The sequence below is a fragment of the Globicephala melas genome, chromosome 5 (assembly GCF_963455315.2).
Source record: "Globicephala melas chromosome 5, mGloMel1.2, whole genome shotgun sequence".
NCBI lineage: Eukaryota > Metazoa > Chordata > Mammalia > Artiodactyla > Delphinidae > Globicephala > Globicephala melas.
Genome location: NC_083318.1, coordinates 98963854 through 99034618, shown reverse-complemented (window position 1 = coordinate 99034618; position 70765 = coordinate 98963854). Strand labels below are relative to the sequence as shown.

The 70765-nt window shown below is 38.2% G+C and overlaps 1 protein-coding gene across 1 annotated transcript; it reads right to left on the bottom strand.

Annotated features, from left to right (window-relative positions):
* Window positions 1-10361: 10361 nt before the first annotated feature.
* Window positions 10362-41725, bottom strand: LOC115864380 (uncharacterized). Its single transcript, XM_030877999.3, has 6 exons — window positions 41634-41725; window positions 36714-36784; window positions 33620-33716; window positions 31935-32036; window positions 24687-24845; window positions 10362-10630 (listed from the first exon to the last, which is right to left on the bottom strand). The coding sequence occupies exons 1-6, from the start codon at window positions 41709-41711 to the stop codon at window positions 10493-10495; spliced, it is 645 nt and encodes a 214-aa protein (XP_030733859.1). The 5' UTR covers window positions 41712-41725; the 3' UTR covers window positions 10362-10492.
* Between the last annotated feature and the right edge of the window lie 29040 nt (window positions 41726-70765).

Here is a 70765-nt window from a genome sequence, read left to right as displayed (position 1 = left end):
TGCCACAGTGTGAATTCCCTGTCCTAATTGGAAATGACTTAATGTAGTTAATTTGTTTGTTGGATGTTTTAAAACTACTTCCTTATGTAGCCATTAAGATTTATATGAGTACTTCCCCAGTTTTTGCTTAATGTGTATTATGCTTTTTAGAACAAGTCTGGATAAACGTGCAAGAACCCTTTTGCACAGGTGTTTTGTGCTTCCATTGAAAAATAAGGATTAAGAAAAATCTGTTAATCGTAATAGAAATGCAGCTAGTTCAGAGATTTTTAGGGCTGCGGTGGATTTATACTCAATAGCTGTCTGAGTGTCGAGGGAGGATTAAAGAAATGTATACTGTGTTTATGTGTGTGTGTTCATTTGTTTGGAGGATTTTTATTTCCATTAAAGTCTTAGTTTTTTGGATTTAGGGCTTTAAAATATCCTGGACTGGGATTTGAAGGCACCTAAGAGTTCTGAGTCATTCTAAGAATGTGTAGCTGGGAGTTTAGTTGATGGCTTTAGGATTAAGTTGGAAGGTTTCTTTTCTGTCATTTGTTTTGTTTGTAAAGTGTAGAAATTGATAAACTTGCAGTTGAAAGGCTTTTGGTATCTGTTAATAGCAGTCAGGGAACTGATACCCATCAACTTGGAAAATCCTTTGAAGTTATTACTCAAGTGAATGTTAATGAGTGTTTTACCCTGAGTGGTAATTTAAGACCCTGACTAGTCAGCTAAGTCAAGCCAGGCTGCTGAGAACAGTTAGGTAGAAAAAAGTACATTATAGGTGAGAAATGGTCTGATAATTCTGTAGTAGAGTGAAGTGATTTTTATACAGCCTTTTTTTTTTTCTTTTCCCTTTTGTGGAGTTGAATTGTCTGATGTTAAGAATTGACCTCCAACTAGGCAAGCATTTTAGTGAACAGAAGTTAGTTTTAACTGAAGTAAGTTAAACTTACATGATAGACATCTAAGTTGGGGGCCTGCAGTCTGTTTTTGTTAACAGTATTGCAACACAGCTATGCTAATTTGTTTATGTTTCTTGTATGGCTGTTTTGCACCACAACAGAGTTGAGTAGTTATGACAGAACTTTTATAAAGCCTGAAATATTTACTATCTGGCCCTTTATAGAAAAAGTTTGCAGACCCCTGATCAAACTTAGTGAATTTGTTTTGGGATTGTTAAGCAGTACTATGTTTATTTTATGTAAATGTTCCACTTCAAAACCTTTTTAAAAAGGGGGGTTAAAACTGATGGAATTAAAAGCTAGATTTAAGAAGGTGAGGTTTGTTTGTAAATGTTCCACATCAAAACCTTTTTTTTAAAGTTAAAACTGATTGGTTTTAAAAAATGAGGTTTGTTCCATTGGATAAATGTAAAGCTATCAAATTAATTTTTGATTCTTTGTTATGTCAAAATGTGCCCTGTGATTTTTAGATTTAATTAGAAAGGTGCAACTAAAGATGTACTCAGGTTTAATTCTTTGCCCCCAGCAGTTTAATGTTTTAATTTTAGGGGGTGGTTTATTCCTACTTACGACTTTTTCTATAAAAGTTACGCTTGCACACAGAGTTAGGGAAAAACAGTTCTTAACCTTGATTTTTATACTATTTGTTTCCATATATTTGATGTCACATTTGAAGTGCTATTCCTAGATCCATTTCAGGTGTTATTTCTTGATCTAGATGAATATTTTTCTGTGTACTGGGCTGTAATTTACTTTCAGACTTGCACAGAATTGAAAAACTCTCCCTTTATACAAATCCATTTATCAGCTTCATGTTTTTCTTAGGTATTTTATATTTCAGTCTGAACTCCTTGCCCTTCAGAATTGTTGAATAACTTGAGTTGGGGCCTTGCCGTCATTCTGGGGCGTTGCCTTGTGCCTGTCTACTTAGGTCCTTTATTTCTTGAATCCCAGGGCTTGCTTTTGTATAGCCCATCTTCCTGCTTCTGAGGCCTTCCCATCTATAAAGGTCTGTTCCATCCTCGTAACTGAATAACTAGTTTGGCTCAATAGAGAATTCAAGGTTTAGTGAAGAGATTTGATGCTGTTTGATTTTTCATCATTCATGTGAAATGCTTAGGGTTTTACCACTATCAGTGTTCTCCAATTTCATGACTATCTTGGGTTTGTTTCATCCATTGTGCTGAGCTTTCAGTGGGTCCTGTCATTGTGTAAACATGCTCTTCAATCCTGGGAAATGTTACTGGAGCTGATCTTTCCTCGTGTCCTTCACCACCCCAGTCTTTCCTCCAGAATTGTTTTTTGGGTGTGAGCCCTGCGCATCTGGTTTTCCTGTTTTCCATTGCAGGCTGTTATCCTTTGAGCGATTTTTACAACTTAATCTTTCAACTTTTTTTAAGGTTTTTAATTTCAGTCATCTAATATCTAAGACCTCTTTCTCCAACCTGTGTTATAAGTAGTAACCTGTTCTTAACATGGGTGTGTATTATCTTTTATTCAAGTCTAAAGTTAACATAACTTTCAGAGTTTGTTTCCCCAAGATGCTTTTCTTTCCTGTTGCTTTGGCCTCTGCCTATAATCTTCCTCAAATGTTTGGTGATCCTTGTCTCATATATAGGAGTGCAGCATTTTTAAAGCAGCTTGGATGTTGTGAATTTGTGGGGCTGAGGGATGGGTATTTGTCAACCATGGGGTTCACTACTGGGTGATCGGGCTGTGTCATTTTATTGAGGAACCTCTTGATACATTCTTTTTTTCCTTCCTTGAGCTGATCAGGTTCATCAGAGAAGTCTTTTTCTACTCTGCTGCCTGGAGGGTAAAATACCTGGCTGCCAGTGTTCTGAGATCCCAGTGAGGGGAGAAACCTGAGGGATCTGAACAAGTAAACTACTTGAACTCCTTTATTTTCATCATTGTATGCCTATTGAGTCCGAAGACCACCCTCTTACCTGCTTCAGACAAGTTTCTGCCAGGATGGAAGAGTTCAGCTGTCCAGCAGTACAGAGGGCATCTGGAGGTTTAACTGCTTGTCAAACAGACTTTCAACCAATCCTCTTTAGTCCCTTTTACCTCTGTTTACAGAGATACCTGGGCTGCCGTTTGCTAATAAGCCTTTGGGGGTTCTGTGGTACAATCTGAAATATCCTCACTGCTGACAGAATATTAAGTTTTCTTGTCTCCTTAGTCAATTGCCATTTATTCAGAGGTTTGCAGCTTCCAAAATTTTGTAGTTTCCTCTTCCGTTTTCTTTTTTTTCTTTTTTTTTGGCTGCATGGCTTGTGGGATCTTAGTTCCCAGTCCAGGGATTGAACCTGCGCCCGTGGCAATGAAAGCGCAGAGTCTAAAACCACTGGACCGCCAGGGAATTCCCTCCCATTTTCTTTGACCTTATATATTTTTTATGTTGCCCCCCCCTTTTTAAGTAATGGGTTTTAGTAGGATTTCAGAAGACCAGAAGTGGTATTGTTTACTTTTAGCACCCTTTTTGTGTGTGATAATGACAGATTTGGGGAGACAAAATGTTAGTAGTTCAGTACCCTTCTAAAATTTGGCCAGCAAAGTAGAAGTTTACAAGTAGTTTGCTAGTTTATTATAGAACAAATCTCATTTACCTGTTGGACAGTGTTAGGAAGCTTTGATTTCAGTTCTCATCAGTTTTGTAGACCCTGTTAGAGCTACCAACCCCCGTTTCTAGGTCTGTTGGCCTAAGTCAAATTTTGTTACCTTTTGGTTTACTAGATGTTTGCTACCAGGTGAGTTAGTTAATCTCTCTTCCTGGGGTTCTGGGTTTCCTCTTACTCCTTTTTTAACCTTCAAATATGTATTGTAAGGTTGCAGGTCTTATTACCACATTACTCTTTCCACATTGGGGTGGCAATTACTTCACTATTCTTTGTTGTATACAAGTTAGAATATAGTGTGTGGACACCTGTCCAGGTGCCATTCATGCTGAGATAGTTTTGAAAGGTAGTCTCAATAACATTAGGATCTGATTATTAGGTCTTTGTATTCTATACATTTATGTGCTTTGTTTTACTGCTTGGGAAAGTTCTTTGAAGTTGTCTTGTGCTTCAAAAGTACTTTACGGCCTTGAGGTATTGGGAATTTTAAAACAAGGACTGATCCCACTGTCCATCACAGTATTTGTGTTGGTCCTGAAATGTATAATGAGTTTATTTGGTTTGGAGTCAGCTTAACCTGAAATGTAAAAATCTAGATCCATGCATAATGGATGCACATCTCAATAAAGTAAATTTCTTTGGATGCAGTTCACTTAATAGTGCAATTTATCAGTGTACTAATACTTAAGGATGACCCCAGACTTCATGAAGACTGTTACTACCTACTTTTGAAAAGTTGAGAAGAATGCATACTTTTTCCTTTCTTCACTACTGGCTATAATTAGGAGTCTAGTCTGAAATTTTGCATGTGTAACATGGTTCTAGCAAGATCCAGTTGTGTAAATTGGTGGGTTGGGCTGTATATTGCTGTCAATTGCCTATAATCTGGAAAGTTGGGGGAGTGTTGATTATAATCTCGTTGGTATTTCAAAGAGACCTGCAGGCTATTTATATCAGAATCAGTATTGTTTGGAGGTGTTCCCTGGGATTCTGTATTTCACACACACCAAGTGATCTTCCCTACACTGAAGTTGTAAGGACTGTTGTTTTAAGGTGGTTAGAGTTAAGCTTGCTGTGTTTCATAAGGATTTTTTGTCTTTCTGTTTTTACTTTTATCTCGTGTAAAGACAAATAAAGGTGCATGTTTCATAAAACTTACACCACTCAAGCATTTTAATCACGGACCCTAAGTCTAGCTTGAAAAAAACCATAGAGACTTAGCATTCTAATGAGTGTAAGAGAGGACAGGGAGCAGTAGTGTGCCATGCTGGGGAAAGGAGGTGGTGAGGGTAGGTGGTTGGGATTAAACTCTTTAGAGGCAGTACATTCCCCTGTCGCCTGCATATTGCCCCCTTTGGTTTGTCACTGACTTCATTCATTCCATTATTATTAATTGGTAATCAGCAACTCTGTTTGAAACTGACTTTTTCTGTTGTCTTGAGTTGGGCTAGTTATATATTGCCCTGTTGTCCATAAGCATCTTTTAGATTCTCATGCAGGAGATAATTCCAACAGCTTCTCTTTATAAGTGACTATAGTATAGTAGCTTTGGGTAAGACTGCAGGATCCAAGGGAATATGTAATTTAGGAAGACAGAGCAGAATGCTCTGCTAAATGTTTATTTTCTCCAGTAAGCTCTGTAGAGGTGGATAATTTGGGGGGACAGAAAGGTGCTTAAAGGGCATGGAAAAAGGACTTGACAAAATTATTTTACTACTTAAAAAGGGTGAGATACTTTGTAGGAATGAAATCCTAAGTAAGAGCAAGGTGTTCCTTGTTTCAGCAGTCCAAATCAGTTATTTTAGTTGTCATGGGAGGAATTCTTTAAAGTCTTCAGAGAAAGTACAGATAGGTCCTCATTTATTAAAACATTGATATTAGGGTTATCGGATTCTATTTTGAGAAACTTACCTAAGTTGCTCGGTGTTGGGAGAGAGAGTTTATTTCAAGGTTAGTTGATACACATTTTATTTGTGTAGGCTATATTCTGTTTGTATTTTAGAATTTGAAAGCAAGGTTACTTTCCTGCCTTTTTGAAATTTTTCTTGAAAATATTGGAAGACACTTAACAGTTGTATTATGCCAATACCTAAATGTGACATTTAACATGTCATGGAAAGCTATGCTTTGAATAAATACTTGAGAAAAGGAATTATATAATTGCCCCTTTGTTGTATGGATGGCCTTGGGTTACACAGGGCTTTATCACATTTTTAGAGAACATTTGCCAATCTCAGACTGATGAAGTGGAACCCTTTTAAAAGAAATTGGAAGATGGCTATATAATTATTGCAGTGTAGTTAAAGAGATTGGCTAAGGCAATAAAGAAAATTTCAAAATACTCAGAAATTTGTTGTAAATTGCTTCTACAATAATTGATAAAGCATGCTACACAACTAATTATATGTATTAAGACCTATCAGCATGTCTTTTTTTAGAACCTGGTTGACTTGATTCTAAACCAACATAATGTTCTCTGTACCATTTGACATTTTCAAGACATATTCTCCCTAAGCAGATGTTGTTGGAACCAAGTGTTTCCAGTTCTAGAAGCCTACTTCTAGAATCTTCATGTGAAGTTTATAGTGGGCTTTAATGGGGTTTTGATTTGCACTAAACTTTCTTTTCTGAAAGATTATGTTTAAATTATAATGTAGTGCTTTTGTCTTAAAATTAAACTCTTAACAGCAGTCATGCATTTTTTGCACTGTCTTTTTTTTTTTTTTTTTTTAAGTTTTCCTCTCTTGGAAGAATTTCCTGAAATAATGTAGGTCTTGTTTTCTTATTTGGGAAGGTAAGGCAACTACTGTCATGTTTAAAATGACAATGTTAAATGACGGCATTCTTTTTAAAGTTAGTGATGCATAATTGGTTAAACAGTATTACAGGTTGAGATTTTGATGGAAGAAAAAAGCAATTTCCAATTTTCTCCAGAATATACATGAGAAAGGATACCAAGAGTAGGAATATTTTATATGGGGATGTTCAGTCTTTAGCCTCTACTGGGCTTGCTGTCAAATTGTGAAACCACTAAAAGGGCTGGGAATGCATTTACTCTATGCAGACAAATTTTTCAAAAAATGGCAAATCGAATTAGATGTGTACAATAGCAATAATGTTAACCAAGGTACTCATATTCAACGTAAATACAGAAAAAACCTAACAGTATCATTTCATTATTACATTTCCTACGTTCCTTTGAGAACTCTTTAAGGAATGTGGGTCACTCAGTGCTGGCCTGCCAAGAGAGAAGGTTCCATCATGGTGGGTCATGGTGTGGTGCTGAGCAGGGGCTTCCCCTCAAATGACCTGTTTTCCTGTAAGCAGCTTGTGATTCGTCTAAAAATCAGGCCGGAACTAAATAATGAATTTTGTTCTAGCTTCTGCGAAGACTGTAATGAGATAACGAATTTTCAAAACAAGTTAAAATAATTCTTGCAGATTTATTAGAATGTGTGGGACATTCTATTTTGTAGATATTTTAAAAATTCTTGTTTAGTATGTTGAATGGAATAGATATATCAAGTGAATGGTTCAGAGGTCCCACTCCGTCATTTGTCCTGTGATGTTGGGCAAATAAAATTGAACTTCTCCAACAAGCGTCAGTTTTTCCAACTGTAAAATTAGATGTTCTTTAGGGATGAACATTAAATGATAGGTATGTGAAAAGTGCTTTGATGTTAGTCATTCTCAGCTTCATACACTGAATGGGGTTTAAACTTTGAGGCGCCATTCCAACCTTAAGCAGAACCTTCAGGTTTGGAGCCCAGACAGCCTACACTGTCTTATTAGGATCCCCAGGTGATTCTGATGCTGAGCGTTGAAAACCAAAGCTCCGTATTTATTGCTGTGATCATGTTTAAGAGCTATGGAAATCATGCATATGAAAAAGTATCAAATGTTAATGTCTCTCTGTATGTGCTAGGCAGTCCAAATACAAAAGGAGATAAGCAGAAGAGAGGAGTCATAGTAGACTAAGGTCTAGATCACAGACCTAGATCACATAGCTGTGATCCCCTTTATAGACACAGGAGAGATAAGGTCCAGTAAGCAGTTTTGTGGGGAAAGGAAGAAGAATATATACGAGTTTTAGGATTTAATATTTGAGGTGTTTGCACGTTATCCAAGTGGATGTCTCCAGTAGAGAAAATGGTTTGGAATTCAGAAGGAAGGTTATTGCTGGAGAAGGCAATGCCATGGGAGTGAATAAAAGCACCCTGGAGAGTGCGGAAAATGAAGAGAACCGAAGGCTGAGCTCTGCTGCAGTCCATCTGAGTGAATGAATGAATGCACGACTGAACTCCCAAGGTCTAGTCCACTTTCTCCACCCACACAGCAAGCAGTGTCTTCATTTGTTCATCTTTTTTCCTCTTACTATGTTAGCCCAGTGGACTCTGGCAAGTGACCTAACTTGTGCTTCAGTTTTCTTATCTGTAAAATGGAAATAATAATAGTACCCATCTCAGGGTTGTTGTGAGAATTAAATAAAAATAAAGTACTTCAACAGCTACTGGCATATCAGTGCTCAGTAACAACATTAACTGGATTGCCTTTACCAATTGAGATAAATTTGATTTCTAATAAGGTCCAATTCCCATCCCACTTATAAGTGCAAATCTTCCTCAGTGACTGGAGCCAGTGTTGATCATTATCTTTCTTGTATTTTTTCCCTGCCACACAATGCATCACTTAGTAGATGTTATTTTAACGTGTTTATGATCTTTGTTGGTCTTACCTCCTCAACTGGAATGTAAGCTTCCTGTAGGATCGGAACCATTTCTTATACTTCTACATACAGCCGTTAATTTCTCAAATGTCTGTTATCTCTATCAATGTGGTAACTTAGAATAAATCCTAATGATTTAGGACTGTTTTGGTGCAGAGGAGCAACTCAACAATATTTGAATGCATAAATGAAAAATCTAAGATTGTCTTAATATCTGTTTCTTTCTACTCAGGTACATTCTGCTAGGTGTTGCACAAATAGCAGGGAAACACTTTACTAAATGAGTACTTTGCTTACTTCTTCCTAGCAGCTTTCAACAGTTCATAAAAATAGAAGTCATCTGGAAAACTCTTAAACTCTGTTTAAGACTGCCTAGGAAAACAGGTATTACATGGGACGTGCTGCCTGGAACCAGGGTGATAGCCTGTGCTTTAAACGCGCTGCAAGTGGAGGGAGGTTGCAAAGGCATTTTTTTTATTTTTTAGGCTTCTGGGTCTTGGCATCCTAAAATGTAAAATTGGGGGTGGTGTGGTGGCTAGATTAGGTGTTAAATTTGATGTCTTCTAGCAATAAATATGCTAGTATTCACTGGCAATCAGGATACAAATACATTGTTTTGTACATAATTATAAATTACAGAAATTTTATAGGGCTACAAAAGTAATGGCAGCAAAATGCATGACAATATCCTCACAGTATTCCTTCAGATTCCTATCTCTTACCCCCGCCCCCACCAAAACAACCTACTAACCTGGTCCAAAGCAAAATAGTACTGATGTGTGTTGTCTGGCCCACAATTAATTTAAGGGGTCAGATAATATACTCTGAGTTAAACGTGGGTTTCGTGGCTATATACCTCAGTCAGTACTTGAATCAGTAAAATCTCAGCTTTCTAGCTGTGTGATCTTGAACATGCCATTTAACTTTGCTCTTTTCTCATATGCAAAATAAAGATAATAATGTGAACTAACATTAACATAGCACTTATGTGCCAGCCAGTTTTATGTGCTTTACATTATACTAACAATAGTTTTTACCTCTTCATGTCATTGTAAAATTTAATGAGACACCTCTCCCCCAAAGCACTTAGTACATATGTCAGACTATATTTCTTTTCCTGGGTATAAATTACAGAAACTCCAAAAGTTTCTAACATTTAAAATGCTTTAAAAAATATTTTGTGAATAGAAAGGTGATATTGTGCTGGAGGAATTGGGACCTACTTAAAATGCTGATATTTGATCATTATCAGAATTAAAATGAGTTCTCTAGTAGTCAGGAACCCCTGTTCTAATCTTTTTATTCTTCCCCATGGATCACTATGATTTTTATGATTTTTAAAACGTACTTTAGACCTCAACATCCCAGTTAGGAAATAGAATTCATAAAACCTTGTAACCAACTGCGAAGTGAAGTTGAATGTTTTGGGTTTTAGAAATCTTAGTGATTCAAGGTTATTGGATGAAGTGTATCAGTTAAAAAGAGAATAAAGCTGTTAGGGTGGTAAAATAGAAGACATGACCTGTGATTTATTAGAGAAATGATAGTTTCCTAATTTTTTAATCTTTACCCAAAGAAATGCCTAGTATAAAACACAATGGTTTGAATTTTCATTTCACATGAAAGAATATGTAGAAGAGGTGAATGTGTATCTGGACTGTACTCATGTAAGAATTCTTCTAAGGGAATTTTAAGGTCATTTCTGAGTAAGGAGTAAGATAATGGGGATTTAATCAATGCCATAAATGCAGTCATCTTTCCTATTAAGTAATAGTTAACACTTAAATAGCATTTTCTATGTGGTAGACAACAACTCTATGCGATATTATTATTATTAGCTCCATTTTAAAGATGAGGAGACAGGGTCAAAGGTTAACCAACTTGTCCAAAGTCATCTATATGGTATGTGGCAGAGTGGAGAGTTGAAGCTTGGCAGTCTGATTTCAGGGTATGTGCTTGTAATATTAACAAAGAGAAGAGTAGTGGAGCAGTGGTAAAAAAAAAAAAAAACAAATGGGATTACAGAAATGGGAGAGGTACAAAGACGAGTCAAGGAACACTAAAGGGACAAGGAAATACTTCCAACCCCCTTTTCCTCCATTCCTCCTACCACTAGAGAAGGCTTTTGTAGTTGTTGGTTGTAGAACTCTAATTACATATAACAATTTATTGGTACCTGCTGGGGATGGGGAGAAGGGTCAAGTTGGTATTACATTTGTACTTAAAAGAATGATGATGATTGAAAGGAGAAGGGCCATGGTGATGACTATAATCTTTTTGAAGTGTTTCCACCATATCCTCCCAAGAATCTTTCTTGTTTTTTGGGATTCTTTGGCCTGAAATGAAAATAAACACAAATTTAATGTTTTCTTTCCATTTCTGGATTAATGTGCACACTACAATACTTATTAGAACGATTTAGAAGAACAGATTTAATTTGGGTTTGACCAATCACAAAAAGTCTCAATAAGTCTGAGCAGCTGTTATAAAATGATGCACCAAGATTCTTTATTGTGTTCAGCTATACTTCTATTGGCTTTATTAATTTTGTGACCTTGAATAAGTTACTAACTCTCTGAACTGGTTTCCTCATCTTAACATCATGATTTTACTTAAATTCCACTATCCCCTACAACCCTATTTAAAATTGCTACCCCATCTCCATTCCAGAAGCCCTCTTCTTCTTCAATGCATTATTTTTCTCCAAAGTACTTATCTCTTATCTAACAATATGTACATTTTACTTACTTGTTGTTTGTTGAGAACGTAAGTTCTATGAAGGCAGGGATTTTTTGTCTGTTTCATTCACTGCTATATTCCCAACAGCGAACAACATAGAGCAGGTGTTCAATTATAATAGTATTTGTTGAAAAAATGAATGACTAAATCTATTAAATGAGGATAGTAGTATCTGCCACATAGTAGCCCAGATTGTGAGGATTAACTGAGGTAGTGAATATAGTATATCGAGACTGGATATAAGAATAAATTATGCCATTATTATAATTAATATTTTGATGAATAATGAGATGGACTTCGTTAAGTACGATATAAAAAGTTTCATATCTTAATTAACCTAAACAAAATAGCTCACTTTTATTAAATTTTATTAAGATTATTGAAAGAATCCAAGGAGCAGTGGAGAGAAATGAAACACGGTCACACGAAATTGTAAAATCCTTCCCCCCATCCCCTGAAGTAAGCTTTATTGTTTTCATTTGGTCTACTCCTTTTTATTTTTAAAATATATGTAACTGCTTTTCCTATAGCGTGATACAAATAAATTGCTTGATGCTTACATGGATTTCTGCTATCTGCCACCTGGATGAGTAAAATTCTAACATATTTCAGTTATCTTTCTTCGTGCAACAGATCTGCTTTTTTACTCTCAGTATATATGGTGATTTTCCAAGAACAAAATCAAGGTATGTACATGATTACAGTGCATGCTATAAATGGCATGAGTCCTGGTATGCCACTCAGATGGTCTCATGACTAGTGTATGACAAGTTATGGGAGCCCCAGGTTTATATATCCAAGATGCTGGTGGTTATTCTCAAGGATCTGGTGTATGGAAGCTACTGACTATATATACTTTCCAAGATGTTATAATTTATTGAATGCTTAAAATGCAGGTACTATAGGACATGCATTATATGTATTTTTGCATAATAGTATGCAATACTTATAATAACCCTAGGTGAATATTCCTGTTTTATAGTGTTGAAGAAAATGAGGCTCAGAATGGTTTAAGTTGCTTGCCTCAGAGTAAGTGGTGGAGCTGGAATTCAAATCTAGAATTGCATGACTATACTGCCTCGTGTAGAAACAGTGAATTAAGGTATAAATGGACTTTATATCTTTCTCTTAGACTATTTATTCTCTTTTATTAATGTAGCGTGTATATATAGTTTGAAAAGTCAGAATTCTATAAGGCTTATGAGTAAAAACTGCATTTTCCTGCCCTGCTCCTCTTCACCCTGATCCTATTTTTCAGAGGTAATCACTTTCAGCTCTTTTTCGTGTGTTTTGTTAATTGTTGTATCTCTATTTCCTGGAACAGTGGTTCTCTCCTGGGGATAATTTTGCCCTCCAGAGGACGTTTGGCGATATCAGGAGACATTTTTGACTGTCATGACTGTAGGGGTGCTACTGGGCATCTAATGGATAGAAGCCAGGAATGCTGTTGAATATCCTACAATGCATAGGATAGTCCAGAGTGTGCCACGGCTGAGAAACCCTGACCTAAAACAGTGTCTGACATGTAGTGGGTGCTCAGTAAATACTTGTTGAATGCACCTCATTTAGCTGTTTATTTTTTCCTGCTGTTTGTTTTCCTCTGTATTGCTAGAAACTATATATATATATTTTTAATTTTTTCCTTGTGGCACGCAGGCCTCTCACTGTTGTGGCCTCTCCCGCCGCGGAGCACAGGCTCCGGACGCGCAGGCCCAGCGGCCATGGCCCACGGACCCAGCCGCTCCGCGGCATTTGGGATCTTCCCGATCCGGGGCACGAACCCGCGTCCCCTGCATCGGCAGGCGGACTCCCAACCACTGCGCCACCAGGGAAGCCCCATATATATATATTTTTTCTTGATTTTTCCTGTTTCCAACTATAGAAAAGGGGATATAACTCCTACCATACCTCCAAACCCCCCTTCCCCAAACACATACCTTTCCTATTTGTGTTTAATTAAAGCTTTGTAACTATTCCCTGAGACATGGAGCATATTTGACTACATTGACTTTAGTGTATAGCTTTTTGGTTTCTCTAGAGCTAATAATAGGTAGATAGTTAAAATGTTTTCATTTATTAGTTTTTAATCTACCAACCAGTAATTCATTCCCAAACTTTCCAGAGGAGCTGGAAAATATCCTTCCTTTGATGGCTCCTCTGTTGGATCCTTCTGCTTTATCTTGAAGTTCCTCACAGAGCCTTTTGATCTACTCCAGTGTGGTTTGGTTGGGGTCTAGGTTTGCTATACCTATAGCTTTAATCTTCAGATCTTTTTGCACCAGTATCCTGGGAATGCCCTTCTCTTGTGCTGGGCCTTTTGTTTTTTCAGTCTCATTTCGTTCCCTTTCTTGATTTATTTCCTTCTGTTGGTGAAAAATTTCTGCTGAAAACTTCTTAGGAAGGGTGAGTGGGAGATATGTTTCTGAGAATTTACATGCCTAGAAATGTCTTGATTCTACCCTTGGTAATTTGGGTATAGAAGTCTAATGTGGAAATCATTTTCCTTCAGAACTTTAAAAGCATTCCTTCATTTTTGTTTAGCACCCGTATATTGCTTTTGCAAAATCTGTTATTCTAATTGCCAAGTCTTTGTTTTTTCTCTCTCTAAAAACCTTCAGAATCTTCTCTTCCTTTTTAACGTTCTATACTTTCGAGATTACATGCCCTGCTCTGATCCTCTTTTGTTGTTCATTGAATCTGTAAATTCATGTTATTTAGTTCTAGGATTTTTTCTTGTATTAATCTGATTTTCTCCCCTCTGATTCCTTCATTTTCTTTTTCTGAAAATCCTGTTATTCATATGTTGGATCTCTTACACTGATTCTCTGTCTTTTCTCTCTCTTTTTGCTCTGCTCTCTGAGAGAATATCTCAACTTTATATTACAATCATTCTATTTAATTAAATTTTACTGTTGTTTTAACTTCCAAAAGATCTTTATGTTCTATGAATAAGCTTTTACATAGCTTTCCATTCTTGTTTCAGGGTTGTACAATATTGTCTTCTATTATTTCTCCGAAGACATTAGAGAGTTTTTTTTTTTTTTAAATAAATTTATTTATTTATTTTTGGCTGCATTGGGTCTCTAGTTGTGGTGGGTGGGAGCTACTCTTTGTTGCGGTGGCTTCTCTTGTTGCGGAGCACGGGCTCTAGGCACACGGGCTCAGTAGTTGTGGCTTGCAGGCTCTAGAGCTCAGGCTCAGTAGTTGTGGCGCATGGGCTTAGTTGCTCCGCGGCATGTGGGATCTTCCCGGACCAGCAGCTTTTACTGCTCTAATGAGGCTCGAACTTGTGTCCCCTGCATTGGCAGGCAGATTCTTAACCACTGCATCACCAGGGAAGCCCTGTTTGCTTTTTTTAAGTGAAGTATAATTTACAATATTGTGTTAGTTTCAGGTGTACAGCACAGTGATTCAGATATACATACATATGTATATGTGTGTGTATATATATATGTATATGTGTGTATATATATATATACACACACACACACACACACACACATATATATTCCTTTTCATATTCTTTTCCCTTATAGGTTATTACAAAATATTGAGTATAGTTCCCTGTGCTATACAGTAGGTCCTTATTGGTTATCTATTTTATACATAGTAGTGTGTTCATGTTAACCCCAAACTTCTAATTTATCCTTCCCCCCGGAGAGACTTTTTTTTTAAATGAAGCTTTCTTTTGCTTCTGCATTATCTGTTTTGTCTGAGTTCCTTTTTTCTGTTTACTTTGATTTTTTTTTTATTATAGAGATTTTTCTCAAATATCTCATGATCTAAAATGATGATTGGAAACTCCATATGAGTGAGTGAGGGCTATCATTTGGTGGGCTTCACTATAGGATAATCTGGTATGAACCTGACTATTTCATTGGGGGAATGCCTCAATATCTGTAGGTCAGTATCTGTAGGTCTTTTTTCCTTGGCCTCGTGAGTTTTCTTAGGGAGGACTTCTCTAATCTCCTGCCTGGGTGAAGCTGACTGGGAGAGAGGTTGGGGAATGGTCACCCTATTCAGGATGCAGATTTTTACTTAGTCCACCTAATTTTAATATGATGGTCACTCTGGCCTTAACTGCACCTGGTAAATGAGTTTAGAATCTCTTAGGTCTTTTGTCTTTAGATAATACAATTTATTATCCTTTGTCAGGGGTAAGGAGAGGAAACTGTGGCTGTAAAAAGTCGGGAAGGGGCTCTACAGGTAAAATGTTCCTTTTAAACACATTATACCCAATCTCTTCTTTCTAGACCCATACTGCTTTTAGAAGTACCGTGTGTCTCCTTTTAGAAGTACGATGTGTGTCCAATTTATGATCCTTTCCAAGGTTCTATGGCCTGGATCATTTGGCATCTTAATATCTTCTGCTATAAGCTTGTTTTTCGAACTTTTACTGCTCTAATGAGGCTATTAAGTACTCAGAACCCATTTTCCTAGCTTCCAAAATTTTGAAATTTCTTTTCTCTTGTTCTTTTTCTAAAATATCCTAGTGGTTTATACATTAAAATCTCTAATTGTTGTTTTTACCTATCATTTTATTGGCGTTTTGAGAGGATACCAAAATAAATGTATATGTTTAATCTGCAAGTTAAAATCCATGACCCATATTTATCTGTAGGCAGACTGACAGAAAGCTTATTGGCCTACTTTTTGTTAAAAAGCCAAATCTGCTGTTTAAGAATAGTTGGGTCTTTTACAAAAAGATCAAGAGAGAGAAAATTAATTTAGTTAGGCAAAAATAGAGGGTTTAGTGAGAATGATTATGTGATATCTGTGTGAAAATAATCTGAGAACAATTGTAAAATATTTCAGTTAAATTTCATCTTTATTTTTTTTTCCTTTATTTTATTTTATTTTTTTGGCTGCATTGCGCATGGCATGTGGGATCTTAGTTTCTGGACCAGGAATCAAACCGGCAGCCCCTGCAGTGGAAGTGGGGAGTCTTAACCACTGAATCACCAGGGAAGTCCCAAATTTAATCTTTTATTGAGCTGCTTCTACTCAACTGGCTTCAAAGAGGAAGTCATTTTTCCCCATGTAATCATGAAAATACAATATATACATAAAAGTGGGATTTGTTTGGAAGGAAAGGCAGTAAAGTGAAAAAAAATCTCAATTTTTTTGCTATAACTTTCTGGGATTTAGATGTTGCCTCTTTTCTGATAAGAAAGAAACATGATATAATCTAATAAAGTAATAGATCCAGTGATATAGTAGATTATGTAACCCTATAACCCTGCCACTATTACTACTCAGAAATGCTAGATAAAATATAAGAAGCAAACTTTTAAATGCATAACTGATATTGGAAGAAAGTAAGAGTAAGGCCAAGTGCAGGAACCTAGGAAAGCAGTGAGAAGTTGCACTGATGGTGCAGCTCCTCTGGATTTGGGAAGGTGATGATGTTGGCCTCTGCCATGCAGGCAGGGCTTAGGATTTAGTGCTCACAGCGGGCTCACGTGAGGAAAGCAATGAAACTACTCAATTTCCATCCTTCCTGTTAACTAGGCTCAGAGCTTTGGAGTCTTCCTTGACTCTCTCTCACCTCATGGCCAATCTGTCAGCAACTCTAATTCGTTCCACCTTCAAAATATATCCAGAATCCAACCACTTCTCATCACCTATATTGCAGTCAATATTCATTTAGTGTTACCTACACCTTTACCACTCTCTATATAGTTCCTTTAGAATTTCCTTTAGTGATAAACTTCCAGATATGATAAAGACAGCCAGCTATCCACTGAAGACTTTGAGTTCCCCTTCCATAATGTAGAGTTGTTGCTGGCAAGAAACTGTCCAATCACAGATCACATTTCTCAGGCCCTTCACCCCACCCCTTGCTGTGTCCTCTCTCTACCCCATGTACCTATGCAAAGCTAAAAGACTAATTCCTACCAATAGATTGTGAGTAGAAATGATGGGTGTCACTTTTGGGCTGAACTGGCTCAAAGCAAATGTGCTTCTTCCACTCCCTGTTTAACCAGCTGCCACCTGAAATTGAAAGATTCTGAGGGGCCATAGGCAATGACAGAGTCACAAAATGGAAAAAACTTGGGTTTCTGGATTACCCTGTGGAAGTCTGCTCACTGAAAGCCTGCCTTATACTGTTATACAACCGAGAAATTAACCTCTGTTGAGTTAAAACACTGAAAACTTGAGGTATGTTGGTATAGCTAATGTTTCTCTAATAGTGAAATTGTAGTAGGATGAGATGTTGTTATTATCAATACAGAACTCTAAAACATGTAGCACTGGCTTAGCCATCTGGTGGTAGGCACAGAAGAAACTGATATTAGAGTCTGGAAAGATAAAGACCAATGCTCTTCAGGGTAAAATATTTGCTAAAACTATTGCCTGTGATAATTTGGAAGGCAGGCAAAATACTACTGAGTCTGTCCTTTTAGAAGAAAAGGTTGGAAAATAGAAAGGTAGTGTGAGTTCTTGTTACTGGCTACATTTAGCAAGGCAGCAACTGGCTGGTTTGCAAGAAGAAATGAAAAGGAATAGAGAGACTGCAGAAATGTGGAACATTGGATGAGCTGATGGTTTGGGGGCCCAAATAATAAGACATTAGATTAAAAAGGCCTTTTAATGACAGATGCCCATTAAGATTCTACCCTTCCTCAATTACAACCCCCCCCAAACCTATTAAAAATGGACAAATGACTTGAAATGCAAGTCAAAGTAAGATACCACTTCACACCGGTAGGATGGCTTTAATAAAAAAAAAAAAAAAGGAAAAATAACAAGTGTTGAAGAGGATGTGGAGAAATTGGAACCCTCTTACATTACTGGTGGGAAGGTAAAATGGTTCAACCACAGTGGAAAATAGTTTGGAAATTCCTCAAAAAGTTAAAATAGAATTACCATATAATCCAGCAATTCCATTCCTATGTACATACATAAAAGAATTGAAAACAACTATTCAAACAAAAACTTGTACACAAATGTTCATAGCAGCATTATTCACAGTAGCCAAAAGGCAGAAACAACACAGATGTCCATCATTTGATGAATGGATAAACAAGTTGTAAATCTATACAATGGAATATTATTCAGCCAAAAAGGAATTAAGTACTGATACATGCTACAACATGGATGACCCTCGAAAACATCATGCTAAGTGAAAGAAGCCAGACACAAAAGATAACAGATTGTATAATTTCATTTATATGAAATACTCAGAATTGGTAAATCCATAGAGACAGAAAGTAGGTTATTGGTTGTTAGGGGCTGGGGAGTAATTGCTTAATGGGCATGAAGTTTATTTTTGGGGTGATAAAATGTTTTGGAACTAGATGGAGGTGGTGGGTACACAACATCGTGAATGTACCAATTGCCACTGAATTGTATACTTTAAAATGTTAATTTTTTGTTATGTGAATTTTACCTCAATTACAAAAAGATTGTGCCCTGCATTAGAGATCAGATTAAGGGTATAAGCTTCCTATCCAACCAAGCCTAATGGCCTCAAGGTAGTTGCCTTTAACTTGAGAGGGAGGCATGAACAAGGAAGCAAAGAAAATACATATTGGAAAGGATAAAAAAAATCCAGTCATTTTTCATATATGATGGCATTTCTATGTAGAAAATGCAAATAAGTCCACAAACAAACAATATTACCATAACAGAGTTCAGCAAGACTTGGGATACAAAATCAGTATGCAAAAATTGACTGCGTTCCTATTAACCAAAAATTTTTTGAAAATGTAGTTTAAAAAATATCACATACAATAGCAACAAAAACAGTAAGATATCAAGAAATAAATCTCAGAAAAGTTGTACAAGACCCTTAGGGGAAAAATTATAAAACTCTACTGAAAGATTTTGAAAGAGACTTAGAAAAATGAAGAAACATAGCATGTTCAGAGAAGGGAAAACAGTATTTTAAAGGTGTCAGTTCTCCCCATATTAATGTAATTCCAACTAATATCCCAACAATTTGTGTGTGTGTGTGTGTAACTTGAGATGTAGAATCTAAAATTCCCCAAAAGAGAAAGAAGCAAGCCTTGCCAACATAATTTCCAAAAAAGAGAAAGTAGACGAACTTGCCCTGTAAGATATTAAGACTTCTCATAAAACCACAGTAACTAAAATGGTGTAGTACCGGCCCAAGGAAATAGAAATAGATCAGAAGAATATAATACATACGAATCAAAAGAACGAAAATTGTTTACATATGAAAACATTATATGTGGCAAGGCTGGCATTACAAACCAAATGGGAAAGTCTGAGCTATTTAATAAATGGTCATTTGGGCAACTGGTTATTTATACAGAAAATAATAGAATTTGATTCCTACCTCATATTTTATGCAAAAATAAAACTCCAGATGTTTTAAAGGTTCATGTTTAAGAAGCAGAAATAAAAACTTTTAGGAGACAATATAAGAGTATCTTTATAACCTGGCGAAAGGAAGGCATTCTTAAGACACAGAAAGCATAAAGGACAGGACTGATACATTTGCCTACATGAAAGTTAAAGACATCTGTCCTGATAAATGGATAAAGAAGAAGTGGTACATATATACAATGGAATACTACTCAGCCGTAAGAAATGAAATAATGTCATCTGCAGCAACATGGATGCAGCTAGAGATTATCATACTAAGTAAGTCAGAAAGAGGAAGACAAATACCATATGATATCATTATATATGGAATCTAAAATATGACACAAATGAACCAGTCTATGAAACAGACTCACGGGCATAGAGAAAAGACCAGTGGTTGCCAAGGGGGAGGGGGTTGGGAAGGGATGGATTGGAGGATGGGGTTAGCAGATGTAAGCTCTTATATATAGAATGGATAAACAACAAGGTCCTACTGTACAGCACAGAGAACTATATTCAATATCCTATGATAAACCATAATGGAAAAGAATATAAAAAAAGAATGTATATATAGTTATATATGTATAACTGAATCACTTTGCTGTATAGCAGAAATTAACAGAACAGTGTAAATCAACTACACTTCAATAAAAAAAATAGTAAAGAGAAAAGACTTCTGTCCTAAAAAAGACACTATACACAAAGTTAAAATCAATCCACATACTGGGAGAACATATTTACACTTTCTACAACTAAGTATTAGGATGAAGAATTATATACTCATTCATTATTCTAATAGTTATAAAATTAGTATTTTATATATATATACTAAATTATTAAAAAAGATAAGCACCCCATTAGCAAAATGGGCAAAGGATATCAACAGGCCACTCACAGAAGAAACGCTAATGGTTAATAAACAAAAATTGCTCTCTGTCATCCCAAATTAGGGAAATGCAAATCAAGACAATAGTTACTTTCTTTCCCCTACCAGATTGTTAAAAGTTATAATCTAATAATCTCAGGTTTTGGAAAGACAGTGTGGAGCGACGGGGCCTCTCATACAGCGCCGATGGGAGTATAAACTGGCACGACACTTTGGAAAGCAATTTTGAAACATTTGGCTAATTCAAAGGTGCACATATTTTAAGATCCAGCAATTCCATTTCTATGTATATATTATAGAACAGTGGGTCAAAAATGGGATCTAGCATCCCAGGGGGTTGTAAAAGATGACCCACTGGAGAGCAGGAAAATAATATTAGAACCATATCTATTTGTTCATTTTAATCTAAAAAACAAGAAGGAAATGAAAATATTTAAAATTTAACATATGGATAGGCACTGACATTTTCCCTAGGTATGATGTAAAATGGTAAATCATGAAAGTTAAGATGTTTTGAGGGTAGAGGGGAAATTCCACAGTGATGCAGAGTTGGCCACTGCGGACCCCTTTGTCCACTCTCTTGTAGTGTATTGCAATACCTACAATTTATATGGGTAAGTGAATTATGGGTAATACATGGGTAATATTATTTAGTTTTAACTAAGCTAAAGTAGACATGTGGGTTAATTATACTAACAAGGCAAAGATAAACAACAAGAAAATGACAAAGAGGATATATCTCTGCTTCTAGTTTGAACACTACCTGCCATATTTAGAGACTTAAAAAATAGTCACTTGTAATCAAATCTGACTTTTAATCACACTATCATTAAAATACATTATTAAAATTTTTCTTAGACAGTTTTAATTTTCTTAAGAAAAATTATTTAATATTTTATTTCATCTTTGTCTCATTCTTTTAATTTCTATTAGTATGTTTTAATATATAACATTACTATCGAAGAATATATATAATTTATATATATTTAAATGCATTCTCAAGAATATTTTATGAATAAGTATGCATGATCAAAAAACTCTATAGACCATTGTCTTAGAAACATTTTGTAAATGTGTACTAAAAGACATGTACAAGGGTGTTCAGTGCAGTGTTGTTCATAATAAAGAAGTTGGAATCTACGTTAATATTTATTAAAAGGGGAAAGGATAAGTATTTCTGTATTTCTTAAAATAGTAATGATATGCTGTCAGTAGCTAAATTGATAAATTAGAGCTAAGTGTATCAAAATGAATACATTTCAAAAACATGATGTTGAACTAAAAACTCAGGTTGCAGAAGGATAGGTTCATTATAATGTCATAAATACAAAGTTTAAAAATGCAAACCAATACTACAGATACATATATAGCTACACATATATAGCAGAGGAATCAAAACATGCATACAAATGATTCAAATCAAATTCACGATAGCGGTTCTTCTGGTGAGGGAGTGGAATGGGCTTGGGAAAGGTACACAGGGGACTTTAATTTTATGTATAATTTTATTTCTTTAAGAAACAAAGGCCCAAACCAAATGTGGCAAAATATTAAGTCCAGATAAAGCTGGCTGATGATTACAAGGGTATTAGATATATTATTCTCAAAACTTTTTCATAGGGACTTCCCTGGTGGTCCAGTGGTTAAGAATCCGTCTTGCAATGTACAGGACGCTGGTTCAATCCCTGGTCTGGGAACTAAGATCCCACATGCCCCAGGGCAACTAAGCCTGCGCCACAGTTACTGAGCCTGCTTGCTCTGGAGCCCGTGCGCCCGTGCACCGCAGCAAAGAGCCTGCACGCCACAACAAAAGATCCTGTGTGCACAACTAAGACCCAAGGCAGCTAATAAATAAATGAATATTAAAAAAAAACCTTTTTCACATACTTGAAATAAATGTTGAATGAGGTAAGGAATTTTCTGACTAATTTCAAAATGCGTTGTAAAAATGTAGATACTATCAGTTATCCACTGTTTGGCTGTTATGCTTTATCCGTCTATTATGACACTTAACACATACTTTATATTGCAGTTAGGTTTATACAAATATGTCTCCTGCAGTAGATTAAACTGTGGCAAGTATCTTATTCCATTCTTTTATCCCTGAAGATGACAAGCATAATATCCTGTATATAACAGGCCCCCAAAGAATGTTTATTAATGAACAATGAATGAATCTAAATGGCTTGGACAGTTTTATCTGAACTCTTGTGTTATAACTCTCATAAAGACAACAACTGCAATGCTAGACAATGATTTACTTTATTAATTCTTCTTTGTAGATTATACAAACTGATGTGACATCTTTTTCCTGCTATAAAAACAATGTAGAGGATTGCTTTGTTTAAGTAAGTAGTGTTTGATTTAACTAACATTGAGTGCTTGTTTGCTGGGGTTGTGGCTATCATATTCATCCTTATTATTCTTAGTGCCTATTATAGAGCCTGGTAGACAGTAGATCTTCAAAAGATATTTGTTTAATTGATCAATAAATACAAGGTGCAGGGATGGCATAGATGAGACAGGCATAAACTCAGTCTGGGCAATGGATGAGGAGATGATTCTTGAGTTGGGTTTTGATGGATGAGTAGAAGTTTTCCAGGGGAAGGAAAAAGAGGGAACAGTATGCATAAAGGTGTGAAATAATGCAACAGGTATTTTGGAGAACTACAAATAGTCTGATATTTTTTGAGATTTATAAACTACAAGACATGACCTCTGGGTGATATGACTGGCAGTATAATCAGAAGAAAGCTCATTAAGTTAGGGAGGTTGGACTCTACCCTGCTTGGACAAAGGGGCACCACTAGAGGGTTTCAAAAAGGCTATAGATAACACTCATACTTGCATTTTAAAAGAATACTCTAGTGTCGGTATGGAGGATGACTGGAGCAGAGTAGAATCAAAAATAGGGAGAACAATTAAATCTGGGAATTACCATAGTCAGACGAGATAATTGATCTTGGAGTGAGACAGTGAGTGGCATTGGGATGGGCAGAAGGTGTGTTTAAAAGAGATTTAGCTATCTGTGGAATACTATTTAGCAATGATAAGGAATAACATATTAACACACAACAACATGAATATAAAAAACATTATATTAAGTAAAAGAAGTCAAACACAAAAGACTGTATTGTATGATTCTATTCATATGACGTTGTAGAAAAGACAACACTATAGTGACAGAAAGCAGATTAGTGGTTGGTTGGGGTCAGGGTTGGGGAAGAGTAAACTACAAAGGAGGGCAGATTTTAGGATGGAAGAGCTAGTCCGCAACTTGATTGTGGTCACACAATTGTACACAATTACCACAATTTGTCAAACTCCACACTTAAACTGGATGAATATATGTGAATAATACCTTGGTAAATTGTTTTGAAAGGTGAAAAAAATGAGGCTTAGAACAAAAAAGATTTAGGAGGTTGAATCAATAGAACTTGATGAGTAAAAAGTAGTGTGTATACTTTGCTTTATATGGTGGCTGTGTTTGTAGAAAAGATCTGTAAAAATAAAATTTAAAATGCTCAAAGCGGGGTAATTCCCTGGCAGTCCAGTGGTTAGGACTCCGAGCTTCCACTGCAGGAGGCACAGGTTTGATCCCTGGTTGGGGAACTAAGATCCCACAAGTCGCGAGATGTGGCCAAAAAAAATGCTCAAAAGGAACTAGTGAACACTTGGTGATTGTTTTAAAACTATTTTCTAATAGAGAATTTCAGACACATACAAAAGTTGACAGGATGGTATAATGAACCCCTGTATACTCAGCAACCAGATTTAACCATTGTCAAGTTATAGCCAATTTTGTTTAATTTATACACCATTCTACTCCCCCACTCAAACTATTTTGAAGCAAATCTCAGATGTTACAAAATTTCATCCATCAACATTTTAGTATGTATCGCTAATAAGTAATGACTCTTTTAAAAACATAACCACAATGCCATTATCACACCTAAAAATTAGTTATATTCCTTAACCTCATCTAATATCCAGCTAGAGTTCAAATATCTATTTGTCTCATGAAGTTGTAAATTTTCACTTTTATAGTTTGTTTGAATCAAAATCCAAATAAGGATCACACATTGCAATTGATATACCTTATAAGTCCCTTTATTGGTAAGTTTCCCTCTCCTTTTTTTCCCTTGCAATTTATTTGTTGACTAACCTGTGTGTTTCTTAATGTAAGAAACCATTCTGTTACACAAATAACCACTTTCTACTTTAATGGGCTTTAAAATTTGGATTGTTTTATAATTATTCTTTTAATATTTTAGTTGCACTTCAATAATTTTTGATAAAGCCATCATTTGGTGACATAGGATTATCTCACCAAGTGTCCCAGTATGTTTTTGCTTTTGGCAGTTTGTCTCAAGGGCAATGATCCTATGACTTAGAGCACTGTTTGGGTATTAAGACAGCCATGTAACACTCACAGTTGTTTGCAGATCATCTGTTCTGTCAGTGAAGATATTCAATCTTTCTTCTCTTTCCAAAATTTTATCGATATTTTGGGTCATAACATATTTTACATCAGTTACTTGACTCTTCAGTGCGGATATCGAGCTGTCCTCTTGATTTTTATTGTATTTCATCTATACAGAAGTGAAATATAATATACATTTTATTTTCTATAAATGAAATCTATTGTAATATGTTGTACAAATTAGAACAAAGGTGCCAAAGGCTCATCTCACTTGTATTTCAGCATAAGGAATCAACTAAGCCTCAAACTGTCCTACCTGAATCATGCAGAAAAAATGGGGGTGGCAGGAGAGGGTATATATCAATGTATTCAATCAGCAGTGGATTTTTAAAGAATTTAAATTGTGTATTTATTTGAATAGACTTTTTAAAAGAGCAGTTTTAGGTTCATGGTAAAATTGAGTGGAAATTACAGAGTTCCTGCATGCTCCTTACCCCCCATACACGCACGGCCGCCCTCACTATCACCATCCTGTGCTTGAGTGGTCCATTTGTCACAATGGATGACCCTATGTTGATGCATCATTATCATCCAAAGTCCATAGTTTCCATTAGGGTTCACTGTTAATATTGTACATTCAGTGGATTTTGACAAACGTCTAATGACATGTTTTTGTCATTACAGTATCATACAGAACAGTTTCACTGCCCTTAAAATCCTCTGTGCTCCACCTATTCATACTTCTTTTTCCCTGAGCCCTCGCAAAAACTGGTCTTTTTACTGTCTCCGTAGTTTTGTCTTTTCCAGAATACCATATAGTTAGAGTCATACAGTATGCAGTGTTTTCAGATTGGCTTCTTTCACTTAGCAATATGCATTTAAGTTTCCTCCATGTCTGTTCATGGTTTAATAGCTCATTTCTTTTTAGTGCTGAATAATAGTCCATTGTTTGGATGTACTGTAGTTTATCCATCCACCTATGGAAAGACATCTTGATTGCTGCCATGTCTTTGCAAGTATGGATAAAGCTGCTATAATATCCACATACAGGTTTTTGTGTGGATATAATTTTCAACTCCTTTGGGTAAATACCGAGGAGCACTATTGCTGGATCATATGGTAAGAGTATGTTAGTTTTGTAAGTAACTGCCAAATTGTCTTCCAAAGTGACTATACCATTTTGCATTCCCATCAGCAGTGAATCAGAGTTGCTATTGCTCCACATCCTTGTCAGCATTTGGTGTTGTCAGTGTTTTGAATTTTGGCCATTCTAATAGGTGTGTTAGGGGTATTTCATTGTTGCTATAATTTGCAATTCCCTAATGACATACGATGTTGAGCCTTTTCATATGCTTATTTGCCATCTGTATATCTTCTTTGGTGAGGTATCTATTCAAATATTTGGCCCATTTAAAAAATTGGGTTGTCTGTTTTCTTATCGTTGAGTTTTAAGAGTACTTTGTATATTTTGGGTTATAGTCCTTATCAGATTTGCCTTTTGCAAGTATCTTCTCCCAGTCTGCGGCTTGTCTTCTCATTCTCATGACAGCTTCTTGATCCCGTTTGACAATCTCTTTTAATTGGTGTATTTAGACCATTAACTTTTTAATTTTATTATAATTTATTTATTTATTTATTTTTGGCTGAGTTGGGTCTTCGTTGCTGCGTGCGGGCTTCCTCTAGTTGCGGTGAGCAGGGGCTACTCTTCGTTGTGGTGCGCGGGCTTCTCATTGTGGTGGCTTCTCTTTATTGTGGAGCACAGGCTCTAGGTGCGCGGACTTCAGTAGCTGCAGCGCGTGGGCTCAGTAGTTGTGGCTCGTGGGCTCTAGAGCACAGGCTCAGTAGTTGTGGCACATGGCCTTAGTTGCTCCACGGCATGTGGGATCCTCCTGGACCAGGGCTTGAACCCATGCCCCCTGCATTGGCAGGCAGATTCTTAGCCAGTGCACCACCAGGGAAGTCCTAGGCCATTAACTTTTAAAGTGATTATTGATATAGCTGGATTAATATCTACCATATTTGTTACCATTTTCTATTCATTGCTCTTGTTCTTTGTTGCTATTTTTGTCTTCAACTCTATCCATATTAAAAATGACCTCTACATCTGGAGAAAACTGTAATTTGAAAAGATACATGCACCCCAATGTTTACTGCAGCACTATTTACAACAGCCAAGACACAGGAGCAACCTAAATGTCCATCGACAGAGGAATGGATAAAGAAGGTGTGGTATATATATATATATATATATATATATATATATATATATATATATATAATGGAATATTACTCAGCCATAAAAAAGAATGAAATAATGCCATTTACAGCAATATGGATAGATCTAGAGATTATCATACTAAGTGAAGTAAGCCAGACAAAGACAAATATCATATGATATTGCTTATATGTGCAATCTAAAAAAAAAAAAAGACACAAATTAACTCATTTGCAAAACAGAAAGAGACTCACAGACATAGAAAACAAACTTATGGTTACCAAGGGGGACAGTGTGGGGAGGGATAAATTAAGAGTTTGGGATTAACATGTATACACTACTACTTGTAAAATAGATAATCAACAAAGACCTACTGTATAGCACAGGGAACTACAGTCAACTATATTTAATGATACTCAGAGTACTCAATACTTTGTAATAACCTGTAAGGGAAAAGAATCTGAAAGAGAATATATATATATATATAAGTGAATCACTGTGCTGTACACCTGAAACTAACATGGCATTGTAAATCAACTATACTTCAATAAAAAATGATCTCTAAGATATAGTGTTATATTTAAAAAGTAAGCTGCAGCTGCAGAAGAGTATTAAATAATAACTTATCAAGCACTTAGTATGTGGCAGGCACTGTTTTAAGCACTTCACACGTATAGTTCATTTAATTCCCAAACCATTATATAAAGTACTACTCTTTTCATCTTTTATTTTCTAAATAAGAAAACTCAGACTGAGAAAGTTAATATATTGCCCAATGTTACACAGCTAGAGGCAAAACAAGGATTCAGACTAAGAAGCTCTAGAGATTAAGCCTTTACCTATTGTACTAATGATCACAGTTTTGTGAATATATATAAATATAAATAAATAAATAAATAAATAAATAAATAAATATAAATAAATAAATATATATATAAATTCTGGAAGCTTACACACCAAACTGTTAAGAGTGTTCACCTCAGGGGGGTTTGATTGAGATTGTAGGAGATATTTATATTTCACTTTTTATACTTTTGTATTATCTCACTTTATTAATGAGCATTATTTTTAAATCTAAAAATGATATTAAAATCCCCTGCTCTTTGGCAAGTGATCAAATCCACCTTAAACAGAACTCTGATCTTGGTCACTGGACCATGCAACTTACAATTAATGTTCTGTGAGGAGCTCACTAGTTGGAATGTAGAAAAGAGGGAATTCCTAGTTGAAATGTGTCTCCCCAAAAAGATTCTTTTAAGTCCTAATTCTGGATACTTGTGAATGTGACCTTATTTGGAAATAAGGTTTTGGTGGCTTGTGTTAAGAAATGTTTAGTGGATGCTTCTATGGCTCATGGGTTAAAATTTTTTATTAAGACATAATCAAGTTAAGATATAGCACAGGGAACTCTACTCAGTGCTCCGTGGTGACCTAAATGGGAAGGAAATCCAAATAAAAGTGGATATATGTATATGTATAACTGATTCACTTTGCTGTACAGCAGAAACTAACACACACTGTAAAGCAACTACACTCCAATAAAAATTAATTAAAAAAAGACATAATCAAGTTAAGATAAATGGTGAATCTTTGATTTTTCTTTTTATTCCTTTTCTCTTTTTCTCTCCTTTTAAAAAATGCTTAATCTTTTAAGATTAAGAGACTCATCTAAGTTTTGTTAAGATAATGTATTCATAGTCCATTCAATGGCATTTGGTACATTTATATATATAAATATATTTAAAACTCTCAAAACTACTTTTTTTTTTGCTGTGTGCATTTTTCTAATTATAGTATAAAAAAGTCAACACCTTTTATAAAATTTTCTACAGATATGAAGCTCACCAGGTTAGTTTATACATGTTAAACAAATTTCTTTGATGTCAGATGTGTTAACTGCTTAAAATGTGCATATTTTCGCAGGGTTTTCAGGAGCTATGTTAATTATATATTTTAGCTGTGTTGAATATTGCAGAATTCTCCATAAGAGAATATACAAATTTAATATATCTATCCTTAGTTACTTCTTCAGGCATTGTGGTGGACTCACCCTGTGGGGACCCCCACTGAGTCACATCTTTATAAAATTCCCTCCCCTTCAGTGTGATCTGCCCCTAACGAATGGAAGCAAAGGTGATGAGGTCACTCCTGTGATTACATCATATTATATAATATTTAGCAGACTGGAGTGAGAGATTCCTCTGCTGGCCTTGAAGAAGCAAGCAGCTGTGCTGAGGACGCCCTTGTGGCAAAGAACTGCTATCAGTCTTTAGGACCGAGGGTGTCCTCCAGCCAACAGCCAGCAAAAAGCTGCATCCCTCGCACAGCTCTTAGGAAATAAATTCTGCAACAATCTGAATGAGGCTGGAAGCAGATTCTTCCCCAGAGCTTCCAGATGAGAACATAGTCTGGCTGACACACTCACTGAAGCCTTGTGAGACCCTGAGCAGAAAACCCAGTTAAACCATGCCTTGCTTCCTGACTCATAAAAACTGTGAGATAATAAAATGTGTGTTGTTTTAGGCTGCTGATTTGTGGTAATTTGTTACCATACAAATTATTTATTTATTTATTTTTGGCTGTGTTGGGTCTTCGTTTCTGTGCGAGGGCTTTCTCTAGTTGCAGCAAGCGTGGGCCACTCTTCATCGCGGTGTGCGGGCCTCTCACTATCGCGGCCTCTCTTGTTGTGGAGCACAGGCTCCAGACGCGCAGGCTCAGTAGTTGTGGCTCACGGGCCTAGTTGCTCCGTGGCATGGGGGCTCTTCCCAGACCAGGGCTCGAACCCGTGTCCCCTGCATTGGCAGGCAGATTCTCAACCACTGCGCCACCAGGGAAGCCCACCATACAAATTTGTTACCATAAATAGAAAACTAATGCAGGTATACTTAAAATATTTTATTATGGAAAAGTTCAAACATATACAGAAGCAGAGTGAATTGTTTAGTGTACCCATCACCTACTTTCAGCAGTTATCAACACATGGCCAATCTTATTTCATCTGTACTACTACTGATTACTCCTTCCCCAAATGTATTATTTTAAAGCAAATCCTAGACAGTCTATTATTTTAATCTGTAAATGCTTCAATCTGTATCTCTAAAAGATATGGCCTTGTTTTTCTTAAAAAACAAAACCACAACATCATGATCACATCCAAAAATATTCCTTAGTATCATCAAATATTTGGTTTGTCCCTTATACACTGACGATGGGAATGTAAATTGGTACAACCACTGTGGAAAACAGTACGGAGCTTCCTCAAAAAAATAAAAATAGAACTACCATATGACCCAGCAATTCTACTCCCTGGTATATATCCGAAAAAAACCCAAAACACTAATTTGAAAAGATACATGCACCCCAATGTTCATAGCAGCATTATTTACAATAGCCAAGATACGGAAGCCACCTAAGTGTCCATCAACAGATGAATGGATTAAGAAGATGTGGTAAAAACAAAAAAACAAAACAAAAAGAAGATGTGGTATACATATATACAATGGAATACTACTAAGCTGTAAAAAACAATGAAATATTGCCATTTGCAGCAGCATGGATGGACTTGGAGGGCATTATGCTAAGTGAAATAAGTCAGACAGAGAAAGACAAATCCTGTATGATATCACTTACATGTGGAATTTAATAAATACAACAAACTAAGGCATATAACAAAAAAGAAGCAGACTGACAGATATAGAGAACAAACTAGTGGTTACCAGTGGGGTCAGGAAAGGGGAGGGGGGTGAGGTAGGTGTAGGGGATTAAGAGGTACAAACTATTAGGAAAAAAATAAGCTACAAGAGGGCTTCCCTGGTGGCGCAGTGGTTGAGAGTCCGCCTGCCGATGCAGGGGACGCAGGTTCGTGCCCCGGTCCGGGAAGATCCCACATGCCGCGGAGCGGCTGGGCCCGTGAGCCATGGCCGCTGAGCCTGCGTGTCCGGAGCCTGTGCTCCGCAACGGGAGAGGCCACAGCAGTGAGAGGCCCGCGTACAGCAAAAAAAAAAAAAAAAAAAAAAAGCTACAAGGATATATTGTAAAACATACAGAATATAGCCAATATTTTATAATAACTATAAGTGGAGTATAACCTTTAAAAATTGTGAATCACTATATTGTACACCTGTAACTTATATTGTACAGCAACTGTACTTCAATAAAAGAAAAAAAACTTTATTATGGTAAAACATACATATCATAAAATGTACCATTTTAACCATTTTTAGCTGTACAGTTCAGTGGCATTAAGTATGTTCACATTAAGTATATCACCACCATCTATCTCCAGAACCTTTTTATTTTCCCAAACTGAAACTCTGTACCCATTAAACAATAACTTCTCCTCCTCCCTTCCTCCCAGGCTCTGGCAACCACCTTGCTACTTTCTGTCTCTATAAATAATCTGACCACTCCATGTACCTCATATAAGTGGAATCACACAGTATTTGTCCTCTTGTGACTGTCTTATTTCACTTAAAAGGGACTACTCTTTTAAAAAAAATTTATTGAAGTATAGTTGATTTACAATGTTAATTTCTGCTGAGGGACTACTTTAAAAATATTTAATTTAATATTTGTGTAAAATATTTACACAATGATTATGATTATTATAATTTTTAAAATTGTGTAAAATATTTACATGGTTCCAAGTTGAATTTGCAAGACAAGTTTCATTCAGAGAGGTCTAGTTTCTATTCCTGTCCCCATCCATACACAGGCAACCACTGAAATGTTTTTGGTTTATCCTTCCTTTGTCCCCCCATCCCCCCCTTTTTTTGCTATAAGCAAACATATTTGTATTTATTCCCTCTTTCTTAAATGGTTGCATACAAGGATGGTAAGTAAATAACAGTATACCATATATATTTTCTCTGTCTTGCTTTATTCAATATTTATCAATATTTCATGGATATCATTCCTTATCATTATATAGAGATAGAAGTTCTTAGTTCTCATTCACCTTAACAGCTCTTAACTCATAATTCCTAACTGATTTGTCAGATGTAATACTGACAATGTTTAGGACCACACTTGGAGGTTACATACCATATACTTTCCTAATACTTGTTGAAAATCTGTAGCAACTGCATTTGACGGAGAAAAATGTTCTTGTGACATCAAAGGATTTCTCAGAAAAGTCTCACTAACCTGGGGAAATTAATGGAAATATTTAAATTATATAGATAATTTCAACTGGAGAATTACATAGTAAGTGTTTATTTGAAGCAAAGTCTGGCAGAAACTTTCAATAAAAGAAACCAGAACAGTTCTAGAATTTTGGTGGCAGGGTATCTTTTCTATTTTAAAGATGCAGTATTAATGAAAAGTGTGTTCATATCTCATATCTCGTATCGTGAGATTGCAGGTGCTACCTTGATTCTTTGGTATTGGTATTTCTGAAGACTTGAGGGGACTTGCAGATGTTCACCTCTGGCAGACAAGGAAGGATAGGAGTCACTGATATTCTCTAAGTAAGTGCTTTTCATTTTCCCCTCCTGCTCTTACCCTCAAAATCCATTCAATAATAACAAAACAATCCCAACTAAATGTCATGAGACTATCTTCCAAACCCTATAGGGTTGTTATATGATATTTCAAAGCTTTAAGAAGGAATTCTGACAATTGTTTGTACTTAATGTTGTATCACCCGAAAAGCAGTGGTAAAAATCATGCAGTCTGGTTTTGGAAAGTTGGAAAAGTTGGATGTTTTTCCATAATGGCAGAGAGGGAAAAAAAATTAGAGTATAGTCAGTTAAATGGCTAACAGTGTTTATCATGTAGATGCTAACAATTGTCTAGGCATAAATGTAGAGTGAATTACAATATTAGGCCTTATAATCCTTGATTCTATATATGGTTACAGTTTGAGTTGTGTTAAAACAAGTTGGTACACTAAACAAATGAAATATATGCATAATGTGACTGGAGAATAACTATTAATAACTATAGTACAGCTGACCGATTTTTCCATTAATATTTTTTGTTAAAATATTTTTCCTAAATTATATATTTGTGAATAAAATTGAAGATTAGTATTATTAACTTTTTAAAATAAGAAAAAAACATACTATTTGGATCATAAAATTACCAGAATAATGGTTTATCCCTAGTCTGTCTCTGAGACTGCCTTTCACAGTCTTATTCTAGTTGGAAGTTAGACACTGGGTGATAGTCAGCAGTAGATGATATCTATTGAGAAGGTTAACTAGGCTTTAAGAAATTTATAAAATCTCATGTATCTGTATAAGTACATACACATAAGTACTCTATCATATTTCATATTTGTTGGCAACTTTCAGGTAAAACGTTCTCTAAAAGTAGTATATCTTGATTAAAAAATTTTTTTTCATTTAACTCATAATTGATTCATATTTTCTGCCAGAAGTGTCTTATCTATAATTATTTGAAAATTAAATACATATGCTATTGAGAAGGTATATTAAATATTAGTAAAGCTTAATTTTTCTTATTTTTAAAGAACAAAATAAATATGAGAGATTCCAAAGATGATCTGGGTTAATCATCTTTGTAGATCTTGCTTAAGAGTTAGGGGAATTGTAGAAGCAGAAGACAGATGAGGGATGAAGGTAAGAAATCTCTGAAGGTCACTAATGGCTCTGCTATATAGACAGATCTGCTTTTGGTTAGGGACATTATTACCAATAAACTATAAAACAGACCTCATAATTTCAATAACTGAAAAAGTCAAAGCAGTAAAAGAAATTACTTACATTTTTAAGAAATGCAGATGGTGTTACAGTATCTAAGGCATTGTCTGAGGCACATAGGTAAGTGATTCCGTCAATAAAGAGAGTATGGTAGACAAAGCTTTGAAAAGAATACATTCAGTTACATGATAATATTAAATTAAGTACTGATACAGAGAACTTAATTTCGTTTTCAAGCTCTCATTAATAGTATAAAAACTATGTAGATAACTTTTTATAATCAGAATAATTAGAAATCTTTCATACCTTTGAAAAATTAAACTATGTTAAATAAAAACTCTCTAAAATGTGAATATGCATTTAAAATTGCATCAATAAAAATAAATTACAATAGAGAAAATTCTAATAATCTAATCATATATATTTCACATGCCTTTGATGGAAGTCATTCTCATTCCAAGACTGAATCTAGATTCTGATCAAAGAGAAAATGCTATGTTCACTGATTTTTACTATCCTTATATTTTTAGGTAGACATATTTAATTTTGGCACTTCTTGGCTTTCTATTATGATAGATTAGAATTTGAAAGTTGTAAGTTCCCAAGACCAAATATTCTAGAGCACAGGATGAGTCCGGGAGGGGGAATTAAACTCCCCTATAGTAATCCAGTGTAGCTTTTCCTGACCACTCCAACTTCTAGACCTTTTGTGCCTTCTCAGACTCACTTATTAGGAGGCTAGAAGACTCTTGGAAAGTGCTTCCATCTTTACTACCCAACAATCCAGAAAATTTAGGAATATGGCAACCAAAATAGTTGCTTGGTGCCTAGGCTTTAATCTAGTCATTTTTGAGCACTCTATATCCAAATGGTTAACAGGCAACAGGCCTGTTCAAATGCTAAACTGGATAGATATAAGAATGAGGCATCTCAAAAATAGGTAGAAAAGATAATCCCAGGGGCAGAAAACTTAAGATATGTGCCCCTTCAATATAAATCCTTGATATCATATCATGAATACAATATGCTACAAATATTTTTAATGATGATATTAATTGACATGCATAATATCCACTAGGAAAATATTTTTATTTTTAAATAGGGAGGAGTCTTCACAGGAAAAGAGTTGCTAATTCTGTCATCTCTCCAAAAGTTATATATGTGTTCTAAATTGATACTGGGTGTGATTTTAAATTTATGCTTAGTGTGTTATTGGTAACACTCAGAAACCATCCTTAAATATTAAAAATCTTGAATACCTGATGACTAGGATATATTGTTAACTGACAAATGCAAGATGGAGAAAAGTGTGTATGATGTACTGCAATTTATGTATCAGTCTCATTTCCTAACATAAGGGAAGTACAAATATATGTATGTGTCTCTTATAGAAAAAAAAAAAGGAAAATGATAAACTAAGAACTTATTCGAAATGGTTACCTACATAGAGGGAGAGAGAGTAGTGTGAAGAAAGCAATGAAAATTAGACTTTGTGAAGGAAACTCATTTTGTAGATTTGACTTTGGAGCCATATAAATGTTTTACATAATTATAAAATGTTATTAAATCAAACTTTAAAGAGTGCAATCCTTAAAAATAAAAAACAAAATAATAAAAAAAAGAACTTAACTTTATATCAAGTCACCCAAGCAAGAGATGGTGGCAGAGGTTGTCAGATTCTGAATATGTTTGGAAGGTAAAAACAACAGGATTTGCTGATGGGCTGGGTTTGGAAGTAAAAGAGACCAAAGTCAAGGATCCCGAAGGTTTTAGGCCTGAGGAACTGGAAAGGTGGTATGTGGAAGACTGCAGGAGGCGTGGCTTTGGACAGAAGTTTGAGATGCCCATCAGACATCCAACAGATATGTGGAATGAGCAGCTGGATATACAAGTCTGGAGTTCAGGGAAGAGGTCCTCAAAAGATTCAAACTAGAATGTTCAATATAGGTAAGCCAAGAGTAGAGGAGGAAAGAATCTCTTTTTGATAACATTCCAGCTAACAAATGAAAACAAAACTAGAATATCACCATTATGCAACCCCCAATAAATTAATGGCTCTAGGGTGTAGGCAATGAATATCAATGGCTACTAGCATGCCAAAAGGAGATATAAGCAGGTATTTTATACCGTCTGATGAAAAAACACCTGCAGTCTTGCCAAAGGGATTAGGCCACTGGATCCAGCCACTTGGACCATGGTGAACTGCATTTTGAATATGCAATCAGCAAAACCAGACTGAGCGAAACTCTATAGGTCCTTCAACAATAAATTGTAAGGAAAGAAAAGGGGTGGAGGGGGAATATGTGGATTAAAGAGACTTAAAAGACACCAAATTAAAAAATGGGCAGAATTGGGCTCTTGTGCCTGAGGATGCTTATTTAGGTACTGAGGCAATGAAGAAACAGGATAAGTGACTGCTACAGAATTTGGAATGGTGGTTGATTTGGGGGGGAGGGAGGAAACTGTGAATGGGGCAGGATACATGGTAGGGAGTTTTGGGGATACCTGGCAGTGTTCTATTTTTTGGCTTAGATGGTAGTTGCAGTTGGTTGGGGGAGGTCCTTTGAGAAACTTCATAAAACTATACATTTGCTTGATGTGGCTTTTGTATTATTTTACAATATAAAGGTTAAAACACACCTCGTCTTAAAAGGACAATGATGAGTCTAAAAATAATAGATCTCTCTTATTCCCCACCTGTTTTACCAGCAAAATATTTACTTGGGACATTACATAGTTTAATCCATACCATGTGATGTCCCAAGTAAAGTAGAGTGATGTTATTAAAGATATTTTCAAGTGGAAGTTTCCTTTTTTATTAATGAAATATTTTGGGAATAACTAAAAAGGTATGGAGAATAAGATAACAGGAACACTTGTAGACCTACCATTCAGTCAAAATGTTACAGATACAATTAATGTCCCCTGTATACCCTTCCTCAATTTCTCCTCCCTTCTCTTTTGCAGAGGTAACCACTATCTTGAATTTAATGTTCATCATTCTCATTCATGATTTTATACTTTTACATATAGAAGTTCTCCTTTCTGAGAGTTCAGTCAAGAGTCTGTATAAGAAATATTTTTCCCCATGTCATTATCACTGTAATTATCAGCTGGTAATGATTAAAAAATAGACTTTTATTAGAATATACCTTACCTTCCCATTTGAATTATGGTCTTTGGTTCAGCTCTAAGAAGCACTAGTTTAAGCACTGTTGCCGCTGCTTCCTAAAAATAAATTGTCAGCATTTATTTTGTAGAAGATTGTAGTGTCTTTTATTACTCATCTGCTTAATTTACCAATGTTCTGTTTAGTTTATTAAGGAACAACTGTTTACTAGGAGAACTAATGGGTGGTTATTCATAATGCATGGTAAGAGGCAAGTTATCATGAAATGTTCATATGAATATGAAGGAAAATATTAAAATCACATATACATATACTTTGTGTATATACATATAAGTGTGCAAATATAAGTTGCACTAATTAGTCCTTTTCACAGCACATTATTAATATGACTGGGAAGATATTTGACTAATCAAATATCTTTTCAGTGACTTCTACGAAGCTATACATAAAATGTTAATGGATTAAAAGTATTCAGCTTCTGGTCTTTGAATAACCTACGCAGTCTTCTTTTTTTTAGATTAAGATAAAATTTTTACTCATTATTATTCACTGACATCTTTCTATTAAACAAATAATTGCTAAGATCCCTTCTACTTATTTCTTTTTTTTTGTTTGTTTGGCTGCGTTGGGTCTTCGTTGCGGTGCGCGGGCTTTCTCTAGTTGCGGCGAGTGGGAGGTAACTCTTCGTTGTGGTGCGTTGGCTTCTTGTTGCGGTGGCTTCTCTTGTTGCAGAGCATGGGCTCTAGGCATGCAGCCTTCAGTAATTGCAGCACGTAGGCTTAGTAGTTGCAGCACGCGGGCCCTACAGTGCACGGGCTTCAGCAGTTGCGGCGTGTAGGCTCCAGGCACATGGGCTCAGTAGTTGTGGTTTGCAGGCTCTAGAGCACAGGCTCAGCAGTTGTGGCGCATGGGCTTAGTTGCTCCGCGGCATGTGGGATCTTCCCGGACCAGGGATTGAACCCGTGTCCCCTGCATTGGCAGGAGAAGTCTTAATCACTGTACCACCAGGGAAGTCCCTACTTGTTTCTTATAAGGCTCATTCTTTGGGAGAAAATTTGCAAGGTATTATGATTATCCATAATACCTTAAATACAGTTAATTATATGGAATCCCACTAATTGACTTTAGAAGTGTGAAAGGAACCTGAAAGTTACCTAAGAAGACTTGAATAGCCACACTCCTGATTAACTTTTCATTTTCAAAAAATGACACTTGAAATAAAAACTTTTGGGGAGAGAAAAGCTTGTTATTAATGGTAGAGAGTAAAACTTGAAATTCTTGGTATTACCAGAAAAATCCAGGCAATATTCTCTAGGAAACGATTTCCTAAGAAACATTAAGGGAATTAAGAGAAAACATAATCTTTCAGTTACTCTATTCTCATCACTGGAGCATATTCCCCTACCCTTCCCAAAGTGTCCCTTTTAGAGTATATAAACTATGAAATCACAGAAACATGTGAAACAAAGCAAATGGCAACGTGAGGCAGTAAAATAATTGACACACTGGACTGTAGTGCCATTTCTGGAGTTGAAGTGCTGCACAACCTAAGAAAATGAGTTGTCTGGGTCTGTTTCCTTGTGTGAAGAATGAAAGGATTGGGTAAGATGATCTCTGCGGTCCTGTCCAGTTCCATTTGATTTCATGATTAAGCTTTGGTAGATACTAATATTTTCTAATGAGTATAAAATATTTGTGACATTAATATTTAGCACTGAAGGAAGATATGATAGAACTGTGCCTTAAAGCTCCTTCTCCCTGGTCAGCCTTCCACACAGCAGTCATTCCAGACTTTTAATCCTGTCCCCCAACTGCATACTGCTCCACCACCTTCCACTTTCTTACTTCCTTGCATGCTTCATAAAGAGAGGCCAATGGGCTTATAAACTCCTTCAACTTTCTGACTCTCTCCCTTCATAATTAATGAAGTAGTTATTGAGAACATACTATGTCCAGGCATTGTCCACTGTAAGGACAGAGTTGAAGACAGTCCCTGTCCTGAAGGAGTCCGATGGCAGAGACAGATAAGTAAAAGAAGATTCCAGTTCAACCTGGCAAGTAGTTGGTAAAGGGATGTAAATTAGCCTGGGCATAGAGAAGGCTTCAAGGAGGAATTGAGAAACATCTCAGAGCACAGAAGAGGTGACACTGCTAAAAAATGGAGACAAGTGGGTTCCGGGGAGAGGGAACAGGAGATTGGAAGGGAGATCTTGGTGAGACTGGAGAGCAGCATGAAGTTCAGGATGGCTGGAGCACAGGGACAGCTGGGGAAGAGAAGGAGGTAATCATGGAAAAGCCCTACCAGGGAGGGCTGTGAATGCCAGGCTAAGGACTATGAACTTTACAATGAAAGTAATCAGGTGCCATCCAATGATTTTAGGCAGGGGAGTGACAGGATCATATTTGCTTTTAGGAACAATCCTCTGAGCAGCAGTGTGGAGGCTGGTTTTGAGAGGGACAAGGCTAAGGTCTGGGAGATGAGTTAGGAGGTATCTTCAATAACCCTGGTGAGAAGTAACAAGGGCCTTGATGAAGATGTGGTTCAGAAACAAGGAGATGGATTCAAGATGTACTCAGGAGATGGAACTGATAAAACTTGGTGGCAAAGAACACATTTGAGAGTGCAGAAGAGGGAAAAATGAAAGATGACTCCCAGTTTCCAGCTTGAATGGCTTAGTAGAGCTATGCGGCAAGATTAGAAATACATGAGGAGGAATCAGCTAGGAAAGAATTAATTTAGTGCTGGACATGATATGCTTGAACTTCTTCTATTAGGCAATCTACTCGTGGAAAGAGATTACCTTGAAAGCAGATTTGGCAGTGATCAAAATAAAGGTGTCCATTTGTGTGAACAAATGTGTCAAGTTAAAAGAGGACTAAAGTTAGAACCCTGAAGAACATGGCATTCAAGGGACTGGCACAGAGGAGAGCCTCAGAAGGAGACTAAATTCCATGTCTATATCCATACCTCCTCCTTTCCCCAAGACAGCATTCCTCTAAACCAAGGCTCACATCTCTACTGCCACACTGGATCCATCCCTTTGTGCTCCTTCAGGTCTTGCTCTAACCAATAATCACTGCCCCTTATATCTTCAACCTCTTCTCCTCTCCATTAGCCTATATTCAGGTGAAGGTTTTCCCTGTATTAAAAAATGAGGCCCTTTCCTGGACCATACTTCTTCTAGCTTTCACCCTCTCTCATTCCCCTTCTAAATTCTTGAAAGAACAGTCTAACTTCACTCTCTCTACTTCCTGGTCTCCGTTCACTTGGCCTAAAGCCATCTGGCTTCTTCTGCCTCTACCTCCACCACTATCAGTAGGATCACTTAACATTTCCTAATTGTCAGTCCAATGAACACCTCTTGGATCTTGTTCAACTTCTCTGGGTCATGAGACATTCTTGTTAATTTTCTTCTCTCAGCTTTCAGAATACCACTGCTCTCATTTGGTGACCAGCCTCTCTATTCTATTCTTAACAGTGTTCTGCCTTTTGGTACTCCTTTCTTCTCACTTGGGCACTCTTACCCACTTCTACCATCTTTAACTGTTAGCCCTGACCCTCTGACTGCTACCTATTGGAGCTTTTAATGACTTAAATCTTTTGGGAATAAGATGGAGGAATAAACACACAAACAGATTGGCTATTTCCAACCGGCAACAAAATTCAACCTGTCCCAAATTGTACTTTCCGCCCTTGCATTTCCTCTGACTTCTTCCCCCAGAATCCTGCCTCCATCTGTAGTTTCCATCTTGTTTAATGCCACTTAAGAAAAAAATTTGACAAATCTTCACATTGTACACCTTAAACTTACAAAATGTTATATGCCAATTGTATCTCAATAAAGCTGGGGAAAAAAGATTAAAAAAAACAAAAAGAATCATCCTAGGCATGGCCCTGTTCCCTATCCTACATATCCAGCCAGTCATTAACTCCTGAGGATTAGTTTGCAAAGTCTCTTTAGGATCTGCCCCCTCCTCTCCTTCTTCACTGTCATTGCCTTAGCTCAGGACTTTAGATCTCCTAGATAAACTATAACACCACCATCCAAACTGGTTCTCTTCCCTCCAATCCCCCTTCTGTATTGTAACCAGACCAAAATTTCTAGTAAATGGATCAGATCTTGCTATTCCTCCATTTATAAATCTTTAACCGCTCCCTGGTTTCCCTTGGATAAGAGAACAAACTGAATATAGGACCTTGCATCAACTATTCTCTGTCCACTTTTCTGACCTCAGCTTTAGCTCCTATATACTGCGATCCTGTGCTCTAGCCACACTGAGGTTCTTGCGGTTCCCCCAAACACGCCATTCTGTTCCCTCTGCATGGAGTCCCCATTCCCTTTTCCTGGGGCAGGCTAATGCTCACTCTTGTAATACTTTTAAGCCAAGTACCTCCTCTGTGGTTGGCAAGCAGTCACCCATCCTGAGTGCTACAGGAGCAATCTCCATCTCCCGCCATTGAAATACTTTTTACATTGGAGGAGAACGAATGAAGCCCTTGGGTATAAAAGGACAATGTGCTCATCAAGGGACAGCTCCAGGCGCCGTCTTCTCTTCCTTGTTGCATCCCCTACACCTTTACCCCGGGATTTTGCAACTAAAACACGTTCAATAAATGTGTGTTGAACTCCAGGCCATTTCTCCGCGGGGAGATAAAATCTTTAAAGGTCTCCGGAATTAAACGTGACTGCAAATCTCAAGTATGTCACGTGCAGCACCAACCCTAACCCCTGGGCGGCGCACTTGCGGCTCGGCCGGCCGGGAGCGCTAGTGGCTCACGCCGGGGATTCACCATCTCGCAGGCTAGGCCGTACGCAGGGGCGGGCCTCAAGCCTCAACAGCCAGCTCCGGGCAGCCCCTCGGCGCTCCGTCCTGAGGGGCGGGTCCAGTGGGCGCCACCCTCGAAAAGTGGAGCCTACGAAGGCTGAGGTGACGACCCAGGGGTACCTGATAAGAGCCGCCGGTTAGGGTCAGCTCCGCTAGGACCGCTCGGCCATTTGCAATGCAGCTGTAGGCGATCGTCATAGTGGGCGAACTAGAGAAGTACAGGTTCCCGTCGGACCTAACCGCCCGCGACAGTCTCGGGACACTGACTGGGGCGTGGCTCCGGGAGGGGCGGTGTCTGCGCAGGCGCGAGGAGCGATTGATTGGCAGGGAGGGAGGCGGGGCCCTCCCTTACCTGGGCTGAAACTGTGACGAGATCGGGCAAAGTCTCTGGAAAAACTGGCTTTGGTTAAGTGAAGTCTTTCTTCGTAGTCATCCTTAAAATCATTTAGGAGCCAGTTACTTCACAGTGTTTACTTACGTAGGATTCATTCTCAATCTAGGACATGTAAAATAATAGACCTTGATTTAAAATGAGATTCATTCATGAATTCAACAAGTACTGGCTGAACTCCCACTGTGCGCTCCCTAAGTGCTTGGACTAACAGGTATGCAAAAAGATAGGTTCCAGACCCTGACTTTTAGGAGTTCATGTTCTAGTAGTGGTCACAGAGGCACATGTAGACAAGTGCCAATCTCAAGTGACAGGTGTGCACTATGATTGAAAGATAAACTAATCGCACAAGTTGGAGCGGAGGCTGCTAATTCTCCCTGGGAGAGGGAGCAAAGCTTTCAAAGTCACTGTCCGATGGAGAGGGTGGGTTGGAATTCTCTTAAATGGGGACGAAAGGTAGGACAGTCTAAGCAGAGGGAACAGCTCTGTGAAGGCTTGGAAGAAGGCAGGCGGGTTCAGGGAATGGATGTGAGTGTGTGGTAGAGGAAGGGTGTGTGGTGGAGTGGGTAGGAGATGAGAAGGGTAGGAGTGGTAGAATGACTTGTTATCCTAGACCTCGAGTTTCTTGACAAGAATTTTTAAAAGTGCTTCAGATAAGCTTAGATATTTTCTTTTCTTTTTTTTTAACATCTTTATTGGAGTATAATTGCTTTACAATTGTGTTAGTTTCTGCTGTATAACAAAGTGAATCAGCTATACGTATACGTACATCCCCATATCTCCTCCCTCTTGCGTCTCCATCCCACCCTCCCCATCTCACCCCTCTAGGTGGACACAAAGCACTAAGCTGATCTCCCTGTGCATAAGCTTAGATATTTTCATTAGCAAGACATTGTGGTAGAGTTGGAAGAAGTCAGACACACTTGGATCCAAAATATAGGCATTGCCATTTACTCTGTGCCTTTATTGTAACTTAACTCTCTGAGACTCGGTTTGCTAATTTATAAAATAGGGATAGTTCTCAAGTTTAAATTAAGTAATTATGCAAAATACTTAGCATACCATAGATATGTAGTTGCAATCTTTAGTATGATAAATACATTAATGACAATTACTTTCTTGCTTCCAATGGTGTAACTTTAAAGGAAAAACAGTCAATGTCCTTATGGGGTGCCTGGCAGGAGGTGAAGACAGGTAGTTGACTGAGTTTATTTTAACCCAGTACAATCAAATTGTATTTGACAAGCAAGCAGCAAAACTGGTCTGGACTGTAGGGCTTGAGAAAAATGCCTTGTTGAATCATTTTATATAAAGGAAATCTTGAACCAATGTGTCTTATCAACTTAGAGATAATATCTCGTGTTACAGGTGGGTTGACTGAATTACAAGCATTGGTCACATTACTTATATGTGGGAAAATGAAATATGTTAATTCTGAGGTAATGCACTGGTATATTCTTGCTTGCTGTAAAAATAAGCTTAGTAAACTTGGCCACATTGCGTTGCTCCTTCTGTTTAGTAAATAGTGGAGCTGAAAGCCACAGGGCAATGAAGTCATGAGCTGTAGTAACAACAACAAGCATCGGATAATTGGAGAGGTGTATATGGGACTGTCCCCCTCTTGGGCTCACCTTGTCATATTAAAACAATCCTGTGAAGCTAGTGTGGTGGGTCAACTTTGCACTGCCCACAAATTCCGGCCTACAGCAATGTAAAACATAATTTATAACACAACTCGACCTTTCTCGTGAGCCTCATGTTACCCGATATCTGAGCTTAATCTAGTCAGTGCGAGGTGTCCTCAGTGAACTCAGAATTTCCCCCTTCCCTTCTTTCTACACGGCGGAGGGGGGGCATCTATGTCTGTGGGGAACTTGGTGGAGGGGAGATCTCCTGAGTCATGATCTTCGTCTCTCTAAGGTGGCATCTGCTGCTAATGTTTGTTTTCTGTCTGTGGTCATCAGTTCACATGCTCTACTTGGAACCTGCAGGCTCCCTCATGCACTCTGGCTCTCTCTCAACCGCTTTTGTGGCCCTCTTAGGGGCAAAGGAAACTTTCTGCTGCTCCCTCATGGCATTCTGAGGCTTTGGGAGGTTCAAGAGTCTGTCTCAGGACTCTGGCCAACACAGCATGCTGCCACCCCTCCTGTCATGCTGTCAGGTTGTTGTCATGGGGGAGCAGCTCTCAGACTTTACCTCACCTGGGAAGCAAGCCCTTGGATCCCCAGTTGGCTGAGAGTCTTCTCATCCCACACTCCATCACCCCTCATCTCCGGGGCTCGGTGGCTGGATTGCTTCCTGTGGACCCTCTGCCCTCCTCCAGCATGGGGAGACTCCAGCAGGCCCAGGTGGGGAGCTGCCCACCCTTCAGGCATTCTTCGCAATTTGTGGCATTACTGTTGGCTTCTGCTGTCGCAAACCTTTTCTTTCCATGGACTCTCTCTTTAGGGAGTTTCCAAAATGTATTTTGAAAGATTTAGAGCTGAGAATCTTTTCCTTCTCTCCCTGCTCTTCATCCTCTGTACTTCCTCCACCTCCTTCTCCATTTTCTTTGTTTTTTTTTTTTGCGGTATGCGGGCCTCTCACTGCTGTGGCCTCTCCTGTTGAGGCTCCGGACGCACAAGCTCAGCAGCTATGGCTCACGGGCCCAGCCGCTCCGCGGCATGTGGGATCCTCCCGGACCGGGGCACGAACCTGTGTCCCCTGCATCGGCAGGCGGACTCTCAACCACTGCGCCACCAGGGAAGCCCTGTTTTCTATTTTTATGCAAAAGGAATAATTGAGATTAAAACCCACAGCAGGTAATATAAAACAGCACAGGTATTTCTGTCGTTCCCTTGATAGTTTGGCAAAATCTTGAGGGTGGAGCAGAAAGAGAAGATGGACCCCTGGGAAGGAGAAGGGGGACATTTCACTTTTGTCCATTTATTTTAAAACAAGCTTTTAGACCTCATGACTACTTTCATGGACCAGGAAATCTACCGTCATTGCTTTTTAGAGACTAGCATCTCAGAAGGAAAAGTCACTAATTTTGAATCATCCAATTTCTTAGGTCACTAGAGAGTTTCCGAATATTCCACAAGCTGGGGACTTTCAAGCACTCACTAATTCAAGATGCTTCTTGTAAAGTATTAAGTTCTCTTGTAAAGGACTATTCTTTTACTTATTGTTGTTTTTCAAAAATGGAAATATTTTTATAGTTTTTTTTCTTGTAGTGTTCACTTGTAGTGAACAGTGATCACTGTTGAAATTCAAACAATACAGCAGTAAAAGTCTCCTTACCATCCCATGAAAATAACCATTGCAGTAATCTAATTTATATTTCTTTTCTTTGTTATGCCTTTTATATTTAACATCAATGAATAACATATTTTCTGAACTCTGTTTTTTTTGTTTTTGGCCGTGAGGTGCTGTATGCAGGATCTTAGTTCCCGGCCAGGGATCAAACCTGTGCCCCCTGCAGTGGAAGCAAGGAGTCTTTAACCACTGGACTGCCAGGGAAGTCCCTGTTTTGTTTCGGTTTATTTATTTATTTATTTATTTAATTTATTTATTTTTGGCTGCATTGGGTCTTTGTTGCTGCTCGTGGGCTTTCTCTAGTTGCGGTGAGTAGGGGCTACTCTTTTTTTTTTTTTTTTAATTTAATTTTATTTATTTATTTATTTATTTTGCGGTACGCAGGCCTCTCACTGTTGTGGCCTCTCCCGTTGAGGAGCACAGGCTCCAGACGCGCAGGCTCAGCGGCCATGGCTCACGGGCCCAGCCGCTCCGCGGCATGTGGGATCTTCCTGGACCAGGGCACGAACCCATGTCCCCTGCATCGGCAGGCGGACTCTCAACCACTGCGCCACCAGGGAAGCCCCGGGGCTACTCTTCACTGCAGTGCATGGGCTTCTCATTGCGGTGGCTTCTCTTGTTGCAGAGCACGGGCTCTAGGCGCACGGGCTTCAGTAGTTGTGGCTCATGGGCTCAGTGGTTGTGGCTCGCAGGCTCTAGAGCGCAGGCTTAGTAGTTGTGGTGCACGGGCTTAGTTGCTCTGCGGCATGTGGGATCTTCTCGGACCAGGGCTTGAACCCATGTCCCCTGCATTAGCAGGTGGATTCTTAACCACTGAGCCACCAGGGAAGCCCTGTTTTGTTTTTAAAATTAATAATACATTGTTCTTTGACTATTATATATATCTCAAATATTTTCATCTGAAGTTTACCATTTTCTTTTTGGTGTCTATTCTTTTCCAGACATTTTTGTTTCTTACCTCGTCAAACATGTCAGTATTTTTTTATTATGATCTTGGACCTTAGTGGCATGTTGTGCAAGGCTTCCTTTTCTATCTCCATATAAAAATATTGCCTTATTTTTTTTTCTGTTTCTTTTGCTTATTGTTTAAATCTTTAATCCACCTGGAATTCGTTTTTTTGTCTCTTGAAAGGTAGGAATTTGTGTTTTCCCAAATGTACAGCCAGTTGTTTTGTACCACTTACTGACTACTTTCCCCACTAGTTTTTCTTTGTTTTGTTTTGTCTTTTTAAAATTTATTTGGAGGCACCGGGTCTTAGCTGCAGCACGCGGGATCTTTAGTTGTGGCATGCATGCAGGATCTAGTTCCCTGATGAGGGATCTAACTTGGGCTCCCTGCTTTGGGAACTTGGAGTCTTTACCACTGGACCACCAGGGAAGTCCCTCCTCATTAGGTTGAAATGCCACTTTTACCACAGACTAAATTCCCACATGTACATTGTTAATTAGATTTTAGAGTTGATGTATAGGTCTATTTCTGTGCTGATATCACAGTGATTCAATAACGGATTCAATAAAGCAAATTTATTTTTTAAATTTAACAAATTGGAGAGAATTAATATATTTGCAATATTGAGTCTTTTCAGCCAGGAACATCGGTTGACTTTCTATTTGTTCTATGTTATATCTTCCTATAAAAGCTCTGTAAGTTTCTTCATAAAGGCTTGACAAATTTTTAAATGTTTATTCTGGGGTACTTTGGGTGCTCTTGTTAGTGGAATTTGTTTTCCATTATGTTTTCAAACTAGCTGTTTCTGGCGTGTGGAAAATCTGTTGGCTGCATTTAATTTACTTGCATGTAGCTCCTGCTCCATTATATTGTAAACTCCTTAAGGCGAGGGCCCTCCGTAATGCTTTGCTCAATATGAACATGACGTAGGATACTATTGTTGACCGTCATATTAGGCTTTTCCATTATACTCAGTGACCAAGTGGAGGGGAACCTCAGGTAGCAGTGATATTTGTGAAAACTGGATCATGATCGAGACAGTGGGGAGAGATTGAAGGGACCTTGGAGTCAAGCAGACCTGGACTTGAATGCTGACTTTGCCACGTTCTGGTTGTGTAATCTTGGCATCTCCGAACCTCAATTTCTTCCTTAGGCTCATCTCTGAACCTAATTCACAAAATGAGCTAACATATAAAGCATTTTGTGACTGGCCGCCAGCAGATGTTCCACGATGGATGGTTGTTATGATCATTATGAGTCCATATTGTCATGTAACCAAATCTATCCAATAAGAGGCACATTTAAGAAGGCATGGTCTGGTATATTGAACGGATTCTTATTTATTTACCTACCTATTTAGTTATTTATTTTTAAATTTTTTTGGGGGGATTTTTTTTTTGTTCTTCAAACAGAAAGTCACAAAAATTATGATCATCCTCATCAGTTCACTCAGTCCCATGTAATTAATTTTTTTTCATCCTGATCGTTTGTTAGCACTTTTATGAGTTTATCAGTTTTCCATTAGAGTTCTGAAAATGCTTATTCATTCAGTTCAGCAGTATAGTCAGTTACCAGAAACCTGTACTTGTTGAGTCTTTTCCATCAATTCCTTGAAGATGAAACCCTTTTATAGGAACATATTTGCAGAAGCATCAGAGTACACCCAGAACTGTCTGTAAATGACAAAAGACTTTAAAATGACCACGGTTAAAGATTTGATGAAAGTTCATAATAATGCAATTGACAAGGAAATTTAGTTATTTCTGAGATATACATTCTAAAGTAATAACTAGAATTATGACTTATAACATTATACCAGAACATATAAGATTTTTAGAAATTTCATGTAATGTCTGAAACATTTATATTAACATATTTCCATACAAATAACCCAAAGAAAGTTTAGTATTAGTTGTTTGTTTGTTTGTTTATACTGCAGTTTCTTATTAGTCATCAATTTTATACACATCAGTGTATACATGTCAATCCCAATCGCCCAATTCAGCACACCACCATCCCCACCCCACCACAGTTTTCCCCCCTTGGTGTCCATACGTCTGTTCTCTGCATCTGTGTCTCAACTTCTGCTCTGCAAACCGGCTCATCTGTACCATTTTTCTAGGTTCCACATACATGCGTTAATATACGGTGTTTGTTTTTCTCTTTCTGACTTACTTTACTCTGTATGATAGTCTCTAGATCTGTCCATGTCTCAACAAATGACTCAATTTCGTTCCTTTTTATGGCTGAGTAATATTCCATTGTATATATGTACCACATCTTCTTTATCCATTCGTCTGTCAATGGGCATTTAGGTTGCTTCCATGACCTGACTATTGTAAATAGTACTGCAATGAACATTGGGGTGCATGTGTCTTTTTGAATTATGGTTTTCTCTGAGTATATGCCCAGTAGTGGGATTTCTGGATCATATGGTAAATCTATTTTTAGTTTTTTAAGGAACCTCCATACTGTTCTCCATAGAGGCTGTATCAATTTACATTTCCACCAACAGTGCAAGAGGGTTCCCTTTTCTCCACACCCTCTCCAGCATTTGTTGGTTGTAGATTTTCTGATGATGCCTATTCTAACTGGTGTGAGGTGATACCTCATTGTAGTTTTAATTTGCATTTCTCTAATAATTAGTGATGTTGAGCAGCTTTTCATGTGCCTCTTGGCCATCTGTATATCTTCTTTGGAGAAATGTCTATTTAGGTCTTCTGCCCATTTTTGGATTGGGTTTTTTGTTTCTTTAATATTGAGCTGCATGAGCTGTTTATATATTTTGGAGATTAATCCTTTGTCCGTTCATTCATTTGCAAATATTTTCTCCCATTCTGAGAGTTGTCTTTTTGTCTTGTTTATGGTTGCCTTTGCTGTGCAAAAGCTTTGAAGTTTCATTAGGTCCCATTTTGTTTTTTCTGTTTTTATTTCCATTACTCTAGGAGATGGATCAAAAAAGATCTTGCTGTGATTTATGTCAAAGAGGGTTCTTCCTGTGTTTTCCTCCAAGAGTTTTATAGTGTCTGGTCTTAAATTTAGGTCTCGAATCCATTTTGAGTTTATTTTTGTATATGGTGTTAGGGAGTGTTCTAATTTCATTCTTTTACATGTAGCTGTCCAGTTTCCCCAGCACCACTTACTGAAGAGACTGTCTTTTCTCCATTGAATATCTTTTTTATTTTTTTAATACAATTATCCATTTTATTTATAGGCATTTACTTATTAAGGAAAGATACTAAAGAGCACTAGACCAACTGTGAAATCACTTAGAGAGTTCTATGAGAGCAGAAATCATATGGACTATTTCCATTTCATCCTACCACCACTATACGCCCCCCCACCTCAGGACCTGTGACTTAAAGATTTTCTTTTCGCACACAGAGGTTATTCTAAACATAGTGATTGCAGACTGCAACAACAAGGCTGTAACTCTAGACTCTTACTCCATGAATATATTGTGGCTTTTTGTTCTTAAGATATATATCCAAGATGAAATGGCCTAAATTGCTTATATATTATAATTAAACCCAACAATCACTTTGCATTGAGAAAGCTAAGTAATTTTCTATTAAACAGTAAATAGGCTTAAAATGACCTTTGGGATTGGAAGGGCTCAAACTGATAAAATGGAAAGTTACAGCCTATCTTAGTTTCCCATAATCTCTTAGTGTTATTCAAAAGCAATGCTTAAGTATACATAGTAAGGGAAATAAACAATTATAGAGAAAGAAGAGAAAAAATAAGGGTGGTTAAAAATTAGCCTACATTAAAAGAATTTTAATATCCTGCATTTCATGCATCTGTAATGAAACCACAATTTTGTAGGTGTTTCATTCTTTTAAGATGAAAAGGTTTTTAATAGGTATTTGGACAAGGAATGATATCTATATCCATATATCTATATTTATATATAGATATATATGCTGGTTTTTAAATGGGAAGGTAAGCTATATTGACATAGTGAAGAATGTGCCACTTTGGGCAAAACAGAAGGACTGAATGGAAAAAGCATTTAAATTTAAATCAGTAAACTACACTTCTGGTTCTAACACAAACTGTGTAATCCTAAACAGATCAACCTAACTCTTTGTAGGTCCTTTTCTTCTCTTGTGTTTCCCACTTAGAGAAGTTCCTTTAGCATTTGTTGTAGAGCTGGTTTGGTGGTGCTGAATTCTCTTAGGTTTTGCTTGTCTGTAAAGCTTTTGATTTCTCCATCGAATCTGAATGAGATCCTTGCCAGGTAGAGTAATCTTGGTTGTAGGTTCTTCCCTTTCATCACTTTAAGTATATCATGCCACTCCCTTGTGGCTTGTAGAGTTTCTGCTGAGAAATCAGCTTTTAACCTTATGGGAGTTCCCTTGTATGTTGTTTGTTGTTTTTCCCTTGCTGCTTTCAATAATTTTTCTGTCTTTAATTTTTGCCAATTTGATTACTATGTGTCTTGGCATTTTTCTCCTTGGGTTTATCCTGTATGGGACTCTCTGTGCTTCCTGGACTTGGGTGGCTATTTCCTTTCCCATGTTAGGGAAGTTTTCGACTATAATCTCTTCAAATATTTTCTTGGGTCCTTTCTCTCTCTCTTCTCCTTCTGAGACCCCTATAATGCGAATGTTGTTGCGTTTAATGTTGTCCCAGAGGTCTCTTAGGCTGTCTTCATTTCTTTTCATTCTTTTTTCTTTAGTCTGCTCCACATTCGTGAATTCCTCCATTCTGTCTTCCAGGTCACATATCCATTCTTCTGCCGCAGTTATTCTGGTATTGATTCCTTCTAGTGTATTTTTCATTTCAGTTATTGTATTGTTCATCTTTGTTTGTTCTTTAATTCTTCTAGGTGTTTTTTCTTTAATTCTTCTAGGTCTTTGTTAAACATTTCTTGCATCTTCTTGATCTTTGCCTCCATTCTTTTTCCGAGGTCCTGGATCATCTTCACTATCATTATTCTGAATTATTTTTCTGGAAGGTTGCCTATCTCCACTTCATTTAGTTGTTTTTCTGGGGTTTTTTCTTGTTCCTTCATCTGATACATAGCCCTCTGCCTTTTCATTTTGTCTATCTTTCTGTGAAAGTGGTTTTTGTTCCACAGGGTGCAGGATTATAGTTCTTCTTGCTTCTGCTCTCTTCCTTCTGGTGGATGAGGCTATCTAAGAGGCTTGATGGGAGGGACTGGTGGTGGGTAGAGCTGACTGTTGCTCTGGTGGGCAGAGCTCAGTTAAACTTTAATCCACTTGACTGTTGATGGGTGGGGCTGGGTTCCCTCCCTGTTGGTTGTTTGGCCTGAGGCAACCCAACACTGGAGCCTACCTGGGCTCTTTGGTGGGGCTAATGACAGACTCTGGGAGGACTCATGCCAAGGTGTACTTCCCAGATCTTCTGCTGCCAGTGTCCTTGCCCCCATGGTGAGCCACAGCCACCCCCCTCCTCTGCAGGAGACCTTCCAACACTAGCAGGTAGGTCTGGTTCAGTCTCCCCTGGGGTAGCTGCTCCTTCCCCTGGGTCCCAATGCACACACTACTTTGTGTGTGCCCTCCAAGAGTGGAGTCTCTGTTTCCCCCAGTCCTGTCGAAGTCCTGCAATCAATTCCAACTAGGCTTTAAGGTCTGATTCTCTAGGAATTCCTCCTCCCATTGTCGGACCCCCAGGTTGGGAAGCCTGACGTGGGGCTCAGAACCTTCACTCCAGTGGGTGGACTTCTGTGGTGTAAGTGTTCTCCAGTCTGTGAGTCACCCACCCAGCAGTTATGGGATTTGATTTTACTGTGATTGCACCTCTCCTACCGTCTCATTGTGGCTTCTCCTTGGTCTTTGGGTGTGGGGTATCTTTTTTGGTGAGTTCCAGTGTCTTCCTGTCGATGATTGTCCAGCAGCTAGTTGTGATTCTGGTGTTCTCGCAAGAGGGAGTGAGAGCACATCCTTCTACTCCGCCATCTTGGTTCCTTCTCTCCCGAATTGATTCTTTATAGATTCAGTGAACATATTGGAATCATCATTCAAGGCACATGTTACAGAAATTTTCTAAAATTCTTCCTTTTGAGAAATGTGCTGTATGTTGGTCTCCCCTCTCTAACTTGTAAGTTTCCTGAGAGTAGAGGCCAAGTATTATTAATTTTTAAATCTTTAGTGCCTCGCAATTGTGGACACAATATAGGTGGGCTGCATTTCATAGTATGAAGTATAATAATTTATTTTATAGTTCCCTTTTTTATCATCCCCCCAGCTTTTTGTTGTTGCTGATACAAAAGAAGTTGAACTCTCATCTTTGCTAGGAAGTGTAGCTAAGTTTAAGAGAGGATATGCAGATGGCAAAGATGTCTGTAGGCCACCCAAATGTAACTTTTATGGGGCAGTTGGTTTTAAATCTAACTGCTGGTCAGGGCCAGCAGAGGGCGCACAGAGCACAGCTTTGAAGGAGAAAGCTGACTACAGCTGTGCTGGGGAAGAATTAAAAAAAGGCCAGTCAGGGCATTTGCAGAAGAAGGAAATGAGAGCTAGGAAGAAGGCCGTTCCTCGTTTTCATTCTCATCTGCTATTGTAACTCATTCAGGTCCAGCCAGGTCTGTTCTCCTCTTTTCTTTGGCCCTTGCTCAGCAGGTTTTCACAACACTTCCCTTTCTTCTACTTAATTACACAGGCAGACCCGCAAGTGCCGTCAGGTTCTCCAGGCTGGTTTCTCTTTTAGTCAGGTCGGTTACTTAGCTCAGATTTGGGAGATGGACATTGGTGAGGGTTCCAGAAAAACACTGACGAACCCAGAAGCCTCACTTCACCATCCCCACTGAATAAAGCCATTTGGGGGTACTTACAGGGTAGAAATGAGGGCTGGAGTTGGGTTCTTCTCTGCATGAGGAACTGAAGAGGCAAATGAGAGCAGACAGGAAAGGTTATGGGGAGTGGGGACAAAATGCTTTATTGTCTCGCATAAGAAGGTCTGTGGCGGGTACAGAGCCACCCGTGACATGCTCCAACCACATACAAACTAACATAGGCCAGCGTTTCTCAACTTTTTCTGTGGAATGCTAGGATATTAATAGGTGTTATGTGGGAATAAAATCTGTGATCAAATAAGTGTGTGGAAACTCTGGGTTAAAAAAACTGAACCGGTTCCTCTACTGTGGGAGTCCTTAGATCCTTTGGTAGGCTAATTAATATGGTTTGTGAATCTCTGACAGAAAGGGATGTGATGTGAGATTTCCCAAACTTATGTGGACTGAACCTTTTTAACAAACAATATCTATGGGATGAGAATTCTATGAATTACCCTTGGAAAGTGCAGAAATAGACTTGTCTAGTGTTTAGGAAATTAGGCAGTTACTCCATGAAATACTTTAACAAGTAGCCATGAAGCTCTTTAAAAAGGACAGTGTTTTCTTCAAAAGACTCTTGTGGCTTCCCATTCCTATTGAGGGAGGTGTGCAGGGATGAGTGGAGTGCTGAAGGAAGGAATATCAGAATTTCAAGTGGGTTTTTTGAAATTTCTCATGTCCCTTACTACCCTTCCTCCTCAGATATTCTGATATCATCCTTGCTACCTCATTCCCATATTTGAGGATCTCTTGAATTGTGTGCCATTGCTGGCACTGGGAGCGATTGCATCTCTCAAGTGCATTGGAAGAGAGAAAATGGTTGTGAACTGTTGTCCTACAGGTGGAGTCCAAAATTCTCTGCCTGTTGTTTAAGGTTTTCTGTTGGCTTCTTAAACCCCAGTATCTCCCTAAGTTTAACCTTCTTCTCCTTCCCACATTATTTACCACTATAGTCTGCTCACTGATCTGACATCATATTATGCTGATTCTGGGCTGGAAGCTCTTGGACATAGAATCTTTCCCCACATTCTCCTAATTCCTCTTCCATCCTTCAAAATCCAGCTTAAGTGTTACTTCCTTCAGAGGGCTCCAGTTATCTACCAGCCTACACCACTTATTTTTTACAATATTGGTTTCAGCCATTAATTGCAGATAGCTAATTTTTTGTTAACAAATCTGTTGGGTTTAAAAAAGTTTATAAAGTGACTGTTTGGATGTAGAGCACATTCCTCTGCAGAAATATTGTAACTGAGTCAAGGTGTATTTGAAATAGAAAGAGTAGAAAACAATCTCTAGTGATTAAACAAAACAGGGAATTAATAAGATTGAATTAGCTTACTCTCATTTATCTTAGTGCTGGTGTAAGGAAGAGCAGGTTTAATTAAAGGGCGATGAAGAGGTGTTGGAAATTAGTGGGTATTCTGCATGGGCCTCATGGGACAATTTCACAGAAGACTTAGACTCTTTGTTATGTCTTCATTACTTCACAGCTCCTAACTCTTCATTCCCATGATGCTGGGGTCTGGCTACTAGTGCTTTTGTATTTAGCTGTGGTTTGGATCACTTTTGGCTTAAGAAAGGTTATGGGAGAATGTCAGCAAAAATGGCAGAAAAAAGGACCTCCAAAGATTTTCCCCTCCTTAAGAGCAATGAAAAAACTGTCAAAAATATTCAGAATCACCTTTTTTTAGAACTCTAGAAATTAACCAAAGGCTTGTAGTAACCCAGGAATTGTTTATTCAAGAAAAATGGCTGAATCTTGGTATGAACAGTGAGCTCTGTGGCATTTTAACTTGCCATAGTCCACCCCTCACCCACTTTCCAGCTATGTAATAGCCTTAAAAATTAACAGCCCACATTTCTGGGCAGCTTGGCAGCCACCAGAGAGGGCAAAATGTATATGGGACTTATTCAAAGCCTCATTCTTATAGAATTGTTATTATCTGGTTTGTCTGGTGGTTCCCTGGGAGACTTCACTTGTGAGGCTAGCTCAGGGCTCACTCAATGCTAAAAATCTTCTCCTCCCACAGGGGGCATTGTCAAGAACAATGAAAGGCAAAGAATTTAACTTTGCAGGTGCCTAAGATGGATAGCAGTTGGGGGAAATGGTAGACTAGCATTATGGTGAATGCACTGTTCATAGGGGCTTTGAAAAGCTCTGAAATATTCTTGGTAATTTAGAAGACCATGTACATGGAAGAGCTGTGAGCTGTGAGCTTAGAAAAGACCTGAGAAGGCCCTAAGCTCTCGTTCCTAATTGACCACACGGTTCTATGCAAGCAGGAAGTGAAGGCTAAGGTGGAGTCATAAACTGAGTTTTAAAGGCATGCTCCAGTATTGACACAGAGACACTCATAGCAAAATCTGGGAGACTGATTGGTTCCAGGGGTTTAAGGAAATTTCTGTCTAATCATTAGCTCACTAATGAGTTAACCAAGTAGAGACACTAACATGGCAAAGAATGTAGACTTTACAGAATTAGTTCAGGAAAGTCACTAAACAAATAGCAACAACTGTAACAAGTGGTAGCAACAACAAATGGTGTAGGTAGTGTGAGCAAAATAAGCCTCAATAAATTTAAAAGTATTGAAATAATTACAAAATATATTCTCTAATCGCAATTCAATAAAATTAGAAACCAATTACAGAAGAAATTTTGCAAAACACAAAATATGTGAAAATTAAATAACATACTCCTAAAATAACCAATGGGTCAAAGAAGAAATCACCAGAGATAGTCCCTCATACTTTGACATGAATGAAAATGAAAACACAACATGCCAAAATATAAGATGGAGCTGAAACAGTCTTTAGAGGGAAATTTATAGAAATAAAAATCCTAAATACAAATTCTATAAACAAATAAATACAGAAGGCATGTTCTCATGGTGATAGCAGAGGAGCAAGAACAAATAAACTCAATCAAGCTCTTTCCAAGGCTCTGCTTGTGTTACATCTACTAATATCCTGTTGGCCAAAATAAATTACATGCCTGAGCCAGAGTGAAGGAGAGGGGCACAACACACTCCCCACAGTGGAAGGGCCCTGGTGCTCTTCACTGTATTATGCTTCTCTGTAATGTTGCTTGTTTCCACGTCCCTGCTTTTGAAGTAGGCATAGAATTATAAAAATGCAAGATAAAAGCAGTGAAAACCATGTTGCTTTCATTGTTCAAGATCTGTGGTTGTGAATTACTACTTAGTATGAGTTCAAATGTTAGAAAACTCCTTTAATCATGTATTCTAATCATTGGTGTCCATGGAGGAAAATATTTAACCTGTTGTTACACATTCTCTGATCAGCAGTGTCGATTCTGTTCAGATGTCATCGTTTAAATGGGACTGGAAAATGATTCATTAATATGGCTTATTTTGAGATTGTCCATCTTAAAGTAGTGAGTTCTACTGGGGTTCTATTTATTAGCCCAGAATTAATAACCCTTCACTAACCTGTGAAGTTGGAGGATGGATTTGGAAAAAGGCTGAATATTGTATCATATAAACCGATTTTTGTACTGTCCACTTGGTGGTAGAGTTGATTTTAGAAAGCAGCGCGAAGAGTAATTAGCCAAGTAAAAGAGAAACAGAATCTCATGAATTTCTAGCCATGAGAAAAATGGAGCATACACTTTTAGTAGGTATTCTTCTAGGCAGCATCATTACTTTTATTAAAGTATAAAAGATAATGTAATCCAGGGTAGGTATGTTCATATAATAGTTTTCTTGTTTTGTTTTGTTTTTTTTTTTTTGCTAAGGAGGTATGATAATTCCATTTCCCAACACATCAGATGAAGCATCTTGCTTACTGGTTAGAGTTCAGTGCTCAGAAATATAGATTTTAGAGACTGTCGATTTGGGTAATCCTAAACATCATTTAATCTTTATTATTATTTTTTTAATTTAGAAAATCCTTGTGTAAAGTAACACTCCTCATACAATATGGTCTAAGTCCTTCTTCCTTAAAGCATGGTTTCCATGCTTTAAGCAACACTTGGCAACACTGGCATCACTTGGGAACTTGTTAAAAATGCAGAATCTTGGCCCTCACCCCAGATCTGCTGAATTAGACTGCAATTTAACAAAATCCTTAGGTTTTTTGCATGCACTGTGAGTTGCACCATTCTCCATTGGTAAAATGCAAGCAGTGGATGATGAGGTACAAAAGGACGAGAAGTAGGGCAGGTATCAGGACTGGAATCATTTAACAGATATTCACAGATTTATCCTGAACGTTTAGTTGCTTATTTGAAACTATCCTGTAATGCCCATGCTCTGGCACTGGAGATTGTATACATGAAGGCATCCTGAGTTCTTTTAGATTGTAAAAGAAAGAAAATAGAGTTATGTCAGTCATTCACACACTTGTCAATCAATCACTAAAATACAAGAGATTCTGGAGACTGGTGTTCTATTCTGGTCCAGCCGGTAACTGATGGTACGACATTTGGCAGGACATTCATCTCTTAGTCTTTAGCTTCTTTATCTGAAAAATGGTTTGGTTTTAGGTGCAGTCAGGGTTGAGATTCAGCTGGTAAACCCAGGTAGCCCTGTACCCATCTTTATGGGGGCATCGGTTTAGAGTGGCTGGTGCTGATGCCCCATTGGTTGTTACATAATTTGACTACTGTCAGCTGATGATTTCAGGGGAACTGAGTGCCAGGGACTGTTAGGAACTAGTATTATCACTGTAGGTTCCAGAATATTTGCATGTCATAGACTCAGACACATGCAAATACAGACCCGAGGGGTAAGAAAGCTGAACCAAGTGGTGCAGGGAGTAGAAAGTACATGGGCTTTCATGTCAAACAGTCTTGGGTTTGTATCCTAGCTCTGCTGCGTACTAGCTGTATGGGTCTAAAGTATATTACCTAAACTCATTTGGTATCAGTTTTGCTTTTTAGCTGAAAAATGGGATTAACATAATAATACATAGCTCAAAGTGGAATTAATAAGATAATTTATGTAGAGAATCTGGCAAACAGTGGATGCTCTATCAATGTTAGTTTCCCTTCACTTATGTATCCATACTCAGACTAACTTATATATAGATCTTTTCTTCTGGAAACCTCTATAATGTGATATACTGAATGAACAGAGACACTATGTGTCTTAATAATTTTAAAAAAAGATAGCTAACGTTTTTTTTAGTCGCACCACGTGGCATGTGGGATCTTAGTTCCCTGACCAGGGATCGAAACTGCATCCCCTGCATTGGAAGCTCAGAGTCTTAACTACTGGACTGCCAGGGAAGTCCCAAGATAGCTAACTTTTAAGGTAATTCTGATAATTCTAATTAGGGAGGGGGATGTTATACATCCATCTAGGGCTCTTGCTAAAATCAAAGATGACTTTTCATCTTTAGGCCAGTGATCTTTAAACATTTTTGCTTGTACTATGCCCTCCCTAGGAATTTTGAAAACAAGTAAACAAACAAAAACTGCCATGTACTCCACATACATTTTTAAGGTGACATCTAAAATTTTTCATCATAAACTTAAATAGTTGCAAAGGCTGTAATTTCTGGTGTACTATAAATATTACCATTAAAAACAAAACTATTGTTTATCTTAGATTTAGAATAAAGTTTGTAAAATGTGTGCTGGGAAATTTCAATCTGCAAGGTGGACCACTCTGTATTTTTACAATTCTTATTAGTGATAAACAGCCTGGTGAGGAGTTGCTTTCACCAGTGTCTCATTCAGTGCCCTGGGTGCTTATTTATAAGCTTCATTTCAAGGAAGAGAAGGTGAAAAGTTACATGTTTATTTCTGACCGTTCAACATTGCATCTTTGAATAAAAGCAGGGATTGGCAGACTTTTTCTTAAAGGGCCAGATAGTAAATAGTCATACGGTCTCTGTCACAAGTATTCAACTCCCCCTTGTAGTGGAAGAGCAACCATACACAGTACAGGAGTGGACAGGGCTGTGTTCCAATAAAATTACTTACCCTATTAGTTGTCACTCCCTATTCCCTGCCCCCCACCCCATTCCTAGGAAACTACATATTTACTTTCTATCTCTGTAGATTTGCCTAGGCTGGACTTTTGGAAGCTTATTTAAGAGCTCGTTATGGTGGGTTTTTTGTTTTTTTACAGTTTTATTTATTTATTTATTTGGCTGTGCCGGGTCTTAGTTGTGGCATGCGGGATCTTTTTCTTAGTTGCGGCATGCGGGCTCTTAGTTGCGGCTTGTGGGATCTAGTTCCCTGACCAGGGATCCAACCTGGGCCCCCTGCATTGGGAGCGCGGAGTCTTAACCACTGGACCACCAGGCAAGTCCCCGTTATGGTGATTCTGTATGAACCTAATTCTCTGTATTAAATTCCTTTCTGCTTAAAATGCCTTGAGCAGTTTCTGTTTCAAAGAGGAGCTTGTTTATTAATGTGTGATAATGGGTGTCAAATTGCTATGATATTTAGATTCAATTGTATACAATATTTACAGCATACCAAGAACTATATCTTTTGAAAGTATTTCTATTTATGATGAAAAAAATTTAGATGTTTCACTTAAAACACTATTCAAGATAAATAGCCTTCAAAACTCTTAGGTGAGATGCAAGCAAAGGAGTCTGGCGTCCTGCTTTAGGCTGGGCATCATTATCTTTGGAATGTCCTTTGAAACTAAGGACCATGTTTTTTGGCTTCAATCTTTAAAAAAGTTTACTAACTTCTACAAATCATTTTTGTTTGATTCCTTCCATGACAAAGCAAAATGTATTTATTATTTAAAACTTTCAAAACACTACAGATGTGATGGTCCTACCCAGAACCACACTTTTAGAGGTAACTATACTTGCCAGATTTTTATCCTGAGATCTTTCTCTGGCGCGGGAGCTATAGGAGAAACTTACTGGGTTCGTTAGATGACCTCTTGAGCTGCCTCCTAGCATCTGAGATTGAAATACAAATTTGGTGCCTTTCTCTGGGCTCTGAATTCCTAGCATAGTGCCCTACCTCTGGTTCTTAATGAATCTTTGTTGATGTTGACCTCTATTTTAAATGATTCAAAACCTCTAAAACGGGCTTCCCTGCTGGCGCAGTGGTAGAGAGTCTGCCTGCTGATGCAGGGGACACGGGTTCGTGCCCCAGTCCGGGAAGATCCCGCATGCCGCGGAGCCGCTGGGCCCGTGAGCCATGGCCGCTGAGCCTGCGCGTCAGGAGCCTGTGCTCCGCAACGGGAGAGGCCACAACACTGAGAGGCCCGCGTACCGCAAAAAACAAAAACAAAAACAAAAAACCTCTAAAAGGAGCTAAAAAGTAGATCATCTAAGATGTGAGTCTGAAGTGCACATCTTTCTGTGTAGTAAAGATCCTGTGCAAAGATAGTGCTTTGGTTTTTCTTTCTTTTTTTTCTTTTTTTTTCGTAATTAAAGATGACATTCATTTTTTAAAAAAGTGGATAACTATCACACAGAAATAACACATGTCTTTTGTTATTTAAGTCAAGTATTACCTTCTTGATCTTCCCAAAATGAAGTGATGCCTCATGCTATATCATTTCAGTAGAGATAATACTGATAATACTTGACATTTATAATTGCTTTATATTTAACAAGTACTATGAGATGTATCTTATTTGAGCCTAGTGGCACAGACTTAGTAAGGATTATACCCATCTTAGAGATGGGGGCTAAGAGAGGTTCATTGACTTTCTCAAGGTCATGTAGTTAATTGTAGAGCTTGAACTAAAACATTTTGACTTTAGTGTTCTTTTCCCCACCTACACATTAAACATTGCCCAGAAATTGCCTTTGTTAAATGATAATTTGGGTAAGATGACTTTGGGGGGCAATTATAGGATGGCTAGCATATGCTTCTGCAAACTTTGCTTATTCTTGCACAACTTTCCCATCTTGGAAGCTGAGCGGCAGTTTAGCACCATTAATATAAATCAGTACATTAGGTGTGGCCTGATGAGGGTGCTCTTATTCAATGCATGGTTTGAAACCTGATGTTAAATTTCACTTATAAGTTCACATATGGCTTAAATAAATGAGTGTGAGTGTGAGTATGTTTATCTTGGACCAAATAGTTCAGTTTCACTTTTTTTTTTTTTATCTATACAAAGAACTGGAATCTTGTCTTTTCCCCTTACTTTGAATATAACACAGTGTAGATTTAAAACAATAAGGAACATTCCAAAGATTGGATTGATTTAACTCTGACTCCTGAGGGAGAGTGTGGAGTGGGGAAAAGAGGCTGGATCGGTTCAGCACTGAGAAGATGGTCAGCAACTGGTGAGACATTTTTAAGGAGCCCTTTGACCCTCTTCCCTCAACTCAGACCTAGCAGTGCCCACATCACATAACTAGGGTTCCCTATGTATGTGCAGGCCCTCAGTGTTTGGATTAGCTTGCCTAAATTTTTGGCTAACACCAAAAGTTAAAAAATTTACATTTGTGTTTTTTGATTTACTGATGGAAAAATTAACCTGAGTTCAGCTTTTGTTTCTGAGCTGCCCATTTATGGACAGACTTGGGTAATACCTTCCTGACTGGGCTGATTCCCTTCCCCACCTGTCACCATCACAAACACATGCATACACTCAGGTCTCTCTTGAGCAGGTGCTGTCCCATCCACCTAGGCCTGGGAGTCCCTAGACAGTATAGGAACGTCACGTGACCTTCAGCCCAATAATCACTCTCCCTGGCTAGTCTGTGGATAGTTCCTTAATTTACTGAAATCCATTATACCACGGTACATTGAATTTCTTAAATAGTGTCAGACAGCAGAGACTTTGCCACTTCCTAGCCTGGAAACTCTGGGCAAGTGACTGAACCTCTTCAGAGTGGGGCTAATAATAGTACCTACCTTCAAGTGTAGTTGTGGGGATTTAAAGATTCTGTAGGAAAACCGACTAGCAAATACTCAGTATTATTAACCGTCCTTGGTTGTAGGTCCCAACCTTAGGGAGTAGGGTTTTTTTGGGGGGAGGTGGGTACAGGACTAATAATAATTTTAGGAACAATAAGTTGCAATAGGGACCAAAGAATAATTTCTATAAACCCACAAGCAGAAATTAATAATAGGACCTTAAGGGGGAAAGAGATTCAGGTTCCACAAAGGAAGTTAACGGTCATTTTGGGAGGTAGCATCCTGAGTCTGAGTGGCAGTAAAGGAGGTTCAGGTTAGAATTGGAGGTCCCAGTGACTCCCTCCCTAGGCAGTCTACCAGGAAGGATGACTCAGTGTTAAGCATCTCCAGGTCGAGGGCTGGAGCAGCTCAAGTTCAGCTCAGTGCATGCATTATACCCAGGAAGACAGAGGTAGGAAAAGTGTACAGATGGGCACCTGAAATGATGAAATCCAGCAGCGTTTCATTGCACATCTACCCTTTTTTTCCCTCAGTGTTTTACTCTTTCAAAATTTATTTCTATACAGTTGAAATAATGAATGTGTCTAGGAGTTTTTAGTCAAGAAAGTGTTTGTTTGAAGATCTCAAGTATTTTTGGTTTGGCGTACTTTTTATATGGCAATAGATTATTGAATTCTTAGAGCATTTGAAGTGGTATGTTTGATATGATATGATTTTTTTAATGCTGAGGGAAAAGACTCTCCCTATATGGATAAAACCTTCTGGTGATGTTCTCTTTCTTATCATCATTTAAATTCGTGTTTTAAACTTATCCTCATCTTCCTTCTCTGTTTTCAGTTTCCTAAATGCTGCAGAAAATGGATAAAATAGAATGGATGTGAACAAGACTTCCCTGAGAGAGGAGCCTCTATTAGAGAGATAGGAGGCCTAGTGGACTCAAGAAAAGATACCAAATAGTAGTGTGTATTTCTGTGTGTGTTTGGGAGATGGGCTGAGGATAGTTAGGTAAATGGAAGAATGTGATCAACTTGGAAGAATTAAACCTCAACCATCTATCTATTTAATTAATTAGTTTATTTTTTGGCTGGGCCGCATGGCTTGCGGGATCTTAGTTCCCAGACCAGGGACTGAACCTGTGCCCCCTGCAGTGAAAGCACAGAGTCCTAACCACTGGACCACCAGGGAATTCCCTATCTATTTTATTTTATTTTTTTAAATAAAATTTATTTATTTATTTATTTTTGGCTGCATTGGGTCTTCATTGCTGCATACGGGCTTTCTCTAATTGCGGAGAGTGGGGGCTCCTCTTCATTGTGGTGCATAGGCTTCTCACTGCGGTGTCTTCTCTTGTGGAGCATGGGCTCTAGGTGCGCAGGTTTCAGTAGTTGTGGCATGTGGGCTCAGTAGTTGTGGGGCACAGGCTTGGTTGCTCCACGGCATGCGGGATCTTCCCGGACCAGGGCTTGAACCCGCATCCCCTGCATTGGCAGGCGGATTCTTAACCACTGCGCCACCAGGGAAGCCCTCCCTACCTATTTTAAATGACATTCTTGATTCCAAAATCTTAATGAAGTAGAGTGTAAAATCACTGATTGGAGATGTAGCAGTCAGGCTAGGCTAACTAGCTGAAAATCTCAGTGGAACAGAAAAAACTGAAAATCTCAGTGGCTTAACACAACAAAGGTTTATTTCTCTTTTTTGTCATAGTCTGATGTAGATTGTGTGGCTCCCCTGCTTGACTCTCCTCCAAGTGGTGACTCAGGGATTCAAGTTCCTTTTATCTTGCAATTCTGCTATCTTATAGTACTTTGTTTCCAGCTGCATGGACAAGAGAGAGAGAGGGTATGGATGAGGTACACCCTTCTTGGATTAGAAGTGACACATCAGGGGGCTTCCCTGGTGGCGCAGTGGTTAAGAATCTGCCTGCCAATGCAGGGGACACGGGTTCGAGCCCTGGTCCGGGAAGATCCCACATGCCATGGAGCAACTAAGCCTGTGTGCCACAACTACTGAGCCTGCGTACTACAACTGCTGAAGCCTGTGTGCCTAGAGCCTGTGCTCTGCAACAAGACAAGCCACCGCAACGAGAAGCCCGCGCACTGTAATGAAGAGTAGCCCCCACTTGCCGCAACTAGAGAAATCCCGCGCACAGCAATGAAGACCCAATGCAGCCAAAAAGAAATAAAATAAATAAATTTATATAAAAATAAGTGACACATCACTTTAACTCACATTCTGTTGTTAAGAATTAGTGACATGATACCAGTAGGCTTCTTGGGAGCTGGGAAATGGTGAGGAGCACATGGAGTTTTGGGGGGCATTAGCAATCTTGCCATAGACATATTGCCTCCATTATGTTATTCTGTGTCCTTTATCTTCTCGTGATAAATTTCTCATACAATTAGTATCAGGAAAAATTTTCCTTTTCTAAAGAGTGTGCTTTACCTCCTAGAGTAAAGAAAAAGAAACCAAAAATAAACAAATGGGACCTAATTAAACTTAAAAGCTTCTGCAAAGGAAAGAAGCAAAGGAAACCGTAAACAAAATGAAAAGACAACCCACAGAATGGGAGACAATATTTGCAAGTGAAGTGACCAACAAGGGATTAATCTCCAAAATATACAAACAGTTAATGCAGCTCTATGTCAAAAAAAAAAAAAAAACAAACCAAACAAAACCAAAACAACCCAATCAGAAAATGGGCAGAAGATCTAAGTAGACATTGCTCCAAATAAAACATACAGATGGCCAAAAAGCACATGAAAAGATGCTCAACATCACTAATTATCAGAGAAATGCAAATTAAATCTACAATGAGGTATCACCTACACCAGTCAGAATGGACATCATCAAAAAGTCTGCAAACAATAAATGCTGGAGAAAGTGTAGAGAAAAGGGAACCTTCCTACACTGTTGGTGGGAATGTAAATTGGTACAGCCACTCTGGAGAACAGTATGGAGGTTCCTTAAAAAACTAAAATAGAAATACCGTATGATCCAGCAATTCCACTCCTGGGCATAAATCCGGAGAAAACCATAATCTGAAAGGATACATGCACCCCAGTGTTCACTGCAGCACTGTTTACAATAGCCAAGATATTGAAGCAACCTAAATATCCATCAACAGAGGAATGGATAAAGAAGATGTGGTACATATATACAATAGAATTATTATTCAGCCATAAAAAAGAACAAAATAATGCCATTTGCAGCAACATGGGTGGACCTGGAGATGATCATACTAAGTGAAGTAAGTCAGACAGAGAAAGACAAATATCATATGATATCACTTATATGTGGAATCTAAAAAAATGGTACAAATGAACTTATTTACAAAACAGAAATAGAGTCACAGATGTAGAAAACAAACTTGCGGTTACCAGGGGAAAGAGAGCAGAGGGATAAATTGGGAGATTGGAATTGACATATACACACTACTATATATAAAATAGTTAACAAATAAAGACCTATTGTATAGCACAGGGAACTCTTCTCAATACTCTGTAATGACCTATATGGCAAAAGAATCTAAAAAAGAGTGCATATATGTATATGTATAACTGATTCACTTTGCTGTACAGCAGAAACTAACACAGCATTGTAAATCAACAGTACTCCAATAAATATTTTTTTTAAATAGTGTGCTTTTTCTTTTTCTTTTTTTTTTTTTATAGTTAGGAACTTTAAATTTAATGCTAATGTCTACCTGATCTCAGATTTTTGGTAGCATCCTCTATCCTATTCCTCTACTGGGTTTCTGAAATCATTTTAGGATGGTTTAAGCAATAAGGGCTTTATTATCTGACATGACAAGCCTGGCATTTCAAGGACTGGTTAATTCAGTGTTACAGCAATGTCATAGAGGACCATGTATGCTTTATTTTTCTCAGTGTTTGGCAGTGTCTCCCCTCCTTGTCATGAATAGCTTAGTAGTTCCAGATGTCACATGTCATGGTAGACCTTGGTCAGGCATGTGCCTTGTGTTGCAGGAGACAAATGATGCTCACAGACTGGCCATCATGACTTGATTGCAATATAGTGCCACTAGGCATGCATCATGCCTAGTCATTATATAATATTGTATTATATAACCGGTGGAAAATGTTGCAAAATGATGCTGGGGGCAGGGCAAAAAAATTGTATCCAGAGTTGGATGTTAGATCCAGGCAAATGGCTTGTTGGGAAAAGTTTTTGCAATCATATAAAGAAATCGTGTTGGCGTATTAGGTGACCTGTTTGGTGGGGGGTACTAGTGATAGAAGTGGTGAGAAGCAGCTGGATTCTGGATATAGTTAGAAGGATTTGCTTATGAATTGGATGTGAGGAGTGAGAGAGACAGAGATGTTGAGAATGGCTCTAAGTTTTTGGGAGTTGCTATTTATTGAGATGCGGAATATAGAGGAGCTTGGTAGTGTTTCATAAAATAAAATGTGTCAGGTTGTTAACACAGACTGGAGGTAAGAAGTGGCAAGGAGTCTGGACTGGGGCTGAGATAGAGAGCTGAGATGGAGAGCTGGAATCAGAGTATTGCCCCAGGACCCAGACAGGTAGAAAAGGTACCTGGCATGGGCAAGGACTCTGGTATGCTGGAGGCCCCACCCCTTGTCCCAAACCATGGTCCCCTCCAGGCATGATTGGCTACAAGTGTTCCTTTTACAAAGAGCTCTGATACCCATTTTCCCACTCAACCCTCAGGAGAGCCCTGCAATGTGGCGATTGCTCTTATGCCCGTGAGCAAAGACTTGAAAACAATCTCAGAAAAGTTGTTATTCATGCATTCATTTAAAAAAACATTTATTATGTGCTGGCTGTATGTCAGGAAATAAACCCCAGTTCTCCTGGTTCAAGGCCAGTGTTCTTTCCATATATCTACTTCAATATGCTGATTCCTGTTTCACTCTCCACCTAAATTTGCCTCTGAATTATTCCCCATTCTGTTGTGACTTTGAAATGTCTACAAATTCATTAGTACTCCTCTTTTTAAGAAGGGGAGCTTCAGCTCCCTCCCCGTGAATTTGGACTGGTTTACTTCTAATGAATTAGAATAAAGCAGAGTGATAGTGTGTGATTTCAGAGGCCATGCCATAAAAGGGACTGTAATCCCACATGCTGCAGCTAAGGATCCCACACTCAGACTTCCCTGGTGGTGCCAGTGGTTAAGAATCCCCCTGCCAATGCAGGGGACATGGGTTCCATCCCTAGTTCGGGAAGATCCCACATGCCGCGGAGCAACTAAGCCCATGAGCCACAACTACTGAGCCTGTGTGCTGCAACTATGGAAGCTCGCTCACCTAGAGCCCGTGTTCCACACCAAGAGAAGACACTGAAATGAGAAGCCCACGCACTGCAGCGAAGAGTAGCCCCTGCTCGCTCCAACTAGAGGAAGCCAGTGCGCAGGAACAAAGACCCAACACAGCCAAGGTAAAAAATTTAAAAAAAATTTCAAATTGAGATATAATTGACATATTAATATAACATTGTATAAGCTTAAGGTACACAATGTGTTGGTTTGACACATTAAAAAAATAAAATAAAATAAAGATCCCGCACGCGGCCACAAAGATCCTGTGTGCCACAACTAAAACCCGGCGCAGCCAAATAAATAAATATTTAAAAAAAAAAAAGAAAAGAAAAAGAAACTGATTTTTTTAAAAAAAGGGGACTGCAACCTCCTGCTTGTTCTCTTGTTCTCTCTCTTAAATCACCTGCTTTGGGGAAGCCAGCTGCCATACTGTGAGCAGAATGATGAAGAGGTCCATAGAGGGAAGAATTGAGGCCCCTGGCCAAGAGATGTGTCAGTGACCTTGCGATCAGATCCTTTAGCCCAAGCCCACATCTTGACTGCAACCTCATGAGAGACCCTGAGCTAGAACCACCTCAATAAGCTATGCTTGCATTTCTAACCCTCAGAAACTGAGACAATAAATACTTGCTCTTTTAAAAAAAAAGTTAGGTTTTAAAAAAGTACTGAAAAATGAAGAAAAAAAAGACAATCCACAATCGCATGAAAAAGGATAATATCTATTCCAACAGTATAGAAAGAAGAAATTAAAACTCTTTCTCCCTTCCCTGATCTCTACCTTCCCCCCAGTTTTATTTAGATATAATTGACATATCCAAGGTATGCAACAAAACGATTTGATATATGTATCTATTGTGAAATGATTGCCACAGTAAGTTTGGTTAGCATTAGTCACCCTGATCTTTAGTTCTTCATCCCAAGGTGACCAGGTTACTCTTCCACAAAATTTTCATGCATATGCAATTTTCATCTTAAAATCCTTTTAAGATGTTCATTAAAAAATCGTATTACAGGGCTTCCCCGGTGGCACAGTGGTTGAGCGTCCGCCTGCCGATGCAGGGGACGCGGGTTCGTGCCCCGGTCCGGGAGGATCCCGCATGCTGCGGAGCGACTGGGCCCGTGAGCCATGGCCGCCGGGCCTGCACGTCCGGAGCCTGTGCTCCGCAACGGGAGAGGCCACGGCAGTGAGAGGCCCGCGTACCGCAAAAAAAAAAAAAAAAAAAAAAAAAAAAAAAAAAATCGTATTACAGACTTGAAAAACTTAGTATACCTTGAAGATGCCTTCCTATCAGTACATACACATCTATCTTATTCTTTTCTTTTTTTAATAAATTTATTTATTTATGGCCGCCTTGGGTCTTTGTTGCTGCGTGCGGGCTTTCTCTAGTTGCGGCGAGCGGGGGCTACTCTTCATTGCAGTGCGCAGGCTTCTCATTTCAGTGGCTTCTCTTGTTGCAGAGCATGGGCTCTAGGCGCCGGGCTTCAGTAGTTGTAGCTCTGGGGCTTAGTTGCCCCACGGCATGTGGGATCTTCCCGGACCAGGGATCGAACCCGTGTCCCCTGCAGTGGCAGGTGGATTCTTAACCACTGTGCCACCAGGGAAGCCCTCTATCTTATTCTATTTAATGGATTTTTCATTATTTGAATGTATCCTATTTCTTTAAATCAGTCTCCATATACGGATATTCAGAATATTTCCACTTTTTATTCCATTACAAGAATGTTGTGGTGAACATTTTCATACTTTTGTGGGTACCCTCAGGTAAATTCCTAGTGGTGGAATTCTGACATCAAAGGGTATTGCATTTAAAGTTGATACTATTCACCTGCTTCACAATATTTGTCTGCAGTTTACACTGACAAAGTATGAGAATGCTAATTCCCCACAAACCTGTGAATATCGTTGATAGTAAGCATCTTTTATTAATTTTTTGCCATTTAGTTTTCTTCTTTCGAGAATTACAAGTGCCTAGTAGAGTGCTTGTCTTATAATACATAACATAATACTAGAAACATACAGCATTTTCTGAGCTTTCTTGTACTTTACATATATATTTTAATACTTACAAAGACCCTGTGAAGTAGATACTATTATCATCTGCCCATGGTTGGTGGGAAAACTGAATCACAGAAAGATTAAATAAACTGCTCAAGGTCACACAACTAGAAAAGGTGGAGCCAGGATGCGAATGATACTGAAACTAAAAATAAAAGTGAATAGTTATTGAATGAATGAATGAATGACATGCTTGCTTTCTTTGCTCATTTTTCTACTGTGTTTTCTATTTTATTGGTAGGAGCTTTTTTTATGTATTATGAATATTAACTTCTTTCCTATTCTATCTGTTAGAAATATCCCCCTAGTCTATTACTTGTCTTTACCTTATTTATTTGCCACATTTCTTGTTCATATTAGAAAACCCCAAAGCAGTATTTAAAAAATATGACCCAAGATATTGTTGCTAAAATTTGTACTGGCCATTTGAAAAAAGCAGTGATAATAATTTAGGCGTACAGAGGAACTATGATGTGGGTAATACAAGGTCTCACGAAGTTCATCTAAATATGAAAAGTAACCTCAAGGGAATTAGTTTCTTTGTTCACATTGAGGTCCTTTAAAATTACAATTCCCCTTTAGGCATATTTATAATTGAAAAAGAAGGAGTTGGGGGTTTTCATATGTATTAGATTGGCATTTGGGGAAATGAATTTTTACTTCATCTTCAACAACTGAATCCCAATCAGTTACGTGGCTCTGGGCTAAGGGAACTATAGCAACTTCCTTTGCTCATTTTGTTTCCACTTTTGAAAATGCCCTTTTTGGCCCTATGAAACCCTCCCATCCTGCCAACCGAGTCACATGTCACTTCCCTTGAGGCCTCTAACCCTCCTCTGATCTCCTGAAGCATTTTACACAGAGGCTTTGGCAGACATCTTTCTTGCTGTCAGAGCCCCAAATTTGTTCAGGTGTTTACTTTCCCTCCTGCGACCTCAGGGGTATAGTCATGCTCTAGCTTCAGAGGTTGAATCAGAATTTGTCAAAGCCTAAGCCAGTGTTCTCCAACTTTAGCATGATCACCTTCACCTGGGGGGCTTCTTAGACCACTGATCGCTGAGCTACACCCCCAGTATCTGATTCAGTAGGTCTGGGGTGGGGCATTCCTAACAAGTTTTGAGGTGATACTTATGCTGACGGTCCAAGGACCATGCTTTGAGAATCACTGATCTAAGCCAGTCATGATGATCCAGCATCCTTTGCCCATGATTGGTTTAGTCATACTATTCTTGATCTTCTCTGTTGTGTCATGCAGATTATCACACCTGGAAAGTGACACAAAAATGATTTCTCAGATGAGAGCTCTCAATATGTACTGTGTAATATATGGTTACCATTTTATATGATTTCTGTTTTTGTTTCTGAAGATTGTGCACATAACACAGAGCCAAGTATTTAAATACATAGGATGCATAAAGATGTGTTTGTAGCTCTGTAATTCAGGTTAACTGGGTTTGTGAGGAAATCTGGTACATGGACTTGGATGTCAGAGTAGCTGTGTTTGAACTATACTTTTTCTGCACTGCACTAACTTACATGAACTTGGGCAAATGACTTAATTTTTTTTTAAATTAATTAATTAATTTATTTTTGGCTGTGTTGGGTCTTTGTTTCTGTGCGAGGGCTTTCTCTAGTTGCGG

What these genes read in the sequence shown, in the direction of transcription:
- LOC115864380 (XM_030877999.3), bottom strand. Translation starts at nt 41,711, where the DNA reads ATGACGATCGCCTACAGCTGCATTGCAAATGGCCGAGCGGTCCTAGCG. An exon ending in TAACCGGCGGCTCTTATCAG is followed by an intron (nt 36,785 to 41,633) that starts GTACCCCTGGGT and finishes ATTTATTTTTAG; the next exon opens with GAAGCAGCGGCAACAGTGCT. An exon ending in ACCATAATTCAAATGGGAAG is followed by an intron (nt 33,717 to 36,713) that starts GTAAGGTATATT and finishes TTCTTTTCAAAG; the next exon opens with CTTTGTCTACCATACTCTCT.